Source organism: Hylobates moloch, unplaced genomic scaffold (assembly GCF_009828535.3).
Source record: "Hylobates moloch isolate HMO894 unplaced genomic scaffold, HMol_V3 SCAFFOLD_14, whole genome shotgun sequence".
NCBI lineage: Eukaryota > Metazoa > Chordata > Mammalia > Primates > Hylobatidae > Hylobates > Hylobates moloch.
In genome coordinates this window covers 92,068,823-92,140,911 of record NW_026652289.1, presented here as the reverse complement: position 1 = coordinate 92,140,911, position 72,089 = coordinate 92,068,823, and the positions used below count along the sequence as shown (strand labels likewise).

At 40.3% G+C, this 72,089-nt stretch overlaps 1 long non-coding RNA gene across 1 annotated transcript; it reads right to left on the bottom strand.

Moving 5' to 3' along the window:
- Positions 1-17,504: 17,504 nt before the first annotated feature.
- LOC131381088 (uncharacterized) lies at positions 17,505-53,541 on the bottom strand. The gene is made up of 4 exons (XR_009209538.1): positions 53,494-53,541; positions 46,687-46,777; positions 33,788-34,078; positions 17,505-17,689 (listed from the first exon to the last, which is right to left on the bottom strand). It is a non-coding gene; the product is annotated as an uncharacterized LOC131381088 (long non-coding RNA).
- Positions 53,542-72,089: the final 18,548 nt, after the last annotated feature.

The window sequence follows — 72,089 nt, the reverse complement described above, 5'->3', positions numbered from 1 at the left end:
CACTCATTTCAATTAAGATAAAGGAGTCTTCCAACCAGAAATGATAACTATTAAATAGTTACTATTACAGATAAGCCTGTACTGATAGAAGTAGAAGCATTAACACATGGATTTGTGCTTACAAATTGTCCTGTTTGGAAGGGAACTAAGAGAATAGACTCAATCTCTCCACGAGTCTTAGGCTGGGTTTCCCAGAATCAGCCCCAGAGGACACATTTGAAAGTGAAAAGTTAGAAGGAGAGTGGAAAAGTGGGAGTGGGAGAGGAAAGAGACGAAGCAAGTGTGTTGTATCGAGCGAAGCGGAATGGACGGGAACCGTGGCTTAGCCTGGCAGGGTTGCTCAGGAGACAGGCAGTGTAAGCCACATCTCAGAGTTCAACAGGGGCCTACGGAGCTGGAATATTTATACCTCATCCTTACTCACTATTTAAGGCCTTGAAGGAGAGAATGTGGACATTCCCAGGCACTGGTGACTCTCAACTCTTGGCTGGCAAAGTGGGTTCCAGCAGCCGGAGGGCAGCTGTCTGACAAAGAGATGCAGGTGCTGCCTACCGTGAGTGCAAACACACCAGAAGACAGGTGTGCACACAATGGTCAAAGGATGCGAAGGCATCAGGGTGGAGTACTGAGTGCATCTCCCACCCCAGGCATCCTGTGACTACCAGGCCACCCCGCACAGCTGTGAGTGACAACTCCATCGACAACCGCCTGAGGCAAAGTCAATCCCATGAGTGTTAAATGTAAATGGGGCTATGTTTTCAAGCCAAAAGTGAATCAGAAAGGGTAAAACTTCTTGTCCCTATCTGTATAGGGGTGGGGATAACTTGAAAATGCAAAAGAAAGCCAAAGGGGAAGAGTCAAAGTGGGTGGAGGGGAAAGTGAAACAAAAAGGAAATTGATGGTACAAACATCCATTTTTCCTTCCAGAGGCACTGACTGGGAGATGCATTAGGAGACTGGGTGGCTAGGAGAATTTCAGGTGTGGGAGCAGAAAAGGGAATCACACAGGCCCACATTGGCTGTGGCCAGGATTTGGAGTTTCTTGTAGGTCTTACTTCTGTTTCACTTTATAAAACAATATGAGCATTGGCTGAAGAAATTAAATAATGTATATGTTTGGAAAATCCATGAAAAGATCTGAATATTTTGTGTATTCGATGCGGATATTTTTTTGAGTGCCCTGTAAAATACAGATTTTCTAACAGGGTAAATCACCGGATATCATAATGGTGAGGGATGGCATGAGAGAGAGGAGGTCCAGGGATCAACCCCTTCACCTCCATTTTACTCTCCTTGAGAAAACTGGGAATCGACAAACAAACTCTAAGGAACAAACCAAACAAAAATCTACAAGAACCTCAGAACACCTACCAGCACCCTTTGAAGCTAGAGTCCTGCATGAATTAGTTTCCTCTAATGAGATGCACTTGTGAGTGGGGCTTTTGGAACATGAAAGTGAGAAAAATGGAATCTGTCTGCAGCTTCAGGTTGTTACCACTGGTTGGAAAGGTGGTAGTTTTTCGGCAGCAATTTCCGGAATTGCTTCTTGGATGTCAAGAAACAACTGTGGTAGCAATAGGTCTCTTGCTTCGACTTCCCAATACATGAGTAACATTTTAGGAGCCCTTTTTTTGGTTTTCAGGTGTCCAAAGGCCACTGTGGAAGGGGCAGGGGCTGCTACGGAGGGGGCTGCTGCTCTGACTCCCGCTGACCCAACCTCAAGTGGTCCTCCTGCCTCAGCCTCCCAAAGTGCTAGGATCACAGGTATGAGCCACTGCACCCAGCTCGTAAGTTGAGAGTTTGATGAGGAAAAGAATATCTATCAAGTCTCAAAGTACCTCCCTATAAAATACTTCTGAAATGCAAAGGAAAAAAAATTAACTTCACAGTGGAGAAACTGGCAGACTCCGCCTTAATCAACTGATCAAAGTTAACATCACCAGTGATGGAAGAAATTGAAATCACGTGCCATTTTGCAGGATGCAGTGAAAACAGCAGTGTCGTTTCAGTGGCATTTGTGAATCAAGCCAAAAGTGAATCAGAAAGGGTAAAACTTTAGTGGCATTTGTGCCAAAGATGCATAATCGGAATCTAATCATAATCAGTTATCAGACAACCCTAAATTGAGGGACAGTCTACAAAATAACTGATCTGTAATTTTAAAATGTCTAGATTATGAAAGACTGAAAAACTCTTTCAAATGAAAGGACACTAAATATACATAGTAACTACATGCAACTTGTTTTTTCAGTCTGGATTATTTTGCCCTAAACAGCATTATTGTGACAATAGGTGAGACTTGAATGGGCCTGAGAATTAGATAGCCATAGTCTATCAATGTTACTTTCCAAGTTTTGATGGTTGTATTTGCTTATATAGGAGAAGGTCCTTGTAAGAATGATACAGGAGGTCTTCAGGAGTGATAGGGCATCATGTTAACAAGTTACTCTTCAATGGTTTACACAAACATCTTTGTACTGTTCTTGCAATTCTTCTGTGCATTTGAGATTGTTTCTCTCCTCTCTCTCTCACACACACACATACACACACAAACACAGATACACACACACACACACACACACACACACACCCCAGTTGTTTAGAGTACTATGATTGAGGACCATAAAGAAGGAAAGGTGTTGCTGTGGAAGGCTCGGGGGCAGGGAACCTAAGAGGAAAATTTCTTCATCCCTAAGGTTGTAGCAGAGAGAATGGCTACAAGCCAACATGGAGTCTCCCATTCAGGGCAGCTCCTTTAGGGGGTCTTTGAAAAAAGTAAGACAGCACAGAACCAGACAGTGCGGGAGCAGGGTTTACAGCTGGTGAGACCCACTGAGACTGACTTGGGTGGGACTGCCAGGGCGGATTTTGATCACACCAATGTCCGATCATCATCATTCATCACGTCTTTATGCACCTGAAAACAGCTTCCCCCATCCTGTCACCTTGGGCTGTTCCAGGAGCAGTGCAGACCCAGGGAGCCTACTTACAGACTTGGCACATGTCAGGCTGTGCTGTGTCTAACACTTGATAAGAACGAGCACCTGTCGTTCTTACTGTAACCCGTTCTTTCTATGCTGGTGACCTACCCTGTGAGTTTTTGACCTTGTTCTAGCTCAGTCTTCCCATCTCCATGGCTCTCCATCTCTTGCCTCCTTTCCTGCCTACAGCTCTGGTTTCTGCTCTTGGTGTGCTTCTGTTCCTCCTTGCTCCAGTGGCAATCCTGGTTATCAGTCAGGTGCTGAGCGAAAAGATTGGCTTTTGGCTGGGAATACCACTTCCTGCTGAGAGAAGCTGGAGCAAGTGGCCTGCTGGAAGGGGTCCATGGGATCCCACAGCCTAATTCCATCATTTCACAGTGAGGAGGCTGAGGCCTGGAGAGACTGTGTGACATGCCAGTGTAATATGACAGAGCCAGGAGCAAAGCCCAGGTGTTCTGTGTCTTGGCTTCATGTATCTACTACAGAATATGTTGGAGTCAAAATGGTGGTAGCAAAAAAAAAAAAAAAAAAAGTGGAAAAATAGAAAAGGACATCTTACAGAAGCCATAGAATTCAAGTTCAAAGATTATCAATTTTATCTGGAAAGGAAGAAGTTATTAAAGCGGGGTGATGTATTTAAGATGGATTATTTGGGTAATAGCTTAAGATGGGATTTCTCAACAGCAGTACTGTTGCTACATAGGACCAGATAATTCTTTGTTGCAGGGGCTGCCCTGTGCATTGTGGGATACTTAACAGCATCCCTGGCCTCTACTCACTAGATGCAGTGACACCTCCCTAATTGTGACTATCAAAAATGTCTTCAACATTGCCAGATGTTCCTTGGGGTCCAAAATTGCTCTTGGTTGAGAACCACTGGTTTAATGGTTGGACTGGAACCAAGATGCACTGGGACAAGAGACATGGGTAGGAGTTTATAAGGGTTTACAGTCACTGAGGTAGTGCAGCTCTTGGCTAAGATCTCAGGCTCTGGAGGCGACTGCCTGTCTTGAATCACGACCAAACCTTTACCAGCTGATGGCTGCCTGTGAGTTCTTTAAAATAAGAGTGGTATCAACCTCTATCTTTTAGGATTGTTGTAAAATAATATCTACAAAACACTGCTAGCAGGGCATGGCAAATAGGAAGAGGTTTCATATGTGAAGAGAAATGGAGGGAAAATGAGCAAGCCTTGATAACTGAGAGTGTGGCATATGACGCAAGCTCCAGGTGAAGTCAAGGTGACATGCTTCCCAGGTACATGACACCAGGTGTGGTGGGCAAAACACCTACCTAGACCATTCTAGGCAGCCTATTGACGAGTATATTTTCTCAATAACAATTTCATGATTGATGGATAAATTAGACGAGCAGGCACTTGAAGAGTTTTCACTGAAAAACAGAGAGGTCAGCTTTTACTAAACATCATAAAGAAGTGTGAATCCAAGAAAAGAAATCAAGTTAGTTGCCTCATCTTTGATTCAAATACAAAGATAGGTATGGATGTGCATATTTATTTAGAGTGAGAAAATAAACCATGACAAATGCCTGAAACTCAGCACCTTTCCTTTCCTGATCTCTTTAGGCAACTTACCAGAAATGCTTACACCGAAATTATTCCTGAGTGCAACCTGCCTTCTCCTTGGCACCCAGAACACTCTACAACTGCCAGCAGGCACAGAGGCCCATGCAAGTGCAGGGGCTTGAAGTTTTCGCTTTATTAACCCCCTGCTAAAGCCACTACTAACCACAGTATGCAAATCTCAGGGGACTGTGCAATAGTGTTACTATAGCACTATGTGCATTGTTCATGGAAATTCTGGAAATATTTCATGGAAATGAAAAGTCCCCTCATGATAACCCCAGCATATCTGAGCTCCAGTTGTCTGTAACATCCAAATGGTGTGCAGGAAGACACTCCAGCCATGGGTATGTGAATGGTTCACTTGGCTTCTGTTTGGTTTTTACATTTGTATTGTTTGCTCTGCCAGAGGTATGCATTTATTTTATTTTCCCCGCTGAAAATTTATGATTCTCCCACTATGAGAGACTTCATTCCCTTTCACAAAATTCTTTTTTTTGTTGTTTTTTTTTTTGAGATGGAGTCTCGCTCTGTCGCCCAGGCTAGAGTACAGCGGCACGATCTCGGCTCACTGCAAGCTCTGCCTCCCGTGTTCATGCCATTCTCCTGCCTCAGCTATTTGTATAACTTTTTATGCTTTTCAATGCAGTTTCATACATATTAACCCATGTGTACTACTATTTTTGCATCAGAAATGGCTGTTGGCCCAAGATAGAATTTCCAATTTTATTCTTAAGCTTTTGTGGTTCCATAGTTTGCTTTTTAAAGAATATTATATGTTGTTCAGTCCACAAGGTTCATTCTTAATTAAAGCAAGTTTGGGATATAAACGGAAACGACCAGCAGTGGGGGCAGATTACTAACACTCTATGGCACATTTATTCTAAATTTAGACAATACCCTCAGAGTCTTCCAAATGGAATCACAACCTCATAATTACTACTTCCTGTCCTTTCCCTCTGTGTGAAATTGTCTGTCCCAGGGGCACTGCACAGTATCGTCAGATATTTGTTCTTTATAGATTGTGTGCCACCATACATGAACTGAGACTAGCAAGATGGCACTTTTCATTTTTCACGAAGAGACAATTAAAAAATAAAATCTAGATAACTGCATACTTTTGGTAAATATATTGATCTCTCCCCCAAAAGTCACCGTTTTTAAAAATCTTACTTTTAAAGCTAAAATTTTTGAAGTTTGTGAATCCAATCAAATTCCATAGAAGAATTTGAAGAATTTCATTCTATACACACGTGTGTGCTCACATGCTCATATATTGCTGTATCATGCTGTTTTACAGATGATTAATACATATTAAAATAATACATATTAGTAATATATATTTATATATAATATATAAACTGCATCATGGAGTTTTATAGGTGATTAATATGAGAGGCAATTTTCATTTACTTGGCAGCAATATATATATGCATAAGGAAATAATACTAGTTTAAAATTTATTAACAGTTGGAAGCTTTTCCAAATTTTCTCCAACCAGATTTAAAGACAGAGAAGAAAAAAACTCAGTTTCAAAATAATTGAGGTTCAATGTCATGTGCCAGGAATTCCATCTTCTGTTGGGTGACAAATATCTAATTGATATGGGGGCAGAGAGAGGTGAGGGGAGGTGAAGGAGAGGAGAGGAAAAACACCAACTAGTCTAAAAATAGGCCATGTTACTTAAGGCTGGTGTACCCTTCCTTATGTGTGATCATAAAAAAGTGCAATTCATAGCTGACTTTACTAGAAGAATTAAGTGCTCAGATGCACCCATCCAAAATTGCAAATTGAAGGTATGTTTGATAATTAGCTTTAATAATAATGTTGCATAATAGTAACCAAGGGAAGAATTTGGATAGCTGTGAATTTTTTCCTGTGAAAACCACATTTTGGATGAATGAACAACAGCTAAAACTGTGATGAATCTAGGGCTCTAGCAGAAGCCAAAAGCTGACTCAGTTCATTTGTAGTTAACTCATCTAATTCCTGGTCAATAGCAGGTGACATGAAGCTATAGTTAAACGAACCACGTATCTGCATCTCATACCTGGAGAGGTTTATGGTCACTTGGGATGAGTTAGCCATCTCTTTGCCTGGTATGTCTCCAACTATCTATGCATCAAAGACCTATGGTTATCTCTTCTGGCATTGGTTTCAGAGAGTGCGACTATGCCTACAGAATTATGAACATCTCTATCCTTCTCCCTATTAGGTTGGTACATATCACCTGCTGATTAATGGCTTGATTCTTAGGTCTTGACATCTCTTGACATCCCTGTGGACTGCCAGTGTTTATCATCATTGGGAAACTTGTTGGCAATGCAGCCTTGAGCCCAACCCCAGACATCCTGAATCAGAATGGGTATTTTAACAATTCCCAGGTGATTCAAAGGTACCTTAGTATTAGAGAACCACTGCTTTGCACGACATATCACAATTTTTAAAAAAAATCAGTATTGTCATTAAAGCCTCCAAACCCATCCTCCAATCACCATTCTCACCCCATTTCATTAACATCTTCATGCAGCCCCCAAGTGCATTTCTAAGGCACAGTTTTGATGGTAAAGGAAGTGCACTTACAGTCTCCCAAAGGCTTCCTGCAGCCTTCAGGATTAAGTTCCAACTTAGACCTTTCTGATCTCTTCCTGCCTACCATGCCAGATGTACTTCTTAACAAGGGCAGGGCTGCCAAGTCTAAATTAGTTGGTCTGAGAAGCCTTCTGGAGGAGGTGATAGTTGAACAGAACCCGAGTGACAGGAGCCTGCTATGCCAGGGACATGCATCCTTGCCTTTACACAATCTGTTTCCTTTACCTGGGGGAATGTGGTCACTTTGCTCTGCTCCCTGCATCAATTTTGTATTCATTTTCCCAGATTCAACTGAAATGTCATCGCTTCTTGAAGAGTCTTTTCATAGCAGCCCTGGTTCAGCTATGAATTAGTTCCCTTGCTCTGGACTCACATGGCCCTATGTGTCACCTACAAGTGATCCAGATGTGTATGACCTCCAGCCCTATGTGTCTAAAATGGCAATGTGTGGGTTTGATTCTCCAGAAGCAGACACAGATACAGAGTTGAGGGTAAAAGATTTTCATTCAGGATCAACAATTATGGATAGAAGACAGACAAATCAGGACTGGTTGAAGATATCAAGCCATGATACAGATCTGATAAAACCTTGGCCAACCCAGTGGGGAGCTCTAGAGAGAATATTTTCCATTAGAGCGTCCAGGATTGGGCCAAAATGGTGGGACTTTGTAACCCCACCTGACTTCAGAGCAGAATGCAGATGGCCCAGGAAGAGGACACTCTTCCTGGGCCACCTGCAGAAAGAGGCAATGCAGTCCTCTGCAGCTGAGACAGACCATGAAGGGACTGAGAGCTAGAAGCTGTCTGGGGCCCTATTACCTGCCGCTGGCCAGCAAGTGTTTTCTTGAAGAGAAATCTATGTTGTACATCTCTATGTCTACCTAAGTACTCATAAAAAAATGTATATATTATTCACTGGAGATATACATACAGGTAAATATTATAGAGAATCACTATTACACTTGTAACTTCTAGTTGTTCCATAATCACAGCTAAACAAAAGTTATGGTTTTGGTATTGATTATCCACAGTGCATACCTGTTTTAAATTTAAATACCATGTGTATAAATATTTAAAGTTTTTAATGTATAAAATGAATTTGCTTCTTGTTTGTTAACTAATCTAGTCTAGGTTGGATGATACTACTACTCACAGGGGATAACATGTATCTAAACTACTTCTGTGTTTTATCTTCATAGCAGTCATAGAGAAACCAATGTCATGGAAGTAGGCTGATGGAAATGGAAGATGTTTTTAAAGCAATTTACATCAGCTTAGGATATTAACTTTTATCCAAAGTGAAGTGATAATGTATTTTCAAAATTCATCTTCCATATGATTCAGTAGCCACTTCCAAAAATTTAACCTGTAAATTTACAATTAAAATTAAATTTTTTTTGGTGAGTGAAATAAATTCTGAATTTTATCTTTTTAAAGGTCGCACTGAAAAATTAACCGTAAATTATCACATGTTGTAACATAGCCTTGCTGCATGTGTTGTGCGCCCCGCACAACTCCCCAGCTGAGATTAGCAATGCCCACACTGGTCCTTATCCTGTCCAACAAGGCAGGTCCACTCATCATGGACTTGGATGGTGGGGCAAGATCAAATTGCTATTTGGCTGAACGTTTATTCTCAATTTCTGTACTTTTCTTAACACAGAGTGGCAAAAATTTTTTCACAGACTGGTCTGAGGACACAATATGAGGAGCTCCGAATTATATAATGAAATAAATATGAAGTGAAAGTGATATAGATTTGGGGCCAAGAAAATTCTTATGCAAACTGACAGTTTGGGGAAACAGAAGTCTCAGTTTGCAAAGAGACGAGTAGAGAAAAAGTCAAAGCCTATGGAGTTCATTCAGATACAGGGAAGGAGCCTCATTTCTTGACCTTTGCCAGTTGGACCCTAGAAGATGTTGCCATCAGTGAAATTGTCTTCTTGGCCTGACCTGTTTTGAGTGTAGCTCTGTTTTGTGCAACAAAAGGATCCCTGGCTAGGATATTGTATGTCATTAATACACTCCCACCGAGAAAGCGATTTTAGAGTGAATATGTAAGCCTCTTCAATCCAAAGCTGGCTGCCCAGGTTCAGCTACAAGTGATCCAGATGTGTATGACCTCCAGAAAACAAGGTTGAAAACACTATTAGCTTGGAGAGGTATTCTAGTCTGTTTCTTTTTGCTAACACTACCAGGGTATTGTGATATTCTAAGCCTTGGTGCATATGAGAACATCTTGATTTATTCTGAAAGTTTTGGAGAAAGGAGCAAGAAGTTGTAAGGTGGACAAGAGAGTGGAAGGTCAACGGCCATCTTCAAATCATGTTCCAAGTTTGTGACTGCTGGCTGTGAATTGTATAGGAAGGGGATTTCCATGCTAGTAGCTCTGGTCAAGGCTGATGTCATTGACTAACAAGCATGACCAATGGCTGCTGCTGCAAAAAAGATGATGAAAATGTGACTGCTGCTACTCGCTGGACTTTTCTCGGGGAAAGATGAGATGGATCCATCTTGAATTGCCTGGATCAGGAAATTGGGCTATTATATCTATCATCTATCTATCTATCTAATCTATCTATCTATCTATCTATCTATCTATCTATCTATCTATCTATCTATCTATCTATCTATCTATCTATCTATCTATCTATCTATCTATCTATCTATCATCTATCCTGATATATATGTATATATATATATATCTCCTACTTTTACAAACAATTTAATAGACTTTTTGTTGTCATCATTTTGTTCACTGATATAATTCTACCTTGCCTTCACATATGTGGGTGTTTGTTATTTGCTGATGAGCATTCAAGATGATGTTTATATATTCTGGTTTTGCACAGATGTGCCTAGGGATTCAAAACATTGAGACTTCATTATGCCTCTCTTAATGACTATATATTTATTGACTAAATTAATTAACACATTTATATATTCTTAGTCACAAATATCTCCATTGTCAATGATTTAGTTCTTCCATGGGAGACATTGGAGTCATTCATTAGGGTACATCATTAGACTCCTGGAAAACAAAAATAATTCTAAACTATTATTATCCCTGGAAAACCACATTAAATGAGAGCACATACATTAAAAGAGTTAGTGGGAAATCATGAACAGCTCATTTCTGTTGTAGCTCCTAAAATCTGAGCAGCATGCATGGAAGATGATGATATTGGCTAACTCAAAGCTTTCACCTCTGACAGTAAGGAAACATGCCAATCAATTCATACTTCTAGGAGGTGATAAGAAAACAGAAACCATTAGGACCATAATTATGGGCATCAGCAAAGGAGAATCATTCTGGACTTAACAGACTCCAACTCATACTCTGGTTTTATTCCCACATGAATTCATTATATATCAAATAGAAACTCCATATCTCTTAAAACTCTCAACTCTTTCACTTGGGGGGTAGGAGCCAGTATCATTTCTGACCTATTGACTGACAAATATCCACCCTAAACTGGCCATAGTTCATTAAAAATAATATGTGTGTGTGTGTGTTTTATGTCATCATTTTATTGAACCCCAAATGTTCATTGCTCATTCTGAGGCTAGGAGGTTAAATTGATGATATTGCAGAATTTATCTAACTTTTCTGAAAGTTATTCTCCATGACCTCAGGTTTGACTGTTTGAGGTAAACCTCAGGCACAGGGATTTTTAGCACATTCTGCTTTTGAGAAACAGGGTGCTAAAACTGTAGATTGCAATAAACATCACACATTCAGTTTGCTTATCACTATCTCCCACCCCCCATAACTTCGGTTGTTGCCAATAGGCAGGTTTTAATATGTCAGTTCACAAAGCTCTCAGGAAGCCAACGTCACGTTTCATTTTTGTCACTGTGAAGTCAGTGGATGTGCTCAGCATTGTCTGCCCTTTGTGGTGTGGAGCATGAGCTTTACATAAGCTGGCATGATACATGTGGACAAACTGTCTAAGCAACTTGGGGAATTTAAAATACACAGTTATATGCCTCAGATGTACCTTACTCAAAGGCTTCCATTTCCTAACTCTGTCCTAGATCGAAGCCTTGAATCTTTCTCCCTCCGCCTCTCTCTTTAGGCTTAAGTTGGAGCATGGGGACGATAACACAGCATTCAAGAAAAAGGTGATTTCTGCTCACAGATGTACTAAGCATTTTTTAAGCCTCATTATGTAAATTATTACCCTAATACACAGATTCTTCTCTTGTTCAACAGAGCCCTTAGACATTAGACAGCCCACTATAAACTCAGAATATTAAAAAGGATTTTTATCCAGTTACTCATTAACAAGCATTTTGGAGTTCCTACTATGCTCCTGATATACAAAGGTCTAGCTAAGGCCGTTTCAGAGATTCAGGTCCAAGGCTGATTATATTGTATTTTCTTCCAATTGTATCCTCCTCTCTCTAATATTTTTATATAGGCAAGAGTAGGCTAAAATTAACTTCTAGCTTGAAATGTAGAAAGAGTAGCACGAAGACAACCTACAGACTGCAGAGCTAATGTGAAGATGGGGGAGGACTGGCCTGTATTGCTCAACATGTGGCTTTGGGGTTTAGGGGTAAAACAGGAAGGGAGGTTCTAGAATAACCCATGAAACTCAAGAGTGTTTAGCATCAGCTCTTGAGTCACCGCCTTTGCCCTCACACGTGTCCTTTCTTAGTCACTGCCAGGTCCTTGGCAGGGCTCTTCCCAAGAACAAGAGGAGCAGGGCAAGGTCAGCACAGAATATACCGTCTCGGGTTAGTCTTGAAAGTAAGCACAGTTCTTCTTAGTGAAGACCACAGGAGTCATTCTTCCAAAACAGCCCACAACACACTGGTCTCACAAGGCTCACTAGGGTCAGACTGGAGACCAGGGGTCGGGGTGACATGGGTCACAAATGCAGCTGGGCTGGTAGTGCTGGCAATCTTGTTTCCTCTGCCTCTGGCTTCCCGTTTTCTCACAGCTGGACCACTGATTACCCCCAACATGTATTCTCCATCTTGGTCCTGTTCTTTGCCAATCTTGATGCCAACTGAAGAGTATGTCTGTAGTCTTTTCTCCACCAGGATTACATACCCAGATTTGCATCACCATTAGGCACTTGGGGTCAAATGGCCCATACACACCTGCGGGACTGCCAGCATTGCTGTCTATTCACTGATCGTACACAGACCAATGAGTCCCCCTGGAGTGATGCCTAGATTGAGATTTATGCAAGTTACAAATGTCTTCTGCCCAGCTCCTTGCCCTTCTATGACTAGAATTTTTCTATTGCCTGGTCCCTGGACTCAGGGATTTATGATTCTGCCTTACCTTTGATGATATTTCCTCCTCTCTGGGGTGGGAATTTTTATCCCTGCCTCCAGCCTAGTTGCTGGGATCCTACTCCCCACAGAGAGAGTTTGCAGGATGATTATCTGTCTTCCAGCACTCTGTTCTCTGGATTTGGGTCCATGTCCCTTGCTGGCACAATCAGAAGCCCCACTTGGAAGCCAAATGTTATTTGAATCATGACTGACATTGGTATTGGCTTAAATACTATTTAAAAGAGTTTGGCACTATTCTTTTCTGTTCTTCTTGGTCCAGGAGTCAGCATCTACATCCCACTTTCCCACCACAAATTTTGCCCCTATATGTGGCTGGAGAACCAACATGCATTGTACTCAAATACAATTTAATCAAATATAAAGTCATGCAGTGTACATGGAAACCATGGACCAGGCTGACGGACAATCTCAACTGATTACTCTGATGTTAAAATTCTGGTTTTCTATGTAATAACAAAAATAATAATAAACAGCATCAACAGCAGCATTAACACTGGTGTAATGCAATACTTTGTATGTATACTTATTTGGTCCATACAACAAGCCTATGTGAGTGTTGTTGTAACCTCCATTTTACAAAGAGGAAAATCAGGTCACAGAGAGGGAAACTGACTTGCTCATGGCAACATGGCTGGTGAGCAAGATGGCTGGGATTCAAACCCAGGCATGTTGCCTTCCAAGTCCACATTCTCACCATCATGCTCCACTGCCTCTCTGAAACAGGGGGCCACTTTAGGCTCACAATGTAATTTGTGGTAAACTCGAGGGTACCTTTGGAACTATTTACATAAAATATTTCTGTTTCAATAGAATAACTACTAACTAAAGCTAATTTTAGGTTTGTACCCTGCCAACACTCTCACACACACACACAAACACACACACACACACACACACACATATGGGCTGACAGAGACACGTATTTACTCTCATTGTATACATGATCAATTTGGGTAAGAGTTTTGGAATGAAAATCAAATACCATAAAATATATAAAGGGATTAACACTGTGCCTTGTGTGTCATAAACATTTGATATGTTTTTTACTTACATTTATTATCATCCTTAATACCTGACATGTCAGTATTAGGAATTAATATGCAATCTTCCCATACTACTATCCTAGATACAGTCACTCACTATAAAAATATATGAGAGAAACATAACATGTTGCCTTTTTCACTGTGGTCCTCTGCCTTTGGACATCTCCCTAGAATGCCTTGCATGACTATTTCCCCATATGTAAAATGGATGCTAAAATTTTGTCTTTTGACATCACAATAATGTTGGGAGGTAAAATAAAATAATTTGCAAATTAAAACCCTATGAAATGGACTGTTTTAATGAAATACTAGGAAAGCTCATTAAAATTAGAAATATACCATTTTGAAGCAGTTTTTATTAACAAGAAATAGCATGTCTAATAAAGATCATAAAATTCTTTTCAAGTACATAAAATGGGGACTTCTCTCTCTCTCCTCTCTCTCTCTCCTCTCTCTCTCTTTCTCTCTGTCTCCTCTCTCTCTCTCTCTCTCTCACACACACACACCCCTATGTATCTCTCCAGGGCCAGCTTCATGGGTGTGAGCTGTGCAGTCCCACAGAGTCTCACACTTACTGGGTCCCTGTGCATGCTCTGCTGCACTGCTTTGAATGTTTAAATAATTTATGAACTGGGGCCCCACATTTTCATTTTGTACTGAAACCTACCAAGAATGTAACTGGTCCTATATCTACCATCTATCCTACCTATCTCAGATCTGTAATGGGACCTACCTCGCATTGTAGAATTGATTCACTTGGAGAGCGTTTTCTCCACAGGGTATGGTAACTCCTAACAAGGGGCTTAAGCTAAATGTGTAACAGAGGAGAATTAACACATTTCCAATAATAATTATTCTTTTTACTATGACTAAATTGAGACACTTATGTCCTGGCAAAGTGACTTAATCAAAAACTAAGTAAGGTTCATTTGGGAGGAGAAAAAAAAGTGTCAGCAATACCTGTGTAAGTCAGGGAGGAGGGTGTTACCTTGAGAATGCTCCCACTTTTGGACCTGGTTGTTAAGCAGCTCCCATGTTCAGCTGTCCATGCTGGGGCCTGGATGATGAAAACGGATGGCCATGAGGGCTGCACTTCTCATCCCTTGTCCTGGGCGAGGGCTACACACCACACTCCAGCAGGCTTCCATCTCATACTTAGAGTGGCTCTTGTTTCCTTGCCAGTCATTTTTGAAAACAGTTTCATTGCTATATAATTCACATATCATAAAATCCACCCTTTAAAAATGTAAAATTCTGTGTGTGTGTGTGTGTGTGTGTGTGTTTTACTATATTCATAGAGTTGTGCAACTATCACCACAGTCAATTTTAGAACATTTTTCAATATTCCCCAAAGAAATCTCCTTCTGGTTAGCAGACTCTTTCCAGTCCTCTTTCTCTGCTCTTCCCCTAGGCCCTGGAAACCAGTAATCTACTTCTGTCTCTATGGATTTGCCTATTGTAGACATTTCATGTAAATTGAATCACACAATATTTGTCCTACAGTGTCTGCTTATTTTGCTTAGCTTAATGTTTTCAAGGTTCGTCCTTACTGAAGCATGTATTAGTACTTCATTCCATGATATGGCCAAGTAACATTTCATTATACAGATATACTATGCTATGGTTTGAATGTGTCCCCAGAAAGCATGTGTTGGAAACTTAATCTGAGCTGTAACACTATTGGGAACAGGGGCCTACTGAGAGGTGATTAGGCCATGGGGGCTCTGACCTCACAAATGGATTAATGCCATTATGCAGGCGTGGGTTACAGAACAAGCTTGACCCCCTTTTCTCTCACCCATGCACCCGCTACCTTCCACCATGGATGACATAGCAAGAAGGTCCTCACCAGATGCCAGCCCTTGATCTCAGACTTCCCAGTTTTCAGAACCATGAGAAAATACATTTCTGTTCATGATAAATTACCCAGCCTTAGGTATTCTGTCACAGCCCTGCAAAATGGACTAAGACACACCACATTTAATTATTCATTCATCAGTTGGTGGACATTTGGGTTGTTTCCACTTTGGGAGTATTATGAATAATGCTGCCAATAATATTCACATACAAGATTTTGTGTGGATATATGCTTTCATTTTGGGGGGTACATACATAGGAGTGGAATTACTGAGTCAGGCAGTAAGCCAGTCATTTTTCTACATAGCTATGCAAAGAAGGTTCTTCTATCAGTATCACTAAAACCAAATTAGAAATTGAATATGAAAATCCCTAAGGCTCCAAATTAGATAGTAGTGAAATCTTTCATATATAGATTCAAAACTTGGAGCCAGATTTGCTGGAACAGGCATGGCATAACTGGTTTTATAATTAAGTAAACAAAACCCAGAAAAGGTAATATTTTTGCCCTCTAGCCCAGTTAGAGTAGATAATCCAAGATTTTTTTCTTGACTTCTGCCAAAAATTGCATTTGGCATCTGTTCAGGATCATACTATCTCCTGAGGCACTTTGGGAGGTCTGGCCTGGGAGATATTTGTAGAGAAATATACCAAAAATTAACCAAGTCCCTGTGTGTGTGCCTAGGACACAGGCTTAGGAGGGAGCAGCTTCAGGAAGGGAGATTAATTTGAGGTAAGAGGTTGTCAAAAAATGCTGTGGCTACTGCTAAGGCAATGTTTTCAGACTTTAAAGCACACGCAAGTAGCCCAGGCATGTTGGTAAGTGCATAAAGTGATTTAGCAGGTTTGAAGAGGAGGATTAGAGCCTGCATTTCTTTTATTTTCTTTCTTTCTTTTCTTTTTTTTTTTTTTTTTTTGTGAGAGAGAGAGAGTCTTGCTCCATCGCCCAGGCTGGAGTGCAGTGGTGTCATCTCAGCTCACTGCAACCTCCACCTCCCGGTTTCAAGCAATTCTCTTGTTTCAGCCTCCCGAGTATCTGGGACTACAGGTGCCTGCCACTATGGCCGGCTAGTTTTTGTATTTTCAGTGAGACGGGGTTTCACCTTGTTGGTCAGGCTGGTCTCGAACTCCTGACCTCAAGTGATCCACCTGCCTCGGCCTCCCAAAGTGCTAGGATTACAAGCGTGAGCCACTGTGTCTGGCCCAGAGCCTGCATTTCTAACAAGTTCCCAGGTAATGTCAATGCTGCTTGTCCCTTCATTCACAGGTTGAGTAGCAAGGCTCAATGGGACTTCATGGTGGCCATAGGTTGGGCTAAGTGGTACGTCTTCCTGAGCTCTGAGCGGTTCATAGACCCCAACTTGCTGCCCAGAATTTGACTTCTGTGTGGTCTAGGCCAGGGGTGTCCAATCTTTTTGATTCCCTGGGCCACATTGGAAGAAGAAAAATTGTCTTGGGCCACACATAAAATACACTAACACTAGGGATAGCTGATGAACTAAAAAAAAAAAAATGCAAAAAAATCTCATAATGTTTTAAGAAAGTTTATAAACATGTGGTTGGGCTGCATTCAAAACCGTCTTGGGCCACATGCAGTTTGGACAACGTAGGTCCAAGCAAAATAAAGATTGTTAGCGCCCAATACTCCACTCCCCACTAGTACACCAGGGGAAGAGAAGACATGAGCTCCACAAGCCCTTGCTTCTTTTGCAGAATTAACAACTCTCATCTGGTCTTTCAATCCAATTAAGCTCAGAAGCTTAATTAGGTGGCGCGTATTTGAAAGTCGGGCAGCATCATGGCACAGTGAAAGGCCAGTGTCAGACCAGAAATTAAGAATAATTGAAAACAAAATTTAAAAGGGTACTGGACTCTCCTAAAAGACATTAAAAGGGATCTAATTTAAAAGCCACAGGAGAACGTTATCATAATGCTACTTTCCCAACCTCCCTCTCAGTCTCCCAACTCAACGCAATGGCCTACAAGCTCTCCTTTGTTCTGTGTCTCTCAACTGTATCTCTCTCTGTCTTTCCCATACAGACTGTCTTCTTCCTGTCCCTTTCCTTTCCTCTGGGACAAGTTTTAATTGTATAGACACTGCTTCTCAGACTTTAAAATACACATGAATCACCTGGTATTTTATTTAATTTTGTTGGAACACAGATTCGAGCACAGTAGTTCCAGGAGCACCCGAGAATCAGCATTTCCAGCAAGTGTCTAGGTGATGCCATGTGTGCCATACTCTGAAGAGCAATGGAGGAGACGATCTTAGCCTCACTGCTTCTCTAATTTCTCCTCTTCCTCCTTCAGATAAGTAATAACTGCAGAGTGAATAGAATAAAGCATGCTTTCTCATTCTCAGGTTTAGCATCTGTAATAGTGATAACAATGAAGGCTACTTTTCTGAAGTTGGATTGAAATTAAATTCAGTAAGAGTATATGGAAGGCCTGGCACAGTAGATGCTAAATAAATATTATCTTATTCCATCTTCCTGAGTTCCTTCTGGAGCTCTAGGCAGGTGTTTTATGAGTGCAATAGGTACACAAGCATTAATAATTGATCTTAGCAGATATCCACAAGATAGACTTTTTCCCTATTAAAAAATCACTACTTATTAACACAGAAGCATGAACTATACAACAAATCACTGAAAAGTGTAATCATACTGACTTAGAAACTGCATGAATTGGGGGTGACTTTCCTTTTGTGCCTAGGTTCTCTAAAACGAGGTAGAGATTTCAGAGAAATTAATTAACTAGACTATCAAAGATTAAGTTTAAAATGTCAGATATTACCCGCATGGCTTCTAGCCCTCCCTCTGAAGGTGGGCTCTTAAATTATCTGAATGATTCTGAGCCCTAGATGGCTTTGCTCTCTCAGTAGAGGGCAGATGACAAATGGAATGTCCTGCCCTGTAGCGGGGTGTCTTTAGTCCTGAAGAAATTCCTTTCCAAGGGAGGAGACGTTCATTCTGTCTTCTGTAATATGCTTCCTCAAGGCAGGAAACTGTGAGACCTTGAGGACACCCCATCATGATTCTCTAATTTCATCAGGGACACTGAGGGGCAAGATTTTTATATTATCTAATAGAACACAGAAAATCAAGCTAGTATGACTTCTGAACAAAGAGGGACTTTTAATAGGAAAACCTCAGACATTACACATTCTCATTTCTCGTCGCATTTTGTCGTCCATCTTCTGGGAAAGAGGCAAACAGATCATGGTGTAACTCGTTTAGAACAATAGACAATTGTCACAGTCTATTAATTCCATCTGCTTCTGACGGGAAGGAAAAATGGTTACACAGTGAAGTCAGAGGGTCTCAGGCACAGAAGGGGATTTTCCTGAGGGTCTTCCACAACAAGTACTGATATATAATTAGAAGTATGATGTAAATAAGAGAACCAGTGCCAGTCTTGGTCCTCTGTGTTATCAAGGTTTCAGTTTTCCCCTCACTGTTTCTGTGATCTGAGCCCACTCTTTTAGGTCAAAAAAATTATTTCATTGGAGAGCTGGGCTTGGAGCTGCAGTATGAATACGGATGATGAGAGAGTAGAGGGGAGGAGGGAGAGATCTTTGGTTTGCTTCAAATCAAAGCGAGATGATATTATTTGCTATACAGTGTAGTTTTCTACCCAATTTCTCCTACCCATTATCAAGCTATTTCTAAACCAGAAGGAAGACAATGCTTAAATATTCTTAGGTTTCTTGGTTTCTTGGATTTCCTCATGATTCCTAAATCACTGGATTTTGTTGTTGTTGTTTTACTGTTTAAAAAAAAGTTCATACAAATTGGGGGCATTATTTGGACAATCTCTGCCTTTATTAGATCATCCCAGGAATGATCCCTGAATTGGGAGCCTGTCCTCTCACTCTTCAACTTAGTGCTCATGTGATCTTGGGTAAGTACTTTAAACTCTTTAGGCCTTTATCCATAAGGGGATAGATCAGTCCCTGTTGGTGTTTTCTAATGTGCAATGTTTGGAATAAGTGTTAGGCAAAAACAAGATTCACAAATTAAATAAATACAGACAATGCTGAGCTAGGGTTTTCTTTGCTGCAGGACTTCTCAGAGTCCTTAATGTGCTAATACATATTAGAAATTTCCAAAACAAGGCCAGAGTGCGCTCCTTCCTGAAAAAAAATTTCAGCTTCACTTGTGTGATCTTGAACACATTTTGGAAAAAGATGGTCTAAATAATATTTGAATTTTAACTAACTAGTTTACTAATAGTTATTTTAAAGGGATATGAGATCCTACTTTTCAAGTTGTTAATCTAGAGAACATTTTCAGAAACTTCTCACGTACATGAGAAAATGTCATTCCTTTCAGCATTTTCATTGACATAACATGAATTTCGTGTCAATTATAAAAGCACAAATGAATCCAATACTTCTATATATTACAAGTAAAAGTTGTTTGCATCTAAAACTAATTATTCAGGCTCTTGGGACTGCTTCACTAATTAGTTGATCTGGGGAATGTTTATGTGATTCAAACATTAGCTCCAAATATACTTGATCAAATATTTTAGGCTGTTTTAGAAACCCATCCGATTAATTTTACCACCAAGCTGATGATTTGAAAACTTCTTTTGAAAGTGGTCCAAGAAAAAAGAGTAGACTTCATTCTGGTTGATTCAAGGGATATGTACAGGGAATGCTAAAGCTCCTTATAAACCATTATCTTGGTGGATTACAGAGGCACAGAAGGGTCCACCAATTGTAATTTCCAGTGAAAGAAATTATGAGTTATTAATTATCTGTAGAAGTTGGGATTCATCCTCAGAGGGGATATCATCGTCTATGCAGGAAGGAGACCTAGTCACAAACAGGCTATTACAGTAATCCAAGCAGTGATGACTAACCATCTCTTCATTTTAATTTCTTGGGTAATTGGTTCCGTCTATTAGCAGTCAGCCACATATTTAAGACTTTTCTCCATAAAAATCTTTCCTCCTGGGTGTGATGGTCAGCTAAGCCAGTAAGCATAGTGGATTTTGCCAGCATCTTATATCAGTGATTTCAGACACTCCAGGGATTGGCCATAAATACTTCCTCAAACAAGATCTACCCAGCCATTCCTATTATTTTCTGACAAAAGTAATCCCAGGATGATATACATTTTGCAATTAGTTTTCTTTTATTATACAACATAGATTTATATCATTTACTTAGCTGAATTCATGATATCCTCAGATCATTGCAGATACCAGTTTAATATGCCATTTCAGAAGGACTAGAGTAGCTGAATCTATTTTACAGTTGGCAATAAAAGCGGTCATTCCTGAGATAAGAGCACAATAATGATTTTTATGTGGCTTTCACATTTCAAACTTGGATTTAGTTGAACTACAAAATATTTACGTTTTTCACAACCAACAAGTTGTTGTCTTTACGGATTGAATGTAAAGAGACTCCCAACTCCATTTCAGTTCTCAAAAAAGTCCGAAATGCATGTTTTCCTCTTACCACCACCATTGCCATCCAATAACTTACATTTTGGAAAAACAAACCAATGTGACCCATTTACAAGCTGAAAGCAAAATGTGCTACCATGCTATTATGGGGAAGAATTATTTAATTTATGTCATTCTTAAAGGGATAAAAATATCTGTTCTAAACAGACAAAAAGCATCATTTTGTGGTTACCTGCTGCTGGAATTATACTGCTTTCCTTTGAAAGGCATGTGATTCATGCAAAACTCACTTTGTGAACTCAAGCACATATCTCCTGAGATCACCCTCTACAACTGTAAAACAGCCCAAGAAAGAAAAAGAGGATGGATTTATTGTCTATAAGGTCAGAGCAAGGAAATGAAATATTTTATTTCATCCTTGAAGGTTAAAGTTGCATTTTAATTAATTTAACAGGCTTACAAGAATATTTTGGTTTTAAATTTAAAAAGTTTTGAAGAATATCCAACCCAGAAAATTATACAGTAGTTTCTATGTATGAATTATTAAGAGTAAACTTACGTTAGCATTGTGCTATATTTCTTGTGATATGCATTTTAAAAGAAGCACTGTGCCCTCCCATTTATTCCCCAGCTTCCCTCTGCAAAGGCAACTTCCACCCTGAATCTCATGGGTATCACTGCAATGCATATTTTGAAGTTTTACTATGTGTATCCCCAAACAATATCTACTTTACTTACTTACCTAAATATTATACTAGTCTACACCTTTTTTGTAACAACTTTAGTGGTATGTAATTCACATAACACACAATTCATCCACTTAAAATACAAAACAATTTTGCTGGGTTTTATTATATTCACAGGTAATTGAAATCATCACCACAGTCAATTTTATAATATTTCAACCACCTTAAAAAGAAACTCGATATCCTTTAGCTATCACTTCTCACTATCTGCCCCTCTGCAATGAAAAGCAACCATTAATCTACTTTCTGTTTTCGTAGATTTGCCTATTCTGGAAATTTTACAGAAATGGAATCTAATAATATGTATTTTTATGTGACTGGCTTCTTTCATTAAGCATATGCTTTTAAGGTCTGTCTATGTTGTAATATTCCATCATATAGATATACCACAATTTGTTTATCCATTGATCAGTTGATGACCATATGGGTTATTTCCATTTTTTGGTTATTAGGAATAATGCTGCTGTAAACATTTATGTACATGTTATCGTGTGGACAGATGTTTTCGTTTCTTTTTGTTGTATACCTAGGACATGCATTAGTTTTTGAAGCATTTAGCTCTAACTCACTCTAATTCACTCTAACTGCTATATGGTGCTCCATTGTATGAATAAGCCTACTTTTATTTATCTCTTTTCTTGGACAAGCTGGTGGCTTATTCTTTTAGTCTTTGGTTTGTAGTGCTGTAGTGGTGTCTTTATATGTGCTCCTTGTGCATACACAGGGAGTTTCCAAAGGAAGACTTCTACAGGTGGAGGGTAAGCACATCTTGAATCCTTCTAATAACTGCCAAACTGTTTGCCAACATTGCTGTAAACATATTTCATATCTAGCAGCACAATATACACTTCTCATTTCCTCACATTTTTCTAAAACTCAGCGTTATCTGATGATTTTGCCAATGTGATGCATGTGAAGTGGTGTTTCATTTGTCTATTTAATATGCATTTCTCTGGATATTAGTTTAGTTGAGCACATTCTTATATGTTTTTTGGTCATTCGCATTTCCTCGGCAGCGAATTGCAGAATTTCAAAGTTATCTGTTTTCTACTGGGTTATAGTTTTTCTCATTAAAAGTAATGGCAAAAATTGCAGTTACTTTTGCACCAACCTTTAATAATTTGTAACATCCCTTATAGATATTACTTTCACGTTTATTAAAAATAGATTGCAAATACCTTCTCCTGGCCTAAAATGTTTTTTCCCAACTTTAAAGAAGACTTTTTAAAAATCATACATTGGTTTTAATTTTTAATGTAAAATTTATCAGTTTTCTTTTACAACTTATGTATTTTGTATCTTATTTAAAAATTCTTTCTTATGACAGTCTTATAATGTAAGTCTTCTGTATTTTTTTTCTGAAATGCTAAGTTTTGCTTTTTTCACATTTGAGTTTTCTTTTAAAATTGTGTATGTTCATGTTTTTATAGAATTAATTAAAAATCTAATTTCACCTTTTTCTATAAAGTTATCTATTTAGGTACCTAATTGTCCTAGCATCATATATTAAATAGACTATTATTTCCTCACTGTCTTGAAATGCCACTTTGGTCATACACTAATAGTGTGTGTGTGCGTGCGTGTGTGTGTGTGTGTGTAAGCAAGAAAGTAAGAAGGAAGGAAGGAAGGAAAAAGGAAGGAAGGAAGGAAAAAAGAAAAGAGAGAAAGAAAAAGAAAGAAAGAAAGAAAGAAAAGGAAAGAAAGAAAGAAAAGAAAGAAGGAAGCAAGAAAGAAAAAGAAGGAGGAGAGATCATTTCTGGGCTCTCCATTCTACTGTTTGTCTGTTGCTTTGCCAATACCACATTATTTACTTCAGCTTTATAGCAAATCTTGTTTCTGAGAGGATAAATCATTTCTTTCCTTTCTCTTTCTTCTTCATCTTCAAAAATTTTTAGGCAATTTTTTTTTTTGAGATGGAGTCTCACTGCGACTCCCAGGCTGGAGTGCAATGGTGCAATCTCGGCTCACTGCAACCTCTGCCTCCCAGGTTCAAGTGATTCTCCTGCCCCAGCTTCCTGAGTAGCTGGGACTACAAGTGCGCACTACCACACCCAAATGACTTTTGTATTTTTAGTAGAGAGGGGGTTTCACCATATTGGCCAGGCTGGCCTCAAACTCCTGACCTCAAGTGATCTGCCCGCCTTGGCCTCCCAAAGTGCTGGGATTACAGACGTAGGCCACCATGCCCAGCCTAGGCTATTTATTCTTTTTGCTATTCCATATATACAGTATTTTAGAATCACATCACAAGTGTTAAAGTACATTTGTTAAGTTCTGTGAAAAAGCCTGCCAGTTTTATGGTAATTATATTACATTTCTAGATTAATTTGGAAAAAAATGATTAATTTTGAACTTTGCTGAGATAAGTACACACTCTAAAATTCAAAGGGTAACTATTTTAAACAATAGAAATGGAATATATAACTTCAAAATGAGTACAAAGAAAAAAGAAGATAACAAAAATATAGTTTATTAAATTGGCGTCTTTATAATCATATACTGTCTTTGTTTTTTTTTGAGATGGAGTCCACTCTGTTGCCCAGGTTGGAGTGCAGTGGCGCGATCTTGGCTCACTGGAACCTCCACCTCCCAAGTTCAACAGATTCTTGTGTCTCAGCCTTCCAAGTAGCTGGGATTACAGGAGTGTGCCACCACACCTGGCTAATTTTTGTGTTTTTAGTGTAGACGGGGTTTTGCCATGTTGGCCAGGCTGGTCTCAACCTCCTGACCTCAGGTGATCCACTCGCCTCTGCCTCCCACATTGCTGGGATTACTGGAGTGAGCCACCGCACTCAGCCTATAATCATATACTGTCTTTTTACATGTTAATATGTTTACTATTTTACTACCAAATCCATTTCACAAACTCTACAAATAATCATTAGGATGTAGTTAAGGAGAAAAAGAGGCAAAGAAAAGTATATGGTAAATGAAAAGAACAAATATTATAAAAGAAAGAAAGTCAAATATATCAGTAATCATAATTGTTGTAAATGAACTAAATTCACCAGTTAAAAGTTAGAGATCCTCAGACTGGAAATTTAAAACTTCAGCTATAAATTATTTACAAATGATGCCCTCCACAGGTAATAAAAAATTAAAAGTAGAGGAAAATTTTAAAAAATACTAGTCCATTGCCAACTGTGACTGTCATGAGTACATGTCTCTTGGATCTTCAAGTGGAGGTAGCATAGTAAACCAAGGGCGCCAGCTGCTATGCTCTGAATTCATGCTTCCCATAGGCTGCTTTCAACCAATGATTCCACGTGGCAGGGCTCCTTCAGCAGGCCAGTTCCTGGGAGACATGGGACTCCTCTGACAGAGTCCTCTGGCTCCAGTACTCTCTAATGGCCTGGTCAAGCATCTTTTAGGCTGTACCTCAGTCTAAGATGCTTCTACCCAAACTTCTTCCTCCCTCCCTTCTTCTCTCCTTCCCTCAGGGTCAGATTTGCATAGAGATCTGATGACTCTTCCAGTCTCTCCCAGTTTCCTCAAACTTTTCTCTCAAAAACCACAATTATTTTAGATTTTTAAAGTCATCTTGGAGAGCTAGAGGGCTCAGACTTATACACTGACTGATATGGTTTGGTTGTGTCCCCACCCATATCTTATCTTGAATTGTAGCTCCCATAATTCCCATGTGTTGTGGGAGGGACCCAGTGAGAGATAATTGAATCATGGGGATAGTTTCTCCCATACTCTTCTAATGGTAGTGAATAAGTCTCATGAGATCTGATGGTTTTATAAGGGGAAGCATGTTTTGCTTGGTTTTCATTCTCTCATGCTTGCCACCATGTAAGATGTGACTTTTGCCTTCTGTCATGATTGTGAGGCCTCCCCAGACACATGGAACTATAAGTCTGTTAAATCTCTTTTTTTTTTTTTTTTTAAAATAAATTACCCAGTCTCGAGTATGTCTTTATCAGCAGTGTGAGAATGGACTAATACAGTAAATTGGTACTGGGAGTGGGGCACTGCTGTAAAGATACCTGAATATGTGGAAGCGACTTTGGAACTGGGTAACAGACAGAGGTTGCAACAGTTTGGAGGGCTCAGAAGAAGACAGGAAAATGTGGGGAAAGTTTGGAACTTCCTAGAGAATTGTTGAATGGCTTTGACCACAATGCTGATAATGATATGGACAATGAAATCCAGGCTGAGGTGGTCTCATATGGAGATGAGGAACTTGTTGGGAACTGGAGTAAAGGTGATTCTTGCTATGTTTAGCAGAGACTGGTGGCATTTTGCCCCTACCCTAGATGTTTGTGGGACTTTGAATGTGAGGGAGATGATTTAGGGTATCTGGTGGAAGAAATTTCTAAGCAGCAAAGCATTCAAAAGGTGACTTGGATGCTGTTAAAAACATTCAGTTTTCAAAGGGAAACAGCATAAAAGTTCAGAAAATTTGCAGCTTGACAATGTGATAGAAAAGAAAATCCCATTTTCTAAGGAGAAATTCAAGCTGGCTACAGAAATTTTCATAAATAACAAAGAACCAACTGTTCATCACCAAGACAGTGGGGAAAATGTCTCCAGAGCATGTTAGAGACTTTTTTCCTCCCATCACAGGCCTAGAGACCTAGGAGGAATAAATGGTTTATTGGGCCTGGCCCAGGGCCCCCTTGCTGTGTGCAACCTAGGGACTTGCCCTGTGTCCCAACTGCTCTAGTCAAGGCTAAAAGGGGCCAAGGTATAGCTCAAGCCATGACTTCAGAGGGTGCAAGCCCCAAGCCTTGGCAGCTTCCATGGGTGTTGAGTCCATGGGTGCACAGAAGTCAAGAATTAAGGTTTGGGAACCTCCTCCTAGGTTTCAGAGGATTATAGAAATGCCTGGATGCCCAGGCAGAAGTTTACTGCAGGAGTGGAGCCCTTATGGAGAACCTCTGCTAGGGCAGTACAGAGGGAAATGTGGGGTTGAAGCTGCCACACAGAGTCCCCACTGGGACACTGCCTAGTGGAGCTGTGAGAAAATGGTCACCATCCTCCAGACCCCAGAATGGTAGATCCACTGGCAGCTTGTACTGTGAGGCTGGAAAAGCCACACTCAATGCTAGCCTATGAAAGCAGCCAGGAGCGAGGCTTTACACTGCAAAGCCACAGGGGTGGAGCTGCCCAAGACCATGGGAGTCCACCTCTTGCATCAGCGTGACCTGGATGTGAGACATGGAGCCAAAGGAGATCATTTTGGAGCTTTGACTGTCCCCCACCCTGGATTTAGGACTTGCATGGGGTCTGTAACCCCTTTGTTTTGGCCAATTTCTCTCATATGGAATGGCTGTATTTACACAATGTCTGTATCCCATTGGGTATCTAGTAATCTCCAGTATCTAGGAAGTAACTAACTTGCTTTTGATTTTACAGGCTCCTAGGTGGAAGAGACTTGCTTTGTCTCAGATGAGACTTTGGGCTGTGGACTTTTGAGTTAATGCTGAAATGAGTTAAGACTCTGGGGGACTGTTGGGAAGTCATGATTTGTTTTGAAATGTGAGGACATGAGATTTGGGAGAGGCAATATGATATGGTTTTGCTGTGTCCCCACCCAAATCTCATCTTAAATTGCAGCTCCCATAATTCCCATGTATTATGATACGGAACCAGTGGGAGATAATTGAATCATTGAGATGGTTTCCCCCATACTTTTCTCATGGTAGTGAATAATTCTCACAAGATCTGATGGTTTTATAAGGGGAAACCCCTTTTGCTTTGTTGTCATTCTCTCTTGCCTACCACCATGTAAGATGTGCCTTTCACCTTCTGCCATGATTGTGAAGCCTCCCCAGTCACGTGGACCTGCAAGTCCATTAAACCTCTTTTTTTAAAAGAAATTGCCCAGTCTCGGGTATATCTTAATCAGCAATGTGAGAATGGAAAAATACACGGACCCCCTAAAAGGAAATAAAACTAACAAAAAGAACTGTTATAGCTATATTAATACTAGCAAAATACTATGAGGCATAATGCATTATTAGTAATAAAGAAGATCATAATTTAATGTTAAAAGGGAATATTATCAGTGATAAATATAACAATTACTAATTTGTAATTTCAACTTAGCATCAAAATACACACAAAAAATAGACTTACAAGGAGAAAATAACAAATATATAACCATACTGATTTCTTTGCAAACCTACCTGTGCTTTCACTTTGTGCCTAGTGCTTTTCTCAGGGTGTACACATGCACACACACATACATCTTTAGTAATTTTTAATATTTTCACTCCATACTCTATTCCACATTCTTGTCCTGTCATTCCAGGTTGTTGTGATATGATGGATTATTGCCTTGTGTACTTATTATTTTCATTCTTGGCTCATCTTTAATTGACACTTTATCCCCATGCTCCACCTTATGCCAGGAATCCCTATGGCTTGGCCTGTGAGACCTGAGAAGATCTGCATTTTCTTCTGCCAAGTACCATAGAGGTATCACCAGCTTCTTGGTATGGGGAGTTCCTGGAAATGGTAGTGTGCATTTGGACTCCAGATAATACAAGCAACAGGAACAGTGAGCAACTCTACTGCTTTGCCTAGAACTGAGGGAGTTTCCAGGATCCAAGACTTCCAGACTTAAAACTGGGACAGTCCTGGGCAAACCAAGACGATCGACCACCTTAGCACTATTCTGCTTTTTATTTTTTTTCCCTCCGGGAAAAATTGCATTCCTACCCAAATCTCAGGCAGAGACAGACAAGTTTCTATATCACACCCCTTATCACAGTAACATCTGCAAGTCTAGTGTACAGCATAACTTTAGAAATAATTTATAGAAATGGTGACTCACAGTGTCTGTTACTTGGCAAATCCATGTGTTCATCTCAAGTCATTTAGGACTTCTCGTCTTCCTTTCCACTGAGGCTACAACCCTTGGAGACACCCAGCTTTAATCCAGAGGCTTGGTTCCCACTGTCCTTACCCTTGGTTTAAAGACTCTATCTCCTATCCTGGCACATAATATTAAAATGGTCCCCACCTCGCCACACTCTGGCCCTCCTAACCCATTCGCTCATGTGTTTATGACTCTTGTTTTAGTTCTTCCTTTATTTCAGACAGCTTGGGTGTTCCTCTTCTTGCTTGTGAGTTCATTCTGCATTTAAACATTTCATTTTATTACATTTTGAAGCATTTGCTAAGTCTTTGTAGGCGGAGAAGTGTCACATTGTCTTCATCTACCATCTTTCCCAAACCTGAACTCCTCCCACAACAAGTTTTGACCAGCCTGCCTAGCCCTGCAGCAACACAGCCTATAAAGTCTATAAAATACAGCAAGTTCTGAATGATTTGAGATGATGGAACACATGGGTTTGCCAAATAACAGACACTGTGATTTACGATTCTATAAATTATTTCTATAGTTATCCTTTACATTAGAAAATATAATTATTGTTTAATGAAACAGATACAAGAAATTCTTCCTTATGGCCTCAGTAGTTGAGAAAAATCATTGAATTTGGCATGGGCTATATAAGGTATGGGATTTGTTTATTACAAACAGTGATATTGATCAGCCCTCCAGCTCCAGGTTTATTTTTTCTCCTATCTCTATGAGAATGGGCTGTGGCTCATTCTGGCTGGGTCAACACGTGTGCCCCATCCAGAAATGTTCTAGGTTCAGGAAAAGGTGATCACCTAGAGAAGAAGTGAATTCCAGTCTTTGGTCCTTAATACTGAAGAAAAGTCTCTGTGCTGGGCAAGGTCCACATGTGCTAGTTTAGAATAACTTGGAGGCTCCCATCCATACAGGGTAATTGGAGTTATTTACTAGGGAAAAAAGGAACATATTGCTTTTCTAAGAATTTCGAAGAAAATAATTATTGAAAGAAAGACGATCTCACCAGAATAATGTCTTTGAAACCCCAAAGATTTCAGAGTGAAAAAATAAACCTAGAGAAATAAATATATATGTATTTTTAGTTCTACTCTTGATTATTCTATGTATTCTTATATACATCTTTAACTTGTGAGCACTGGAACAAGAAAATATTTATAAGTAACCATTTCTTATTTTTATTTCTACATTTTGCAGAGAGAATTTAATGAAATATTAAGTAAAAAGTATTCAGGAGCCAATTTGGCTATTGAAACTGGGACTGGAATGTTGGTTACATGCCCAATAGCCATTCACTCTGATTTAATTCAGGTTTCTACCCTTTCCCAACATAGTCTGGTGAAAATCCTGATTCATCTCAGTCAATCACTGTTGTTCCATTGCCCTAGCAAGTAACTGGGCTTGGGAACAGGCATGTGACCCAGCCAATGAGAAGTAAGGGGGGATCTGGTGGGAGTTTTTTAGCAAAAAAATCTTCTTTCTTAAAAAGGGACAAGGCCAGGCGTGGTGGCTCACGTCAGTAATCCTAGCACTTTGGGAGGCCGAGGCAGGTGGATCACGAGGTCAGAGATCGAGACCATCCTGGCCAACATGGTGAAACCTCGTCTGTACTAAAAATATAAAAATTAGCTGGGCATGGTGGCTTGTGCCTGCAATCCCAGTCTACTCAGGAGGCTAAGGCAGGAGAATTGCTTGAACCAGAGAGATGGAGACTGCAGTGAGCCAAGATCGTGACACTGCACTCCAGCCTAGAGACAGAATGAAACTCTGTCTCAAAAAAAAAAAAAAAAGAGAGAGAGATACATCATAATAAATATCCCTTTCATTCGACTGGACGCTGTTGTTTGCCAAAGATGCTTCTAGTTGTAGATGTCATCTTGCAAGTTTGAGGAGCTTGTCAAGGCCAATATATTGAGGTTGGTATAGTGGCAAAAAGAATGAACAAAGATCCCGACATCCTTGAGTTGTTTTACTGAGCCATCCTAGTGCCACCTGATGCTAGGACTCTTGTTATATAAGATCACAAATGCCCTTACTGTTTAAGCCAGATAAGGTAAGATTTTTTTTTTTTTTTTTTTTGCCTTTTACAGCCCAAGTCATCCTAATTGATGCAATAGCAATCATTGAGGGTCTTGGCTTAATCACTGCTCAACTGGACCTTGTAAGATTTGAAGGCCAACGGCAGAAAGGATTTAAGATATCTTCACTCTTCCCAGACGGGCTAGGTACGGAAAAAAGTGGTAAAGAGGAGATGAGAAGGCTGCTGCTATTTCTAGGATTTTATTTGAGGTGCAAAATTCTATTACCCATTTCAACGGGACCTTCTAACTCTGTTGTTGGAGGTACCAAGTTCCCACTAGTTGGTGATCTCATGCTCAAAAAAAAGAAGCTGCTGTGGTTTCATTAGTAATAGGGCTCCTGCCTGTATCAAAAGTACAAAATTCCCTGATTTTTTTTTTTTTCCTTTTCTCTCCAGGTACAAACACAGTCCAAGACACTTGGCGCTGCAGGGAGGAGGGTGGGATATGGAAAATGTGTTAATTTGGCACCTTTACCCCGCGGCAATATTGGAGTCTAAGAGGTTGAGCTGTTTGCTTTATAATTTTAAAAGGGAGGGAGATTTTTCTACAACTTTTCCTGAGTGAATACAACAAGTCTAAGCAGCTGATAACTGCCAAATAAGGAACCTGATCTTTCTTTCTGTTGTGTTTTCTTGTTTGTCATTTTCTCTTTAAAGCTGGAAACAGTTGGTGGCCGTAGATCTCAGGCTTCCAACTGCGAAGCTGTCATGGACACACTGAGGCTAGTTTTGGGGGGCTGGTCTGAATTCCAATGAATTCCAATGCAGCAGGGGAGATGCCTGTTTGAGACTGAAGGGCTTGCTCAGAATATCTTTTCTAGGAGCACCTCGCTCTGAAAGTTGTTGCCAACATGGAAAAAATACCCCAAGGTCAGTAGATACCCACCCTTCCTTCCTACTGCTCTCTCCAAGCAATCCAATAACAGCCAGAGAAGGCTGTTTGCTAGTTGGATCCTTTAGCTCAAGTTTACTGCATTTAGTTTTACAAAGAGACAAAGACATGTCTTGATATGGGGCACGAGGGATGGAGAAGGAATATTCTAGAGCCTAAAAATGTGTTTCAGACTGTGCCCAGGAATTCTTTCCAGCCACTCAGGAAACACAATGCTACCTAACCGGGCTGTTGTTACCTAACTTCCACCGGTCACATCTACAGCTGGGCTTCTGCGTTTGAAAGACTCCCTGGATCCCTGGAAAGAGCAAGGGGGACGGGGGGAAGGCTAGTTTCTCACCGGTCATAATTTTCCTCTATCAATAAGAGGAAGATTTTTTTTTTTTTTTTTGCCTTTTACAGCCCAAGTCATCCTAATTGATACAATAGCAATCATTGAGGGTCTTGGCTTAATCACTGCTCAACTGGACCTTGTAAGATTTGAAGGCCAACGGCAGAAAGGATTTAAGATATCTTCACTCTTCCCAGACGGGCTAGGTACGGAAAAAAGTGGTAAAGAGGAGATGAGAAGGCTGCTGCTACTTCTAGGATTTTATTTGAGGTGCAAAATTCTATTACCCATTTCAACGGGACCTTCTAACTCTGTTGGAAGTACCAAGTTCCAACAGATGGATGGACTCTGATGGCAAAGAAAGTATAAACTGGGCTTCAGATTCTCTGTTTTCAGTGTTCTTTTGTGTTGGCGTTAATCAACTGCCCTGTGCTTCAGTCACGACTAGATGGAGTCCAGAAAAATACTTGGGATTTAGAAATCGAACAAAAAGATAATCACTCAGAAATCAGATCTAAATCTGCAGTGACTGAAGTTGCTTTGTTAGAGAAATCAAAGTGTTAAGAAGATTTCTTTTCTTCTGAGGCTACTAAACAGTTGTAGCTGGCACAAACAAGTTTGGGACTGTTTGCACTGAGTCATGTCAAACCCATTTAGCATGTGGAAACAGGCTATATTTACTATTATTTCAAGGCTCTTGCAATTGCTCAGGAAAGGGGGAAAAGTGTTTGCTCCAATTTGGAAGAATCAATGCTTTCCTTTTTAATGTGAAAGCTCAAAATAATACAGACCTGCTTTTGGTTGTATCTCAAATGCCATCCCCACATCAGGAAAATGAGAGACAAATATTAATACAACATGGAAGTCCAGTGCAAGCAAAAATTACAATGTATGTCACACGGTCATTTTTTTTTTTTTTTTTTTTTTTTTGAGACAGAGTCTCGCTCTGTCGCCCAGGCTGGAGTGCATGCAGTGGCGCAATCTCGGCTCACTGCAAGCTCCGCCTCCCGGGTTCACGCCATTCTCCTGCCTCAGCCTCTCCGAGTAGCTGGGACTACAGGCGCCTGCCACCACGCCCGGCTAATTTTTTTGTATTTTTAGTAGAGACGGGGTTTCACCGTGGTCTCGATCTCCTGACCTCGTGATCCGCCCGCCTCGGCCTCCCAAAGTGCTGGGATTACAAGCGTGAGCCACTGCGCCCGGCCGGTCATTTTACAGTGAATTTTTAAAATAAAAAATAAATAAATAATACCAGAAAAACCCCACAGAGACGTATTAATGCCTCAACCTGGAACAATAAAGCTCTGTTAAAAACCCTTGCCATTAGCCACCATCTGCTCTTAGCAATTGGGGGTAATCTTTATGTCCTCTTGACAGCTTTGCCTCATTCCTTGGCCCCTTAATGAAACAAAGACTCCACCATGGACGAAACATTTGGGGGCAAGGATCCCTCAGGTAGTTTTATATCTTTTCAGAGCTTTGAGTTTGATGACCAACATTCAATACTCTGTTCAGGGTTGTCAAGACTGCATATTGAATCAAAGAAAATTTGCTAACTATATTTCCTTCCTCTGTCATAATGCTCTATCACTGTCAGCATTTTCTGCACAAATCAGAGGTAAGGTGGGCTCACCATATACAAAACAAAACTGCTTTCTTACTCCACCCTTTTTTGTTGTATATCTCAAGAAAGTCTCTTGATTAGAATTCCAGCAGTGTAACTGCATTTTTCTGCCATTCAAACTTGTACTGTTAGACTATTTAGTTAATATAATTTAGAAAATTATAAATATAATTCTCATTCACACCAAAAGTGAACTTGTTTTCTCTTTGTAGTGCTGTGGATCAAGAAATCTTAAAACACATAAGCAAGACAAATGGCAAAGGCATGTGATCCCCAATTTGGCAAATAACTGTTAACAGACAGAGGGGCAGAGCAAAGAAAACATGTTATTAATATTCTGAGTGCATTGAGCCCACTGTTTTCCATCCTTCAGATGTAATCTTACTGCAACTGAGGAATATGACTAGAGAAGGGAAATGCCATGTAGGTAGAATGTCTCAATGACACACATTTTTATTCCCTATGGTCTTTTATTCCCTACTGGTATTTTCCCTACCTGGCTGTCTGTGATGGCTCAGAACGATAAAACACACTTTGATTTTTCTACAATAGCCTTCTCCAGTTTGGCGGCTCCATGGACTTCTTTGCGATGAAGTTCCTACTTCATCTGTTGTGAAGATGCTTGTCACAGCAGAGGAAGTGGGCCAAGGCCATAGAGGCATTGTTGTGGGAGCAGGTGTTTGCTTCAGTTGTCTCCAATCCCAAGGGTAATGCCCTCTGACCCACTCCAATCACGGTTAGTCACTTCCTGCTACTTCACTTTAGGCTTCTGTCTCCCGGTGGTGCACTGGGAGGAAAATAAAATGGGAGGGACGGGGAGAGGGGGAAATAGAGAAAAGATGAAAATTCAGAGTGAGCCTAGGTTAGCCCAGCAGATGTACTTTTGTTCATCCCTACTTTTGTATTCCCTGTTCTCCTAACCTGTGGACAATATTTCTTACCTTAATCTCAAAGGAACTTACAGTCCTTTGTAAGGCATACTTTCCATTTAAAACAGTAAAAATAGTTAAGACTTCGCTTTGAATCCATCCAGAGAACTCACTCTTTGCCGGGAAGAATTACTCTAGACATACAAGATGCAAAACTTCTTTCTTCCCCCACCCCCAACTTCTTATTTCTTCTTTTTTAAATCTTAGACTGGCCATGGACCTCATATAGGCCAAAAATGCCACACTCGGCTGGCCAGCAGGTAGTCTGGGGGACCCTGAGACCAGTAGACCTCATTTGAAAGGGCAACAACCACTGCCCTAGGGATTTGTGTTCTCTTGAAAGATTCCTATAATAAGCATTTTGCATATAGATGTGTGAGTTGGTGATCAGAACCGTTCTTCTAGTTGTATTATTTATGCTCTTTCAGGCGGCACAAAGGAGAAAAACCCAGACTACTTTTGATAATGGGAGTTTATTACAATCCCTGTGGTGTACGCACCATGCTTCATGGATAATAAGAATGGTAGCTCAGCAGTATTTGAATTATTGCTCAGACTGAAATCATCTCAGGGCAAATCAATAATCATAATCCCCAAAAGAGATGATATGACCAGGTTAGTTTTCACCTTTCAGTATCAAACACTCCACCTCATCAGAGATTTGCCTCATGGACACGTGACCATGCTCATGTCTAGATCAGTCATCATTTTCATCATCATCCTCCTCCTCATCATCATCCCCAACACTTATCTAGGCCCTGTTCTAAGAATTTTATATACATATACTCAATTTAATTGTATCAACAACCCCTTGGAGTAGATACTATTATCCTTATAGATATTACAGATAAGGAAACGCTATCGACTGTATGGAGTTATTGATATTTTACAGATAAGGAAACTGAGGCACAGAAAGATTAAGTTACTTGCCCAAGGTTGTCTAGCTAATAATTGGAGGAACAACAATGATGGTTCCAGGCTATTAATTGATAGCACATCCATACATCATCATTGGCCATGGCTTATTGGAGATCCCTGATTTCATCAGGTAGCCTGATTAAGGCGATAGTGCACCAGCTGTGTACTGGAGGCTCCTTGCTGCGCCAGTTAAATCCTTTTAATTTCTGGATGTGAGGAAGTTCTGGGATCCTCAGGGAAGAGCTGAGGCAGCCACTTTAGGGCTGAGGGGAGAGGCTTTTTTTCAGTGTTAAGAAGGAAGTACAGGTGGTCCCTGAGTTACGATGATTGACATGATTTTTTTTTCATTTTTCAAAATAAACTTTACTTTGGAACAATTTTAGATTTACACAAAAATCACAAAGATACCCCAGAAAATTTCTACATATCCTTTACCCAGTTTCCCCAAATGCTACCATCTCATATACCACAGTACATTTGTCAAAACCAAGAAATTAACATCAATACATTTCTATTATCTCAACTACAGATTTTACCACTCTTTCTCTACTAGTATCCCTTATCTGTTCCAAGATCTGATCCAAGACACTTCATTGCATTTAGCATGACCATTTTATTTTTATTATTGTACTTTAAGTTCTGGGATACATGTGCAGAACGTGTAGGTTTGTTACATAGGTATACATGTGCCATGGTGGTTTGCTGCACCCATCAACCCATCATCTACATTAGGTATTTCTTCTAATGCTATCCCTCCCTAGCCCCCCACTCCCCAACAGGCACTGGTGTGTGATGCTCCCCTCCCTGTGTCCATGCATTCTCATTGTTCATCTCCCACTTATGAGTGAGAACATGTGGCGTTTGGTTTTCTGTTCCTGTGTTAGTTTTCTGAAAATGATGGTTTCTAGCTTCATCCATGTCCCTGCAAAGGGCTCATCCTTTTTTATGGCTGCATAGTATTCCATGTTGTATATGTGCCACATTTTCTTTATCCAGTCTATCATTTGCTTAGGATTGTCTTGGCTATGCAGACTCTTTTTTGGTTCCATATGAAATTTAAAGTAGTTTTTTCCAATTCTGTGAAGAAAGTCAATGGTATCTTGATGGGGATAGCATTGAATCTATAAATTACTTTGGGCAGTATGGCCGTTTTCATGATGCTGATTCTTCCTATTCATGAGTATGGAATGTTTTTCCATTTGTTTGTGTCCTCTCTTATTTTGTTGAGCAGTGGTTTCTAGTTCTCCTTGAAGGGGTCCTTCACATCCCTTGTAAGTTGCATTCCTAGCTATTTTATTCTCTTTGTAGCAATCGTGAATGGGAGTTCACTCATCATTTGGCTCTCTGCTTGTCTATTATTGGTGTATATGAATGTTTGTGATTTTTGCACATTGATTTTGTATTCAGAGACTTTGCTAAAGTTATTTATAAGTTTAAGGAGATTTGGGGCTGAGATAATGGGGTTTTCTAAATATACAATCATGTCATCTGCAAACAGAGACAATTTGACTTCCTTTCTTCCTATTTGAATACGCTTTATTGCTTTCTCTTGCCTGATTGCCCCGGCCAGAATTTCCAATACTATGTTGAATAGGAGTGATGAGAGAGGGCATCCTTGTCTTGTGCCAGTTTTCAAACGGAACGCTTCTAGCTTTTGCCCATTCAGTATGATATTGGCTGTGGGTTTGTCAAAAATAGCTCTTATTATTTTGAGATACTTTCCATCAATACTTAGTTTATTGAGAGTTTTTAGCATGAAGGGGTGTTGAATTTTATCAAAGGCCTTTTCTGCAACTATTGAGATAATCATGTGGTTTTTGTCATTGGTTCTGTTTATGTGATGGATTACATTTATTGATTTGCATATGTTGAACCAGCCTTGCATCCCAGGGATGAAGCTGACTTGATTGTGGTGGATAACCTTTTTTATGTGCTGCTGGATTTGGTTTGCAAGTATTTTGTTGAGGATTTCGCATCAATGTTCATCAGGGATATTGGCCTGACAGCAAAGACACAATATACCAGAATCTCTGGGACACAGCTAAAGCAAAAGCAGTGTTTAGAGGGAAATTTATAGCACTAAATGGAGAAAGCAGGAAAGATCTAAATCGATACCCTAACGTCACAATTAAAAGAACTAGAGAAGCAAGAGCAGACAAATTCAAAAGCTAGCACAAGACAAGAAATAACTGGCCTGGCGCAGTGGCTCATGCCTGTAATCCCAGCACTTTGGGAGGCCAAGGCGGGTGGATCACGAGGTCAGGAGATCGAGACCATCCTAGCTAACACGATAAAACCCCGTCTCTACTAAAAATAAAAAAAAAATTAGCCGGGTGTGGTGGCGGGTGCCTGTAGTCCCAGCTACTTGGGAGGCTGAGGCAGGAGAATGGCACGAACCCCTGGAGGTGGAGGTTGCAGTGAGCTGAGATAGCGCCACTGTGCTCCAGCCTGGGTGACAGAGTGAGACTCCATCTCAAAAAAACAAAACAAAACAAACAAAAAAAAACTAAGATCAGAGCAGAACTGAGGGAGATAGAGACATGAAAAACCCTTCAAAAAATCAGTGACTCCAGGAGCTGGTTTTTTGAGAAGATTAATAAAATAGACCGCTAGCCATACTAATAAAGAAGAAAAGAGAGAAGAATCAAATAAAATGATAAATAAAAAATGATAAAGGGGATATCACCACTGATCCCACAGAAATACAAACTACCATCAGAGAATATTATAAACACCTCTACATAAATAAACTGGAAAATCTAGAAGAAATGGAAAAATTCCTGGACACATACACCCTCCCAAGACTAAACCAGGAAGAAGTTGAATCCCTGAATAGACCAATAACAAGTTCTGAAATTGAGGCAGTAATTAATATCCTACCAACCAAAAAAAGTCCAGGACCAGACGGATTCACAGCCGAATTCTACCGGAGGTACAAAGAGGAGCTGGTACCATTCCTTCTGAAACTATTCCAAACAATAGAAAAAGAAGGACTCCTCCCTAACTCATTTTATGAGGCCAGCATCATCCTGATACCAAAACCCGGCAGAGATTGACATGATGTTTTAACTTTAAGATTGTGTGAAAGGGAAACCCATTCAATAAAAACCATACTTTGAATACCCATACAACCATTCTGTTTTTCACTTTCAGTACAGTGTCCAATAAATTCCATGAGGAATTCAACACTTTGTTATAAAACAGGCTTTTTGTTAGATGATTTTGCCCAACTGTAGGCTTATGTAAGTGCTCTAAGCATGTTTAAGTTAGGCTAGGCTAGGCTAAGCTATGCTGTTCCATAGGTTAGATGTATTAAATACATTTTCAGCTTATAATATTTTCAACTTCTGATGGGTTTATTGGGAAGTTACCCTATCATAAATCAAGGAGCATCTGTATGTCAATATTTTAGTAATAGATAATCTCCAATGGTACTTAGCACTGCCCTCTGAATATTTATACATACTTACATGACTCAAATTCTATTCAGTTTTCCTTAGTCTTTTTTCCTCTAAACAGGAATAAAGGCATCAGTTATACCATCTCTTCTCCAACACAGACACAATCTACCCTTTTAGTAATGTACCATTTGTACTATCAACTTTAGAATTGAACAATAACAATATGGGATATCTTCGGACCCTGTATCTGAAATTAGTTTGAGTGAGATTAGCTCAGGTGGCAATGTTCAAATGTATAATTCATTTCTGAATGAATTATACATTTATTATAGAACTAGTAAGAGAAGGATATGTTTTGAGGGCCAGACAGCATCTCCTTTTGCATTTACAAGTTCCCAGCTACCCAGGCTGCTGCAGTGGAGTTCTCTAAACCTCTTTCTGATTGAGCGATGCTCCATTCATGAACTGTTGTTTGCTCAAATAAACCCTTTTAAGTTTATTTTGTCTAAAGTTTTTCTTTTGACAGGAATAATTGATTTAATTCACCTAGGTATAAGCCAGTAAAAGTCTTTCTGCCCCTGTCCAAAAAACCCTCTGAATGAGCTATTGTAACTTGGATATGGTAAATCATCTTCTCTTATTAGGCTTTGTAAGTTTCATTAGTGGGCCATGCAAGGTTCTAATCTGACAATTTTTTTTTAAAGTAACTATAACAACCCAGGGCAGTCCAAGCCATCTATTCAGTTGCTTTCCCTTCAGCTATCAGAAAAGATGCCTTGAGGAGATTCTGTGAGGTCATGTGCCAGAAGTGGATTCTGGGTCGATTCCAACGATTTCACAGGCAATTCTTCTGGAGAGTATCACTAACTCAGAAAAGACAGCTTTAAGGAAGTCAAGAGAAAAATCTCATAGACATGCTATCAAAGAACTGGTTACCCTCAACTTTTTTTTTTTTCCTGTAATAAACAGCCTAAATGGGATACCTTAAAATTGCCTTCAGAGGGCCGAACTCCAAACAAGGTGATTAAAATAGGCTTTTCCTTTTAAAATGACCTTAAACTTGAGGCATTTAGTTCAGAAAGACTGTTTTTTGTTTCTTTGCTTGTTTGTTTTTCAGTCCTCCATGAATCTATGACAAACAGCAGCCAATTGTCAACAGTTGCCAGGTAGAAAAGAATTGAACTAATCTGACGTGGCAGCTCTTCTCCCATCCCAAACTTGACAGTTTTCATGTTATGCTGGAATTATGTGCTCAGAAGGACTTAAATCCTCTCTTCTGATAACCTTATACCTTACACCAGCTCTAAGTTGTAGAAGAAATAAGGAAATTTTACAGTGCTGAAAATGGCCCCTTTGTGACACAGTATTGCTCAGTTTGGTATCTACTCCGGTTGAGAGCATTCTCTGAACCCCAAACATGCCAGAACTTCATAACCACTCCTCCTCTGGGGGATGGGCATATGGCTTCTCCTGATACTAGAATCCCAGTTGCAAGCTGATGGGAAAGATTCACTATAACTACACGGTTTCTGAGCTTCAGTTAAGATTTATTTCCTTGGCTTTGAATGACAAATGTCAGTCTGGTTTGACATATTCCATTCTGGTGGGTTATTTTCTTTTCTGTTTATTAGAACTCCATGTTTTAAGTAAGGACAACAACAAGTAATACCCAAGGATAAAGGTGGAATTGAGGTCTGAGAAAAACCTAGTCATAACTTCTGAACTTTCCACTACCATTCCAATGCTATTTGAAACAATTTTTATTGTGGGATAAGTGAGGAAACTCTTTGCCATAACCCAGCAAACATTTAGGGCCTTTCTGCGCCTCTACCCATACCCCCTATCCCCCTTAAAATCACCCAGTAGAAACTCTTCTGGTGGGATTTTAAAAATTATTTTTGTTTTTTATGGGTAGGTAGTAGGTATATATATATATTTATGGGGTATATAAGATGTTTTGATACAGGCATGCAGTGTATAATAATCACATCAGGATAAATGGGGTATTCATCACCTCAAGCATTTATCCTTTGTGTTACAAACAACTGAATTATACTCCTTTAGTTATTTTTAAATATACCATTAAATTATTATTGACTATAATCACCCTGTTGTGCTATTAAGCACTAGACTTTATTCATAATTTCTAATTATTTTTTGTACCCAATAACCATCCCCACTTCCCTGCCAACCTCCCACTACCCTTCCCAGACTCTGGAAACCATCCTTCTACTCTCTATCTCCACAGGTTCAGTTGTTTTAATTTTTAGCTCTGGGGGGTATTTTTACTATAGTGTATAAAACTTTGTCAAATGTTTGTCTATTTATTTGTGTTAATCCATGAATCTTTAAGAGATTATTCAGGTCAAATGGCTCATTCTACCAATGAAGAAACTGAGGACTCCAAGAGAGGAAATGATTTGCCTAAGATCCCAGTAAGAGAGTGGAAGAGCTGGGATTCGACATCAACACTGCCAACATGCATCTAAGTTCATTACCACCATATGCTTTGTGATACAACTCACTACTTAATAAAAATCAAGTTATAGCAGCAACTTACAATCTATGGAGTGAGAAAAAGGTCTGGTAGATCAATATGTATGCAAGAGAAAGTAAAAGAATCTAGGGAAAAGGAGGGTTCAATTTAACTTTGTCCCCAAAGCTCAGGTACATACTTTAAAAACATAATTTATTTTTTTACACCTGGCAGGATTTTACATTCAACATGAGACAGCAGTAGAATGCATTTCCAGTTTAAGGTTAACCCAAAATAGGTCATGGTTAGAATTTGATTGGGGAGGGAATTGAAAACATGTTTAAAGTTAACCCATAAGACACTCATTGCGTGATTCAGATGCCTCATGTCTCAAGTCTGTTCATAATCCAAGACTCTCTAAACCACAGACAAAGCCATCACACATAAAGAACAAGATCTAAAGTCTAATTTATCCTTTTACTGCAGTTCAGCAGATGAATATCCCAAATTTCAAAAAAAAAGTAAAACATGATTTTATTTATCAGAAATCTGATGTGATAAGAATATTTAATAATTTAACTTTAAAAGAACGTACATCAAGGAAAGTGCATACAAGTGTTTGGTTTGATGAATCATCACAAACTGGATGCATTCATGTAAGCAACCCTACATCAAGAAACCATGCATTATTAGCACCTTCTCTGGCCCCTCAGTCACTGGACTATCCTCTCCAATCCCCAGAGTAATAACTATTTCCTGCCTTCCAACCACATATACTAGTATCTCCTCTTGTGTACTTCTTATAAATGGAATGACGTAGTATGCCCTTCTTGGGGTCTGACTTCTTTTGCTCAGTCTTGTGCTTGTAAGAATCATCCATATTGTTGCATATATTTATAATTGTTCATTCATTGTGCGATTCTATTACTAGTTAGCCATTTTATTGTTGTCGGGTGATATGGTTTGGCTGTGCCCCACTCAGATCTCATCTCAAATTATAATCCAAATTGTAACCTCCATATGTCAAAGAAGGGACCCGGCGGGAGGTGATTGGATCATGGGGGTAGTTTCCCCAGTGCTGTTCTCCTGATAGTGGGGGAGTTCTCATGAGATCTGATTTTTTGATAAGTGTCTGGCACTTCCCCCTTCTCTTTCTCTCTCCTGCTGCCTTTTGGAGAAGGTACTTGCTTCTCCTTTGCCATCTGCCATGATTGCTAAATTTCCTGAGGCCTCTGCAGCCATGCAGAACTGTGAGTCAATTACATTTCTTTCCTTTATAAATTACCCAGTCTCAGGTAGTATCTTTATAGCAGTGTGAAAATGGACTAATACATTGGGTGTTTGAGTAGTTATTCTAAAGATATTTTATAGTGTCAAATTGTTTGCAGAAAACATTAACTCAAAGGGAATAAACTCATATTTTAGAGATCTGGTACAGTCCACTAAGGGAAAATACTAGCTCACATGATGGAATTATTTTCCAAAATTTCCGATCCTGAGGACAGTATTGTATGTTTTGGTGTGGGGCTGTGTGTGTGTGTGTGTGTGTGTGTGCGTGTGTCTAACTCAGTGTCCTCCCAGCCAACAATTTCCATTGAGCCTTTAGTGACTAGAACATGAGGCTGGCAGTGAGGAGACTTAATGCTGCATGCTCCACTCAAGATGAATGGCTGAATTATTGTGACATTAGCAAACAAGTAATTCGTTTCCCATGTCATTGTTCCTCATCTCAAGCTGGTTAGCCAAGCCTTTTCAAAATCCCAACTTGTTCAACCTGATACCAGTTACAGTCCATTTCAAGCTCTTCTGTATGAAATGCAATCTTGTCAGAGGGAAGACACCTGCTCCCAGCAGGAGGGTTGCTCACCAACTGCCAAAGCCTTTGTTACAGTGTCTAGAAACAAAATGATCTTTCCATCTGGAATGTGTCTGCCACCATAACTGCCTGTCTTGAGTTGACTGCCAACCTGTGCTACCAGAACAAGACAGAGAAACATGGGCAGAGAGTGTTGGGAAATGGGTTTCTATGAACTCTTGTCATTGTGATTTTAAAGCTAATTTTCTCTAAATGAAGAGCATGGGTGACCTCAGCAAAATACACTTATGTCTAGATCTGATTTCTCCTTTTGTGGTCCCAGTTCTATCTTATTTACTTCTTATCGCCTATTTCGAATTTTTACAAAACCTCATATACTTAGCAGTGGCAGAGATTCGAGTTACCCCGAGTTACCCGCAGCGTATATATGTGGGCCCATAGCAACTTCAGTCCTTGCCTCCTCAGAAGAAAGAATTCGACTGACGGGCATAAGACAGAAAAAAGAGACTGAGGCAAGTTTCAGAGCAGGAGTGGAAGTTTATTAAAAAGGCTTTAGAACAGGAAAGAAAGGAAAGAACCCTTGGAAGAGAGCCGAGTGAGCACCTGAAGGTCAAAGAGAGAAAAGAAGTGCCTTTAGCCTTGATCCTGGGATTGTATAGACTCACTTTTTCCCCATGATTCTCTCCTTAGGGCTTTCCACATGCGCGGTGCCCTCCTTACCTTTGGGAATTGAGCACACACAGTGTATTTAGGGAATTTTATGCATGCCCATGTGAGGCTTCCTTCCTTTTTCTGGTGGAGTGTACCCGGAAGATCATACTTCACCATTTTTATCTCTTAATGTGCGTGCCCAGGAAGTTGCTTCTCCCTGGGATCTGCCTTTAGTTAACATGTTAACAGGTGCAGACCTTCAGGAAATGGCCTCTCCCTGGCTTTGGCTTCCAATTTATCAATTTTAGAGCAGCAATGCAATAATTGCCGAACCATCACCCAACATTTCTAGTGGGTCAGGGGAGGGCTCTCTCTGCCCCACTCATGGCTAACTACCTATAACAATAATAATTTTCATTTTTCTTCACAGAAAACACACTCCTATTTGGGGTCCCCAAAACTAGTGGGCTGCTGCTTTTCTTCGCCTCTCCACCCCACTCCCCAACCCCTGCCACTCTGGGCTACCAGGCTCCTCTGATCCCCTCAGTCCTGGAAGGCAACTGCATCACACAGGATGGACACAAAGGGATCCATGCCTTTGCATTGAGGCTCTGTCACAGGATGCTCCTTTCTAGCATCCAATTGCCCAGCATCCCATTAACTATGCAGCTCTGCTAAGAACTTACCATGGGTGTCCCTCAGTGGAATTTGCTGCTACTTAACACTGTGAGTCAGGTCCATTTCATGGTTAATAGATGCATGTTCCAATGCCAATTCCCTTCCCCAGATTGGAAATTACCAGTGTGCTCATAATTTCCACTACCTGTCCCTCAGAGTTATGAGGAAGCAGAGGGCTTCTGAAAAGTGTGGCTTTATTTCTATCTTCACTGGTTTGGGCTCAAAATATAGCCAGATATAGTTTTCAAGCGGCAGATTTTAAAAAATTTCACAATGGAAAGTGTACACCAATATAAAGAAAGTATTTTAATTAAAATTAACAAATATTTTTAAGATACTGTTTCCCATAGAAACTCATTTAAAAGAACTGTAAGATTTCATCTAGGGACATCTATCTTACGTAATTGCTGTTAATGGGATAAAGGCCACCCACTTTGATGGCTGAAGGTAGGATACCGAGAAAGAAAAACTTGAAACTTAACTACCTTAAGACATTCTGTAAATTGTAAAGCATAACACAAATGCAAAGGATTGTTATTTTAATTGACCCCAGGAATTAAATTTTTAAAAATTGTCTAAATACCCTTGGTCTCCAAATTGGTTATAATCCTAAAAAACAGCTCTTACTGAACCACAATACAAAAATCTCTCCCCTTTGTACAAATCTCTTCCTCTAAGTTTATTTCCTCTGCAGGTAAATAACATCCCATGGGTTTCATCTTTGCATCCTATTTGATTAAAACAACACTAATTACCAGCTAATCTACCTCACTCTTAACAAACTATTGTGTTCTAACAAGTGTGGTTTCGTTTATTTGCTTTTCCTCCTCTAGGGAGAAAAAAAAGGATGAGAAAAGGTAGATATCAGTTTGAGGTCAGCAAGGAGATTTATAACTAAACTACCAGGGGAATCGCCACCATTTAGCCATAAAGCATTTTCCCCTGCAAGCTCAGGAAGTATTTCCAATTATTTACAAACAGATAACATTATGTAGCTCCCTCAGTATTATAGATAAGTCAACCAAAAACAACTAGTTTGACAAAAATTGCCCAGCATCCCATTACCTATGCAGCTCTGCTAAATACCCACCATGGATGTCCCCCTGTGGAATTTGCTAAGAAAACATAGTGGAATGAGTTGCCCTCTAGAATTCTGGAAGTCATGGGATCAGCAGCAGGAAATGGCTCATATCATTGATGCACCAACTACATCAATTGAAAGATTAGTTGTGTGTGTGTGTATGTGTGTGTGTTTCTGTGTGTGTGTGTGTGTGTGTGTGAGAGAGAGAGAGAGACAGAGAGAGAAAGAGAAGGGAAGAGAAAAGAGAGACGGAGAGAGCATAAATAGATGGTAAACATGCAGCAAGTGTAAGCAAATGTTCTAGAGCTTCCAACTGAATGAATGTTTTATTACAATCTGTCCAGAGACAGCTCAGCTTAGTGATCACTAGAGAAAGGCCTTTCTTCTGGCTCAGCTTTTGAGAGTGAAAAGTTATTTTCCTCATCTTAAGGTAGATAAATTCGTGTTGTACTATGGTATAATTGGGAAGCAATTCAGCCATGCTAAGTCTGAGACTCTGAGACAAAATAAATGACTCTAGTTTAGTGGTGCATATTTAAAATTCTACAAAGCAACAGTTTTGAAAGTTTACCTTTTATTTTCTGCTTTTCTAAAATGCTTCCTCTACAGATGCTGAGAGAGGTCCAGGTCACTTCTGTGTTTGGGGGCTCTTGGTATATTATAAAATACAATTCACATTGAATGGGAGCCCCTGGGCACAAGAGACTCTACACCTGTCACTCTTCTGATAGGTTTACTTCATTTCTACCAGTTCATGGTGCTGAATAAATCTTAGCAGTGGGAAGTGATTGGAAAAATAGGTGGTTCTCACCAGTGGTTCTCAAAGTCAAGTGTCACCTGATTCAGAATGATCTGAAATTCCCATTAGAAATTCAGATTTTAGAGGCTCATGTTAGACCACGTGAGTCAGTCTCTTTGGACTGGGTCTCAGGAGTTTGCATTTATTACAATGCTTAGGTGGCTGTTTTGGGCACAGAAATGTTTGAATGTTTGAGAACCATTGAGATAAGGGGTGGGGACTGAGAGCAAGGGGGCTCGATTTCAGATGTTATTAAAGTTGCTGCTAAGAATCACCATTCTGCTTACATTCTGTGTGAAAAGACCACCTGTCAATGTCCACATTTTTATTGTTTGTTTTTAGAAACAGGGTTTCACTTCTTTATCCAGGCTGGAGTCCAGTAGCAGGATCATAGTTCATTGCAGCCTTGAATTCCTAGGCTCAACTGATCCTCCCCACTTAGTCTCCTCAGTAGCTGAGACTACAGGTGTGCACCACTGTGCACAGCTAATTTTTTTATTTTTGTAGAGATAGGGTCTTGCTATGTTGCCCAGGCTGGTATCAGACTTTTGGCCTCAAGCAGTTCTCCTGCCTTGACCTCCCAAACTGCTGTGATTATAGTCATGAGCCACTGGTACTGGTCCCAATTTTGTTTTTTTAAACCAACCTGTTTCTGCTGTCATGATGAAACACAAGAAGCAGTTACTTTGAACCCAAGGTGCTCCTGCTGTTTCCTTCCTAGTAGGTTCTTGTAGCCACTAGAATGAAGAAATAAACATTTTTTCCTCCAGAAAAGGCTTCTTGCAATATTCTTCAGAAAACCCTGAGAAGGGCCTGCACATAGCTATACCTGTCAGGAATTGACCCTGTGGGACAGAAGCTACCACAGAGGTGAAGAAGGCAGGATAGCAGGACAAGAACTATGTCATCCCTGAGTTGTCCCACTCAACACTGCCCTCTGCACGACTCAGGGAATTCACAGGCTAACATTCTGCCACAGGAGTGAGATGAAGGCTCAGAGATTCAGGGCCAATAAAAATATGTTGCTCCTGTGAACCTGAACTTGGGTGGGTTCCTCCCCTTCCCCACCACACACTATATTTTACTTGAAAGAATATTTTCAATGAGTGCAAAAATGCCTGGCCTCTTCCATGGAAAGGATCTAGACAGTGTCCAAAGAAAACAGAACTAGAGTAGCCCTGGGACTGTTTACAAGGAGTCCCCGCATGGCATCGAAAATGACACCAGATCGCCATCCAGGCTTGGGAGCATCTTGGCTAAATTGCGTCCCTGAATGAGATGGTATAAAAGCTGTAGGTAAACTATAAAGCAATGCATGTGTTGGTTGCTACTCTTACCATTAAGAGCAACAAGCAAATTACCAGATGATGTCATTTGCTAAGTAATCACCTCTTTAATAGAGTGATTCTATCTGCACTGGGGCTGTTAGCATGTCAAAACAAAGCTTTTTGAACCTAGAAAAATTGTGCCTTGTGCTGGCATTTGTTTTGATTCTGAAGGTTACACTACATACTGTAACAGAAGATTTGGCGTACTGCTGAGAAATTATTTATTCCTCTGATTCCGTTCCTCTCCATTGAAATTCTTCAAAGCCCAGTACAAGTGTCACCTTCATGAAGTCTTGTGATGGCCCTCTCTCCAGCCAAAATTAACTGCTCATTCCAGTTTAAAGGTTTTACAAGCACTTGCTATCTGCAAATGGCTATACAGGTTCATGGAGAAGTAGAGATGCCTCTCTCCTTGGTAATGACCTCTCGGAGATCTGGGCCATGACATTTCTACTTCTCCATGAGCCTGTATAGGCATTTGCAGTTAGCAAGTTCTTGTAAAACATCCACTAAATTTAAGTTTGTAGTTCTACAACAGGAGTCACAAATTGGCAGGCCATAGGCTAGAAATACCTTTCAAATGTTGACATATTATGTCTATTAGCAGATTTCACATAGAACTCTGGATATCTGGCATCTCCTATGAATACAATCAGCTCAAACAGAGTAGCAGCTGCCCCAACTGGAGGGGCCACACTACCTCTAATTTTCCACAGTTGCTTGCTTTTTAATCATTTGTTTTACTTGCCGGCCACTGTGGGCACCCTTTTCACAAAGACACCTCTTTTTTTTACCTTCTTATATGTTAGCCAGGATTAAATGCCTCCGTGTATGGATGGATGTCTGTGCTTATGAGGGAGGCAACTCGGAGCCAAAACTATATGTTTGCCTGGATCAATTATTTATAGGCCAAGTGCCAAGTAATCAATTAGTTTGCTGTGCTCTATGACTTAATTTCGTTTTTAAGATGACAAAATGTGATCTGATCGTATTTTGGTTAATTGTTTAAGGCAGCAGTCCCCAGCCTTTTGGGGACCAGGGACTGGTTTCGTGGAAGATAATTTTTCCCTGGAAGTCGGGGTGGGGGGTGGCTTCAGGATGAAACTGTTCCACCTCAAATCATCAGGCGTTAGGTCCTCATAAGGAGCATGCAACCTAGGTCCCTTGCATGTGCAGTTCAAAATAGGGTTCATGTTCCTATGAGAATCTAATGCCACCGCTGATGTGATAGGAGGTGGAGCTCACGCAGTAAGGCTTGCTTGGCTGCTGCTCACCTCCTGGTATGCAGCCTCTTTCCTAACAGGCCACAGATTAATACCAGTCCTTGGCCCAGGGGTTAGGGGTCCCTCGTTTAAGGCTTATTGGCTTTTGTGGAATACTAATCAAGCTTCAACAAGAAGTCAGTACAGATACAATTAATATCAACATTCACACCTAGTTCTCACCGGTCTAAGTTTTCACTAGCTTTTGACACTTTTACAGAATCTCCTTCCTTAATTATTCCTATGAATCCCCGCAAGGGTTTACAAGTTGACAAGGTTTTCTCTACCTGAGGTTTCTGTTTCCCTACTTTCTGTCCCTTTCCTTCACCTGTCCCAGGCTGGTTTCTGACCCCATTGGCTTAGAGAGCAGTTCTGATAATGGCCTCCAGGTCACCAAGTACAATGGATATTTTTTCAATGCCCTTTGTATTTCATCTATTGTCAATCCTTCCACTGTCGTCCATACTCCTTTTTCTTGAAGCTCTCTTATTCTTTGGTCCTTGTGATAGCACACCCTTCTTATATTCCTTCTAGCTATCCGATTTCTTTGTCTAAAGCCTTTTCTTGAATATTTCACTCCGCTGACCATTAATATTTGAGTTCTTCAAGATTGAACCCTAGCCCTCTTTCCTTTTAATTCTCTATATTCTTCCTAAGAAACTTATTCATGTCCTCTACTTTAGTTACTAGTCATGTGCCAGTCATATCAAAATATATATCTATAATCCATATCTTGTCTTTGGGTTCTAAGCCATTAATTACTAGTCATGTGCCAGTCATATCAAAATACATATCTATAGTCCATATCTTGTCTTTCGGTTCTAAACCGTATAGGCCATTACCTACATGGCATCTTCTCTTGGATGCCCCACGAGCATCTCAAGTTTAACTTATCCCAAAACAAATTCATACTCCCTCCAAAATTAGTCCTCTTTCAGGGTTCTGTAGCCCATTAAATATCACAGCCATCCAGTTATGCAAGTGAGAAAGCTGGGAATGATCTGCCTCACCTACCTTCCTACCATATGATGTCCCTCACCAAGCCTGTATATTCTGTCTCCCAGACATCTTGAGCCTGCCCATCAGTCTCCATTTTTGTCATCCTCTCCTAGTCCTGGAGAGCACAGTAGACTTCTCCACATTTTTAAATGCTCTATACTCCCTTCCTACTATAAGGCCTTTGCTCACGTAGTTTCTTTCTTCTGCTCATATACCTCTATCCTCAAACTGTACCTCTTCAGCCAATTATTCCTATATCTTCTTTAGCTGTTAATTAAACATCATTTATCCAGAAAGTCTTTCTTGATCCTCTGTAGTTCAGTCGGTAATGGTGCTAATTATAGTTTTTAATTATAAACTCATTTTTGTGACTGATTAATATCTCTTTCCCACAGTGTGTTTTTGCTCATAATGCCCCCAGGAGTCTCTTGAGCTCTTATGTAATGCAGGGGGTACATATATATAGGGTAAAAGGTATTCCTTACTAATTCTATTGATCAGAAATATCTGAGTCCTAGGTCTAGCCTAGCCAAACACACTGTGATCCCTCATAGAGTTACTTTCCATTTCAAAGTAATATCAGATCTACAGAAACAAATCCAAAAGAATTTAGATCTATTAGATCAAATCTACAGAAATCATCTACAGAACAAAGCTAATAGAAATGCCTTATTGAAAACAAGAATGGATTTCTATATGTGTGACTCCATACACCTCTACCCAAACCCTAAATTTAAAATTCTTTTATACCTTCAAAAGGGAAAGTGTCAGATGGATGGCTAATGGCAGAGTATGTAAACTTGTTTCAGTAAAACCATTAAAGGAAAACTGGGAACAATATTTTGATTGATTTAGCACAACAAACAAGTTGCATTGTTTGCTACTATCATGATCTTTAGCAGTTGCATAGTATAAATCATTAGTCAATCAAGCACTCAATCTACCGTGTGAACACTAACAAAAATAGGCTAGATATGATAATTAGGTGAAAGTCTGATCATTCATGAAAATGAAAACAGGACTTCTCTCAATTGTGTGGTTGTATATGGCCATCTTGGTCCTCATACACTCCACCAGCTGTTATTCCATTACTGTAAGTTTCCCCTAAAGCATTGATACCTTCTTCAACTCATGATAAGTTCCTACATCTGAGACATGAAAAGTATTATGACTGGGTTTAGATATTTTCAAAAGAATTCCATAGACTTGCAGAGTTCAATTTCCAATCACTGTTTTCCTAATTGAAAATTTCCCAGTATGATTGCTTGGGGAATGGAGAAACTATCTTTACAGGATACTTCTTAGGGTATTGGTAGGCAGACTTCAGGAAAAGACATGCATAACTAAGAAGGAGGAGATCATAGAAAATATTAAAAGTCAAAGGGTCATATTCTAGAGTTATATCCTATAGGTGGTAAAAATTTTTAAGGCAAACAAATGAACAATAAAAGACAAGTATCTTTCAAGCAGTCTAGTTTCGTTTCTCCAGGTTTTTCTGTGCGTTTGTGGTCTCTGAAATATTGATTTTCAGTGACATCAATTCATCCCTAGGTAAAGTTTAAAATTGTCATATGTTTTTCACACTTGGCACACCTCATCTGGATATTTCCCAAATCAGAATAGACCTTCAGTGAACAAAAAGTAAGAGAGAGTTTTTGAGTCAAGAAGGATGAGCTTCGAGTCACCTTTTCCACAGATATTCTTATCAGAGTTTGTTATTGTTTGAAAGCTGATCATTTGCTGATCTGCCATGAGATGTTGAATGGAGTTAGTGCTGTGCTACACTTCTGAGCACTGGGAATCATTTGGAAATCAAATCTTCTAGCGCAATCAATGACTGTCATTTATCTTCCAAAGGTACATTTGACAAATCAGATTTTCTCATTTTCCTCTATTGTGACTTTCAAGCATGCTTCCTGTTAGAGAAGAAACACGGAACTCTCCTTTCAACTGCTTTCCATACAATTAACATCAAAGAGAAACAAATGACTCGCAGTCACAGGTAAAAAATTAGCCAATTACATACTGAAACTGGGACAAACAATAATGTCAATAAAATCGACTGGCACAAGAAGCCAGACCCATGAAGCCAGGACACGTGGCAGAACATAAGACTTTTAGTCTCTGCAGAATCTCACTCCCCTTCCATTCTGTCACCCACTAGCAAAACTGGATAAATAGACAATAGATAATGGAGACTGGAATGAAAACCCATGGCTCTGGCAGAGGTCATTTAGGGCCAATTTATCCAGGACAGCTGTGTAAGTCTGTGGAATGGACAAAAGCACTTCCCTCTTCCCCTTATGTAAACCTTCACATAAAGGCGTTAGCTTCATAGCACTTGAGACAGATGAACATTATTTCTAAGACATAATTCTTTTTTCTCTGGCATATAATTGGGAGGGGAAGAGAGCCATCGGTTAAAAATTCAAATACTTAAAAATTTGAACACTGTTTGCCAGACATTAAGAATAAATGGCTTGATTCAAGGTCAGGCGTCTTTGCAATGAAACGATCAGCCTGAGACATCACTGAGCTGGCCACCACACCATCTTCACAGCGCATCACTCTCCGAGCGGTCAGGGACTTGAGGCACATCCATCTGGATTGAGTAGACAGGCCATGGTGATCCAAAGTGACAGATTCTATTGCTCAATGGTCTTGTCGTTCCAGTTGATCAGACACAGCTTCAATTTTGACTAGGAGTTTAGAGATGGCAATGCTCAATGCATTCCAATTTGCAGTGATACTATAAAGGGGTTAGATGTTGAGCTCCCATTGGTTATCTGGAGTCTGTGTGGTACAGATAATAAGCTATAGGTCCCATTATCCCCGGTGTCTGAATCCCTCCCCAGAAGAAAGTTAGGTGCTTAGAGAGGTTTATTAACTATTTAATGCCACTTAGAATACCATTTCATGCATTATTGCTACAGTAATGCACTCTTACACTTGCAAGGGAGCAGAATAACCATTTCCATGAGAGGTAGAGAAATGCCACTTTGGCTTGGCCTCTGACATCCTCCTAACCATCTCCAATCATGCCATTTTCAGGGGCGGGAGTGGCCTTCATATATTATGGTCTGTTGTGGGACAGGGAAGAGGGTTTGGCCTTACTTAAAATATAAGTTTGGACTCTTATGATTACAGTATTTTTTAAAGGCCAAAATACCTAGAGTAACTTTATAATAACCAAAAGCCAGTTTGGACATAGTATTTTTTTGCTTGTCAGTGGGTTTATTTCTCTCCCCTTAAGGCTAGAATGGCATTGGTTATCGAATGCTTTTTTCCTGTCGAAGAAAGAGAGAAGTGGAAGAGGGACAGTGCTCCTTGTCCTGTATCCTTTCAGACTGCACTACATGTTTCCTCACACAGTATCCCGAGGGCTGGCTGTGGGGCCTGGGGAATGGGGTGATGAGCCGAGGTCAGCCCAGCACCCACAGCTGCCATCCGGACGTGGAGAAATGAGCCATGCCTTATGATACCCACGTGAAGGTCTAATGACCACATGGAGTGGCAGGCATTAGAATCTAATAGAAAAGTCTTTGAAAATTTAATCGTCATATTATGCAACAGATTCCTGGTCCCATTCATAAAGCATCAAAGTTGAGACTCAGATTTTTCTATTCTAAAAGACAATGGACCTCTATTACACAACTCAAAGAAGAAAATCCCAAGATTGGCTAACTTGAAACCCTCAGCAATTTTCTCTTCGGTTTTCTTTTTTTCCTGCTACTTCTGACCTGCAAGCAAAACTCCACTGTGACTTGACAGAACTCTCCTCTCTCTAAGTGATTTACAGAACAAAGGCAGCTTTAAGGAGGTGGGAGTCATCTTTTTCACAAGGTGTTTTCTGGGCTGACTTACCATACCAGGAGCTATCCTGGAGTCATTTTATCAGTCCAGTTCTGAACTGTGATAGCAATAAATGTTGCTAAGGGGCTGCATTTCCCTTCAGAATAATGTCTGAGAAGTGTTACCAGAGCAACCATGCCAAGTCAAAGTCCAGCCAGGGTGAATGGGAAAGGAGTGTTCCCAAGGAACGGCCTGAGACAGGGTTCCAGGTATTGAAATATTCAGATTTGAAGCTTCTGGAAGTCCTTTCAGTGACCGCAAATGAGTGTGTATGTGTAGATGGAGGAGAGGAAGGGCGGAGAGAACAATGTTTTCTACCCTTCAATTTTTTGCCTTTAAAAAATAAATTAATAGACTTTATCTTTTAGAGCAGTTTCTAAGTTTACAGAAAAATGAGCAGAAACTAGAGAGTTCCCTTACACCCACTCACCACCTCCTCCCATTTTCCCTATTACTAACATTCTGCATCAGTGTGGAGTATTTGTTGTAATCAATAAACTGATAATGATATGTCGTTATGAATTAAAGTCTATGGTTTACATTAGGGCTCACTCTTTGTTTTGTACCTTCTATTGGTTTTGACAAATGTATATTAGGAAGTATCCACCACTAGGGTTCACACAGAATAGTTTCACTGCCCTAAATGTTCGCTGTGCCCCACCCATTTCTCTCTCTCTCTGCCAACCCCTGGAAACCACTGATCTTTTTACTATTTCCGTAGTTTTTGCCTTTTCCAGAAAATCATGTAGTTGGAATCATATACTGTATGATTCCAACTTTTCAGATTTTTTTTTTTCATTTAGGAATGTGCATTTACATTTACTTCAGGTCTTTTTGTGGTTTGATAGCTCATTCCTTTTCATCACTGAATAATATTCCATTGCGTAGAAGTAACTGTTTGTTTATCCACTCACCTGCTGAAGGACATCATGGCCGCTTCCAAGTTTCAGCAGTTTATGGATAAAGGTGGTGCAAACATTCATGTGCAGGTTTTAGTGTAGAAATAAGTTTTCTGCCTTTCAGTCTTTTAGTACACAACTTTGATAATTTATATTAGAAATCTCAGCCCAGATTCACATAACCCATGGTCAGGGAAGAATGACAAGTATAACAAGCACGCATCCCGGACATAGCATATGGCCTTGCAATTATAGTTGCTTGATAAATGCTAAATGAACAATTGAATGAGCAAATAAATAGGCTCACTTAGAGTGTTATGAACTGAATATTGCCCTCCCCCTGCCAATTCATATGTTGAAGTCCTAACTCCCACAATGACTTGGAGATAGGACCTTTAAGGATGTAATTAAGAATAAATAAAGTTATAAGGGTGGGGTCCTAATCCAATAGAACTGATGTCCTTATAACAAGAGGAAGAGACATAAGAGATATGTGTGTGTGTGTGTGTGTGTGTGTGTGTGCACGCGTGTGTGTGTAAAGAGTAGGAAGGCAACTGTCTACAATTTAGGAAGAGAGGCCTCACCAGAAACCAGAAATCTTGGACTTTGACCCTCCAGAACTGTGGGAAACTTTATTTCTTTCGTTTAAGCCACCCAGTCTGTGGTATTTTGCAATGGCAGACTGAATAAACCAATATGCAGGGTCACTCATGGTGTTATTGGTAAGCTTAGGGTAAAGAGTAGAGATGTAGCCTTGTCTATTCTGGGCAGCCCTGTGGATTTGCATTTACCCCTAGGCTCAGGGGGAACTTCACTCTACAGAAGCTGCTGAAAGGGGATCTAATAAGGCATCCCTGACTATTTTCTTGGATTGTTTCCTATATATGGAATTCCTAGAGGTGGGATTTCTACGTTAGAGGGTGTTCTCAGTTTTAAAGAGCGTTACATGTGAGGCCATGTTACCAACAACACCCCATTTACACTTCCACCAGGAGATTTTTACATTTACCAAAGTGAGCTGTTGTCACTATAAAAAGTGAAAGTAATATAAACTTGTCTACTTCATAAGTGAAACATATCTGACAATTTTTTTAAGTTGGTATTTATTTGTATTTATTGAGGTGGAGTATTTTTATTTCTTCTGTGACTTGCCAATTTATATATTTTGTTCTTTTTACTATGTGTTCATATTTTTCATATTAAGTTGTAAGAAAACGTCATGTATTAAGAAGACTGACTCTATCTTTTCCATGAATTGCACATTTTTTTCATGACTTTCTTTTGACATATAATTTTGTGCAGGTATTTTGAGTGTACAATTCTTCTTAATTTTTATGTGACTGTAATATATTGGTCTATTCATTTTTTCTACCTTAAGCATCATATTCTCACCCATAACAAGGTTCTATATGTGTGTGTGTGTGTGTGTGTGTGTGGTGTGTGTGTGTGTGTATTTGCATCTAGTACTAAGTTGTTTGGATTTTTGCAATTAAATCTCTAATGGTCCTGGAAATTGTGTATAAAGTCCACAATTGGAATCTCCTTCTGACTCTTTTCAAAGAAGTGTGAATTAGCTTCCTTCTCTTCCTAATCCTTTTCTCTATTTCTCACTGCCTTTAAAGAAAAAGTTGGAACTAAATTTGAAGATCTTCCATCAATAATCTAAAAGAAGGGTCAAGAAAAGAGAGCTAAGAAAAGAGGATAGAAAGAAAAAAGATCAAGAGAAAGTTTTGGGTTTAAAAAACCAAGTAGAAAAGTCACTTTAGTTTTTCCGTCTTCAAAATAAGCAGGTTGGACAGGATAATCTGTGGAGCTCCATTCCAGTTCAACTTTATAGGATTTGAGGATTCTGAGGGTAAACCACATCTCTTATCCCCTGTCTTTCTAAAATGAGACTAGTGTACCCTAAACAGCTATAAGCCAAAATGACTTCTAAGCTCAGGAAATACTGGAACCAGAAAGGATATTAGAGGACTTTTAACCTCAATCAAATCATTTTGCTGATAAGGACACTGAGTCCCAGAGAGGTTAATGGACCTACCCAAGGTCCCAGAACTGGTCAGCAGTAAAGTTCCAAAGTTGGCCTAGGCCTCAGGCCCCCAGACCTACATGCAGCTTCCCTTCCTCCCGGATCTTCAGCCACTCCTTTATTTACGCTTGCCTTTCTTTTCTTGAACCTCTTTTTGTTCAAAATTCATTTCACTCCAATTACGACTTTGCCCGTCCACTAGATGTGACAGTGTTTGATAGTGAAAGCTGAGAAAGAAGGTGGCTTGCAACAAGAAATATGTAATGGATAGCTTCTTTCTCTTGGGAGATTTGCTGTGTGAGGCCACCGTGTGCTTTAGCCCATCAGGCACTTTAAAATATTTTCCCCTGGGAGCCCAGAGATCTTTTCACTTCTTCTGAGAATCTGATTGCAGCCAGAGCAACAAATCTTCCATTTTTGCCTAAAGGCAATGAAATGATTACCTATATCCTTAATTTAAATTCCCACTGACAGCTCAGACACTGTTGCAGCTGGAGGGGGCGATCTGACCTTCACATCTATTGTCAGTGCAGAGACAGAGGGGAATTTTATTGACCAGAGAAGATAATGTGCATTAGGGAAGCCAAGCAAGGATGCTCTGACCTATCGGAATATAGTACAGGGTCAAAGGGCAGAGGATTAGAGCTCCGTCGCATCGTTAGTGTAAATGCCAATTGTGTCCCTTTGTGTGCTTTGCCAGGACTCTCAGCTGACCGCCTGTACCTTGGGGACTGACAAGAGAGCCTCTTTCAGCTGTTCTTTGCTTATCTATGGTACTGAGAAAAGCTTGCTGCCAGTCCCCTTGGGACTACCGCTTGACAAAAGGGAAAACAACACATTGCAAGATCATGAATCCCAGAAATTCCATCTGCATATTTCCAGAGCCTCTGGTACACTGGGTCACTCCTTAGTGGGGCAGTTTACTGTATTTGCCTTTAGAAATGAACCCTCAGAAATCACTCCGGGGAATGCCCAGTGAACAACTCTGCTTTTCCCCACTCCTGCTTCTGCTAAGTGTCTCAGAAAAGTGCCTCTCCAGAGACACTTGTTCCTGGTAATATCCAGCCCCAGTAATGCATGAGTCCTGGATGTTTTTGTTGTTTACTTCATTTCTCACATTCAATATACAGTAGAAACAGAGCAGGCTTTGGGGCCCAGTGTGAGTTCATCAGATGTCCTGGGAACTGACTCTCCTAGGGTCTGCCTTTCTCTACTGCAGGGACACAGCACTGTTCTTTCTACATGGCAAGCACTCTCCTAGGTGCTTTACACACATTTTCTCATTAGGTAGGTATTACTAGTATCCCCCCTTGACAAATAAAGAAACTGTGGTGCAAAAACTAAGTAACTTCCCCAGGATGATACAGGCAGCAAGTGTAGGAAATGTGATGTGAACCCAAAGCTTTTGAGCTTTTGACTCCAAAGCTCAGGTCCTTAGTCCCTGAATTTTTCACCAGGACTTTCTCTTTCCCTACAGTAGACACTCTTGATATTCCACCAGATCCACATGAGCCAGCAGTGCATACTCCCTCAGTACAGTCAGTATTGACCCTTGACAGCTCATGGCCTCCTCTTCTACCTTGGAAGTTGTTTCTCACCCCACTGCCCCATTACCTCTTTATTTCTGGAGTAGCTCAGTCACTAACTGACCAACTTGAGGTACAAAAGGCTGGTTCCCTTACCACAAGCATGACCAACTCTGAGGAGCAATGCTTGCTCCAGAGTTCTCTGTGAGATCAGGCAAAAGCTGGACCCCAGTGGAGACCACATCCTTACTTAGCTTAATTTCTTGTCCTAGCCTACTTTCCTCACCTGCCCCCACAATGCACACTCATACTTTTTTTTTGAAACTAATTTCTTAATAAATAGGTTGAATGAAAATCCCCATCTCAGGCTCTTCTTCTATGGAAGCAAAACTCAAATACTTCCCATCACTCTTGCCACCCCTCTGTATTGGCTTCATCCGCAGACCAATTCTTCCCATATGCCATCAACATGGCACTAGTAGTTCCAGACCTAGATGGTGTCCTTGCACACAGAGCTCCTTTCTCACCTCACATTTTGGCAATCCTTTAAGATAAGCTCTCAGTGGTCAGTCTGGGCCCCATGCCAGTGTGCTGGGGTGAAATGGACCTATGTGATTGCCAGTTGCACATGGAGGGAGACAATATCAACAGAGATGGAGGGTGCTGAGATGCCGGCGGGAAGTAGCTCATGGGGCCAAGAAGATTGACAGAACGGTCTGAGGTTTCTTTTAAGCTTTGCTGGCATGTCACTGTCATCACAGGATCGAGAAACCTTGCATTCACACGTCCTATCATACTGGAGCTAGGAAAACTGTCACCATGGTTAGATGGTGTGGCTCCTGGTAAACATGGGGCCAGGGTTCGCTGGGTGAGAGGCAGAGGGAAATAAAAGGGAAAAGAGTGGAGATCCAGGAGATAACAGACACCCATCCAGGTCTGGGTCTGTATGGGCAAATGGGCAACTGGATGGGAGATAATAAAACCTGTTTTGCATAATTCTCTGGATTCCATGTATGTTTGTAATTGGCTGTTGAAAATAAGCTTTTCTTCTGATAATCAATGGTAGCTGTAACTTTCCAGATATTGTAGAGATTAACAGCACATTGAGTCTCCCAACAACTCTGGAAGGTAGATGGTATTAGCCCCAATACAGACAAGAGAAGAGTGGCTTCTCAAAATTACACAGCAAATCTGAACCCAAGCCAAGATGCCAGCTTCCTGTCTTTGGTACTTCGTGAGCTAGCAGATGGTGGTTTTGTATTTGCTAGGCAGAGGCTGGGGAGCTTTATAAGCTAGAGGAGAGTCTGAGTCATAAACAAAGGAATGAAGGTCAAAGTTTTCCCTTCCCCATTTCTGATGAGCCAGTCTGGGATACATCTACAACTACTGGCCACTAATGACTACTGAAGTAAAACATAGGTTATGGGCACTATAGTTACAATTTTATCTATTAGGGGCTCAGCATGGAGCCAGAGCCAGGGCTTGGCTGGTTTCAGACAGGCCAGATTGTGAGGCCAAGATCCTGAGCATACACCCACTGGGGAGGCTCAGACAACTTGGGCAGATTTTCAGGATAGTACGGAGGAAGGTCTAGACTGACAGGTTGTGCCCAGCAGGAGGAAGGTACAGTCACACAGGTGTTATGTGGAATTTGGCTGAGATAGGTGGTGATTGTTATCACAGTGGTCCAGCAAGGATCTTCAGTGATGATAGGAGTATTAGGGAAAACCATGAACAGGTAGCAATCAGAGCAAATAAGGGTCTGGCGCCAGAATTTTAATTCACTGAAGGCCTAAAGAAGGGGAAGCAGAACTTTACTTGCTGGAATGAAGCTCCAATTCTTAAGTTTATTGCGGCTGGCCACGGGCCACTGTGAATGCCCAGGGGACAAGATTGGTCATCAACAGATGTTTGAAAGGAAGCCAGAGAAAAGGTCCTGGGATTCCCTTGGAGAACCCAAGATTTTGGAGGGATTGGATGGTGTCTTCATTTATTCAGGTTGTTATAACAAAATAATATCAACAACAAGACTTATAAACAATAGAATGGGTAACTTATAAACAACAGAAATTTATTGTTCACAGTCCTGGAGGCTGGAAAGTTTAAGATCAAGGTGTCAACAGATTCGGTTTCTAGTGAGGACTTGCTCTCTGCTTTGCAGATGGCACTATCACACTGCAATCCTTATACGGTGAAAGGAGCAAACAAGCTCCTTGGGGCCTCTTGTATAAGGGCACTAATCCTATTCACGAGGGCTCTGCCCTCATCACCTAATCACCTCTCAAAAGTCCCACCTCTTAATACTGTTGGGGATTAGATTTCAGCATGTGAATTTTTGGAGGAGACAAACATGTAGACTGTGGCAGAAGGCCTGTGTGAATCAGTGGGTGTAAAAGCAAGACGTTTCGTGTATTAAAGTTATTAACACTTCGTTTTAACCTATAGCTGAAGAGGTCTAGGGACACAACAGTTACTATGGCTGAGTAACACATCATCCTAAGACTTAGTAGCAGAAAACAAACACTTTATTTTGCTTACGCTTCCCATGGGTCAAGAATTCAAAGAGGATACAGAAAAGACAGCTTTCTTCTGCACTGTGATGTCTGGGGCCTCAGCTAGCAAGACTCAAAGGCTAATGGTGACCTGGTGGCTGGGACTGAAATCATCTGGAGGTGTCTTCACTCACATGTTTGGTTGTCCATGTTGGCTGTCATAAAGGGCAAGAAAGACCCAGGAAAATCTGCCATCTGCAGAACACATAGAGGGTTTCAGAGTGTGCCAACATGGAGCTACAGTCCTCACTTGCAGAGGGCACGAAGTTGGGGGTAGATTAGTAGTATGCATTTTTCAGACTCAAAATCGCTTTTTGAGTCTGCTGCAGCCACATGCCAAAACCTGACAGATAAACTTATTTATTATCTTTCTGGGGCTCCCACCTTTTCTCAAGTCCACTTGGTGGCAGCCTCCAATTCAAGCAGAACATGGTCTGAATAGTTTGGGAAATAGTTATGAAAATGGGTGTGAAAATTATGATGACTAGGTCAAAGAATGTTGTTGCTGGAAAGGATTTTGGCAGCTATCTAAATCAGTAATGTTTAACAATTAATAAATGATCTTAACCTCTTTTATTCAAACAAAACATAAGGTCAATGACAGATATTTAGACAGAGAAAAACACAGCTGATCTGATGAGAGCAGAGATGGAGGTCCACAGTGTTCACCTACTCAGCTGCTCCTTGGACACCTGTGTGGAACCCTAATGGCTCTATCCCATGATGAGGACATTAAATCCCAGAGAGATGAAATGAATCACCCAAGGTCACCTGGCAGATTTTCGATGAAGACAAGACATTCCATGCTCATGGATAGGAAGAATCAGTATCGTGAAAATGGCCATACTTCCTAAAGTAATTTATAGATTCAATGCTATCTCCATCAAGCTACCACTGACTTTCTTCAAAGAATTAGAAAAAAACACTTTAAATTTCATATGGAACCAAAAAAGAGCCCATGTAGCCAAGACAATTCTAAGCAAAAAGAACAAAGCTGGAGGCATCATGCTACCTGACTTCAAACTATACTACAAGGCTACAGTAACCAAAACAGCATGGTACTGGTACCAAAACAGATATATAGGCCAATGGAACAGAACAGAGGCCTCAGAAATAATGCCACACATCTACAACCATCTGATCTTTGACAAACGTGACAAAAACAAGCAATGGCGAAAAGATTCCCTATTTAATAAATGGTGTTGAGAAAACTGGCTAACCATATGCAGAAAACTGAAACTGGACCCTTTCCTTACACCTTATACAAAAGTTAACTCAAGATGGATTAAAGAGTTAAATGTAAGACCTAAAACCATAAAAACCCTAGAAGAAAACCTAGGCAATATCATTCAGGACATAGGCATGGTCAAAGACTTCATGACTAAAACACCAAAAGCAATGGCGACAAAAGCCAAAATTGGCAAATGAGATCTAAGTAAACTAAAGAGCTTTTGCACAGCAAAAGAAACTATCATCAGAGTGAACAGGGATCCTACAGAATGGGAGAAAATTTTTGCAATCTATCCATCTGACAAAGGGCTAATATTCAGAATCTACAAATAACTTAAACATATTTACAACAAAAAAACAATTACCCCATCAAAAAGTGGGCAAATGATATGAACAAACACTTCTCAAAAGAAGACATTTATGCCACCAACAAACATGAAAAAACAGCTCATCATCACTGCTCATTAGAGAAATGCAAATCAAAACAACGAGATATCCTCTCACACCAGTTAGAATGGCGACCATTAAAAAGTCAGGAAACAACAGATGCTGGAGAGGATGTGGAGAAATAGGAACACTTTGACACTGTTGGTGGGAGTGTAAATTGGTTCAACCATTGTGGAAGACACTGTGGCAATTCCTCAAGAATCTAGCACCAGAAATACCATTTGACCCAGCAATCCCATTACTAGGTATATACTTAAAGGATTATAAATCAATCTACTATAAAGACACATGCACACGTGTGTTTATTGCAGGACTGTTCACAATAGCAAAGACTTGGAATCAACCCAAATGCCCATCAGTGATAGACTGGATAAAGAAAACATGGCACATATATACCATGGAATACTATGAGGCCATAAAAAAGGATGAGTTCATGTCTTTTGCAGAGACATGGATGAAGCTGGAAACCATCATTCTCAGAAAACTAACACAAGAATAGAAAACCAAACACCACATGTTCTCACTCGTAAGTGAGAGGTGAACAATGAGAACACATGGACACAGGGAGGGGAACATCACACACCAGGGCCTGTTGAGAGGTGGGGTGTTAGGGGAGGGATAGCATTAAGAGAAACACCTAATGTAGATGACGGGTTAATGGGTGCAGAAAACCATCATGGCACATGTACACCTATGATACAAACCTGCATATTCTGCACAAGTATTCTAGAACTTAAAGTATTAAAAAAAAAATTTAGGGTGAGAAGAGCCTGCTATAGAAGAGTCAGGTATTAGATAAGAAATTATATGTATCTTAGGCTTTATATTGTTTCCTTAACATTGACGATATGCTATTAATTATTAAGAGATGCAAGTTAAACAAAAAGAATGAAACTCAGGATTCTAACTCTCAGACTAGGGCTGTTTCTAATTTTTAAATGAATACTTTTAATATATATTACATAAGTAGCATTTTCATTTTAGAAGATTTTAAAGATACAGACATGTACAAGAAAATAGAAATCATTCTTAATCCCATCATGAAGGAATAGCCATTTTTAACATTTTAGCATATGCCTTTCCAGCCTTTTTATCTTTGTATATACACATAGGAACCAAACACAAACATTGTTCTACAACTTGATTTTTTCTCTTCATAATTTCATATGAGTATTTCCCATGTCATTAATTTTTTATAACATCATTTTAATGGTTTCATAGCAGTCAATCCTAAGGCAGTGCCATGATTTATTTATCAGTTCTCCTGTTATAAGATATTCTATCTATTTCTTCAATTTCTTCCTTTTTGCAACTATAAAGTAAATTGTGACCAACACCTTTGCAGATACATCACACACATCTGGGTTAATTTGATTATGACACATTCCTGGGAGTGGATTTCTGGCTGAAAATGTACAAACATTTTTTAAAGTTTTTTGAAACCTTCTGCCAAATTGGCTGGGATGCCTTCTCTATAGCACCAGGGTGCTTCTTCCTAAAAGGCCACTCTGCGTTGTGTGGTACAGATGTTCACCCTTGGGAAGAATGATATTCCTTGTTTTTAGTTCTCTTTACAAGATACAACCATAGCAACATAGAATTGGAAGGAACTTCAGAAGCTAGAAGCTAGATGGACCATCTCTCTCTCTATTCTAACTAGTAGAATTTAACCTGAGAGTGGGGAAAGTGGGGAGAAAATTAGCAACAGGAAAATTTTTAAATGACACCATTCCAGGGTCATTTACAAAGGTAACATGATTTACCATTGCTCTAGTTTGAATATTTGACCCTCCAAACCTCACGTTGAAATTTGATCTTCAATACTGGAGGTGGGGCCTAATGGTAGGGGTTTAGGTCATGAAGGAGAATCCCTCATTAATGACTTGATTCTGTCCTCACAGTAATGAGTGAGTTCTCGCTCTGTTGGCTCCTAAGAGAGTCCCCTTGAGAACTGGTTGTCAAAAAGAACCTGGCACCTTTCCCCTCTCTCTTGCTTCCTCTCTTGCCATGTAATTTGCACACACTGGCTCCCCCTTGCCTTCTGCCATGAGTGGAGGTTTCCCGAGGCCCTCACCAGAAGCTGAAGATGGTGCCATGCCTCTTGTACAATCTGCAGAATTTGGAACCAAATCGACTTCTTTTCCTTATAAATTATACAGCCTCAGGCATTTCCTTAAAGCAACACAAATAGAATAACATATTTATAATGAGATAAGAATCAGGATTTCTTGCTTTAGCCTTAGTTGGTATTTAGGTGTATCTGGCTGTTTTCAAAGGACTGGTGGGGTGTGCCTGGCAGGAGTGTCTTCAATAGAGCATCTTAAGGAAACATAGTTGATTAAGGGAACTTGGAAGGAATGGAGGATTCTGAACACAAGGATTGTCTCCAGGCCTGTATGAGTTTCTTCTTCAAATCATCACAAATATTTTATTTCTTATTTTAGGGGCTTAAAATAACAGAAATGTATTCTTACATTTCTGGAGGCCATAGGTCCAAAGTGAGTTTTATGGAGGTAAAATCAAGATGTAGACATGGTTGGTTCATTGTGGAAGCTTCAGGGGATAATCAATGCTTTGGCTCTTCCAGGTTTTGGTGGCTGCCAGCGTTCTTTGACTTATGGTCACATCATTCCAGTTTTTGCCTCTATTGTCACAATACCTTTTCCTGTTCTGTATTCAAACCTCTCTGCCTCCCACTCATAAGGACACTTCTGATTACATTTGGGGCCCATTCAAATAATTCATAGTAATCTACCTGTGTCAAAAATACTCATTTTAATTATATCTAATCACTAGTCAGTTTTGTCATATAAGGTAGCATTCAAAAAGTTTGGCGATTAGTGGCCAGGCGTGGTGGCCCATGCTTATAATCCCAGCACATTGGGAGGTCGAGGGCGGCACATCACCTGAGGTTGGGAGTTCGTGACCAGCCTGACCAACACAGAGAAACCCCGTCTGTACTAAAAATACAAAAAATTAGCCTGGCGTGGTGGTGCATGTCTGTAATCCCAGCTACTCAGGAGGCTGAGGCAGGAGAATCGCTTGAACCCAGGAGGCGGAGGTTGTGGTGAGCCGAGTCCACGCCATCACACTCCAGCCTGGGCAACAAGAGCAAAATTCTGTCTAAAAAAAAAAAAAAAAAGTTTGGCGATTAGGGCCTGGATATCATTTTTTGGGTACCGCAAGGACCAAATGCAAAACTTTGCTAAATTTGGGGTCAAGGAAGTTGTGATAAGAATGTCAAGGGAAAAAAGCTATGTCTTTAAAGCCTAGATACCGGTAGACTGGGCTAAGCAACCAGGAGCAAAAACAGGGCAGCAGCAGTATTGGGAAACTTAGTATCAGTCACTGAAGTCATTATTCACAATATAAGCACCTTTGTCTCAAATATCAGTGCTCTTGGTCTTGGACTCAGCACTTAGCTTGGAAGACAGCAGTATAATCATGTGCTTAGCTTCCACCATTGTTATTACTATAGCAATCTGGAATAGAAAAGAAAGAAATTTTTTAAAATTTAGCCAAAAAGACTGAGAGCCTGCAGAGATTATAGCTATGCAAGCCATTTGAGGATTTGAAGACAGACTATATTGGTTCCTTTTCACTGCTATAACGAACTACCTAAGACTGGGTAATTTACAAAGAAAAAGGTTTAATTGATTCACAGTTTCACATGGCTGGGGAGGCCTCGGGAAACTTACAATCATGGCCAAAGGGAAGGAGAAGCAAGGCACATCTTACATAGTGGTAGGCGAGAGAGGGGGAAGGGAACTTCAATATCTTTGGCTCATTTTTTGTAGCATCCCTATTGAGCATAAATGTTCACCATTCCTTGAGTTTTTGGAAACAAGTTTACTGAATAAGGCATTTGATTAGATTATTATTTTCTTTTTTTCCTACTTCTACTTTTTGGTAAATAAAGTTTTACTGATACACAGCCATGCACATTCATTTACATATCTTCTATGGCTGCTTTCAATTACAACAGCAGGTTGAGTAGTTGGGGTAGTTATCATATGACCTACAAAGCCTAAGATATTAACTGTCTGGTTCTTTGCAGAAAAAGCTAGCTAATCCCTACTTTAGAGCCATGTGCTGTCTATGTTGCACCTTCTCCCCCTTCTCCTTCTCTTCTTCTTCTTCCTCTCCTTCCTCCCCCTTTTCCTTCCCTCCTCTTCCTTCTCCTCTTTCTTCTTCCCTTCCTTCTCCTTCTCCTCCTCCTTCTCCTCCTGCTTCTTCTTCTTCTTGATCTTCTTCTTCCCACCTTCTTTTTTGTCTTCTTCTCCTAATCCCTCCTGCTCCTCTTCTTTTTCATCTTCATCTCCATCTTTCTCTCCCTCTCCTTCTTCTTTAGCTTTCTCTCTCCATTCCTTCCTTGCTGACATCCTTTCTCTCTCTCTTTATCTTTCTCTTTTTTACAATCCTTTAAAAAGGTAAGAAGAAGTCTTAGCTCTAGGGCCATACAGAAGCTTCTGACTATAGTCTGCAGCCCCTGCTGTAATCTACAGCATTGATTCTAATTGTGTTATTTAAGACTGTTTTCATGCAATTAATATAAAACCCAGCCCAAAATAGCTTAAGCAAAGGGGAAAGGGGATATTATTGGCTCACATCAATAAAGAATCTGGAAGAATCTTTAATTTCAGGTGGAGCTCACCCCAGAGGTTTACAACTTTATCCCCAGGGGCTTCACATCTCTATGCTTCTCTCAGCTCTGCCCTCTTCAGTGAGTGGGCTTTGTCCTCACCTAGCTCCCTTCATTGCTGCAGAAATGGCTGTCATAGTTCCAACCACCACATCCTTTTACATATCATCCAAAGAAAACTCTCCCAATAGCTCCCTTGGAAAGTGAAAAGCCTTCTTTCTTAATGGCTTCCAGCAAATATCTCCCATTTTATTGGCTCATATTGAGTGAACTGCCCATCTCTGAACCAATAACTGTAGCCCAGAAATGGACTTCTCTTACTATCTTAAGATAATTTCACCTAAATATTTTGGGCTATGGAAAAAGACTGGTTGTCCCAATGGAAATATAGACTCCTATTTTACAAAGAGTGCTCCAGGGAGCAGTAACATCAGCATCACCAAAGAGAAATGCAGAGTCTCAGTTCCAACTCCATGCATACTGAACCAGAACATGTGTTTTCACAAGACCCCCAGGTGACTCATCTGCACATTCATGTTTGAGAAACACCGATTACTCTTACTAACAAAGGGAAACGGATGCTGAGCAGAAGCAACAGGTAACTACTACAGAATTTTCCTTGTGATGGTGTTAAATTGATTTTGACAGGATTTTCCATAGAGAAGATTACAAAACGATTTGAGCAGTTATCATTTATCAGTTTGAATGTTTTCGGTGACAAATAGGAAACCTCCAACTCAACAGTCTTAAAGAATAAGGAAAAAAAAATCTTACAAACAAAATGTTACTCAGTAGAGTAGCTCTCAGGCTTGCAAATTGTTTTTAAAATCTTTCCTTGAAGACTCCCAGTGGGCCTCTTCTCACATTTCATTGGCCAGGACTGGCATCCCTGCCCACTTCTAAGCCTGTTTCTACCAAAGGAAGTCTGCGTCATTTGTTTGGGCAATTCAGAATGTACCTGTGACTCGTGAGAAGAAGGAGAGGACACCCAACCAAATCTGGTCCCCATCAGAGAGGAAGAAGGGCCATTGATACCCAGGGACCAGCCGCAGTGTCTTTGGTATGATCGTGAAATTTCCTAAGATTGCTACTATTTATGCTAATAATTATTCTAGGATGCTTAATTTCTTTTTCATTGCCTGTTATTTTATAGCCCTACCTTAAAATAAATAACTTTATTTGTTTATGTATTTTTTAACATGAAGCAAGAAAAATTTTTAGTGAGAAAAGGAAAATAGGCAAACAGCAGGAAAGAGTTTTCGTATTTTGACTTCTGATTGAGTGTGACAAAAGGCAACATAAATAAAAAAGGTACTTGACAGAATCCTTTACAAAAGAGATCTTATTTGTTTTGTGTTTGGGCAGCACAGCCTCCTTTTCTGAGGTCTGCAGCTGGGGGTCAGACTGTCTGTATCTACCGCGATCACTAAAAGTTTTGGCATTGTGCTACTTAAGCCCCGGGGTACGCATTTAAATTGTCATATTTGGTCTGCCTCACGATGACATTCTTCTGCAAGCAAAGAAAAATAGAGTATGTGGTTGTCGTGAACGAATAAAACAAGGTACACTTGCCCGTCACACAAGGAAGCTGGGGGCTTCTTAACACTTAGACTTGTTTTCCTTCATTAGGCTAAATACCAAATTCATTCTCAGTTTCCTGAGAACAAGGCCCAGTGCTGGGGTGAATTAGAAGGCAGTTAATTATGCCCAACGCTGTGTCAATCCCCTATTGAAGATGTAAGTGCTTGCAAGGAAAGGGTGGACGATCCGGAGCCCCCCAGGGGCTGCAGCCTGTGAATGGATGGCCTCTCTTCAGGGCTCTGTTTAATAAGGGGGCTCTGCAGCAACCCTGGGCCCCCTGCCTCGTGACCCGCCACTCTGTTGTGGTAGGGGGCAGTGGGTGGTTTTGCGCTGGCTTTATTTGGTTGTTGAATGGATGGTTTCCTCATGATTTCCTTTGTTCCCATTTTATTAGCAATCTTCCTGTGCAGACGAGTTTTGGACAAGTGTGGATGCTGGAAGGATTTCTATTAGGGATTTCACAGGCTTCAAAATGGTCATGCTGGCACTTCACCAGTCTCCAGTAGGTTTTACCCTTAAGGCAGGGTTGTTTTTGCACATTCTTCTTGGATTTTACAACAGTAAGAGCATTTACCATAAATGAGGTTCACATAGCCGCCAAGCCCTGTGTCAGACCCTTTAAGTGCAGCTCATTCAGTGCTTTCAACCATCCTTTGCCATGGGTAATATTATTTTCATTTACTGATGAACAACTGAAGTTCAGAGAGGCTGTGACTTGCTCATGGTCACACAGCAAGTAGATGATAGATCTACAGGTAAAACACAACTTTAATTTATACTGAAGACTGTGCTCTTTAAGGCCCAAGGGTGAGAGGACCCTTGGTTTCTCCCTGTTATTTGGTTTTATTTATAACACATTTGCAGCCTCCTAAGAAAGAAAGGCATTGGAGGCAGAGCAGAGCCAGGATCAGAGGCTAAATGTTTGGAAATCACAGGCTCACAGACTGTCATTTGTGTGGTTGTACTAGTGAAAAACTAGGAAACAAGAACTTCCTTTGGTGCTCCAGGCCCTCAAATTATCATTTGGGGTGGGTCCCTGCTTCTCCAGGATGGATGCTTTTCTTTGTTTATTGCCGTATTCCCGGAACCTAAAAGTGCCTAGCAAATATACAAAAAGCACTGTATTAGTAAGGGTTCTCTAGAATTAACAGGATCTCTCTCTCTCTCTCTTTCTCTCTCTCCGTTTGTGTGTGATTGTCTGTGTACATGCACACACACACACACCACATATATATGAAGATATTTATTATAAGATATTGGCTCTTGAGACTATGGAGGCTGAGAAGTCTCATGATCTACAATCTACCTTCGGCAAGTTGGAGACTCAGGAGAACCAGCAGTACAGTTCAGAGGCCTGAGGTTCAGAAAGCTGATGGGATAGATTCCAGTCTACATCTGAAGGCCTGAGAAGCAGAAACACCGAGGGCAGGAGACGATGTCCCAACTCAAGCAGCTAGGCAGGGTTAATTTAATCTCCCCCCACCCTCCGCTCCTTTTGTTATTCTATTCAGGCCCTCAGCTGATTGGATGAAGCCCACTCACATTAGGGACGGCCATCTGTTGTACTCAGTCCACCATGTCAAATGCTCATCTTTCAAAAACACGCTCACACTGAGGGTAAGACACACCCAGAAACAGTATTTAACCAGTTATCTGGGCATCCCTTGAGCCAGTCAAGTTGACACATAAAATTAAACATCCCAAGCACCAAATGCATTTGAATGGATGGGGAGGAGTGGTGGGGGGTACAGTAAAGGAGAAGGTTCCACTTATTTCTTTATTTTTTAAAAAAATAACCAGAGCATATTATTTTTAATTTGAAGTTCAAATTTTAAATTATTGCTGTATGACATTGGACTAGTTACTAATCATCTCGGAGTTTTAAAGATAATAATATCTGTCGTGGTTTTATTGGGAGGATTGAATAAAATGAGACAAGGAATATAGAGTTTAGCACAATTTCTGAATGAGGTAGGATTTTGATAAATGATGCCTGTTGTCATCATCATCACAGTATTTTTGCTAATATTGGGAATAGTAATGTCAGGTCTCTTTCTAACAGAATGAGGGGCTTGGCTGCTAGACACTTGTGTTTTGTGACTCTCAGAAAAGGAGTTTCTTGTCACTTGCTCACATTGCTCTGCAGGAAATGGGCCTGGAATCCTGGCCATGGTGGGCAGGGTATCTATGGATTTCTATTTTCCACACCAACTGCATATTTCACAAGTCTGTTTCCTGGTGGTTGACTGCCCTCGCATTCTTGACCTACCAGAATCATCATCATTTCAAGAAACAAACATAGGAATATTCCCCTTCCAGGTAAGATAGAGCCTAACCAGCATTTTCCCCAAATGAGTATTTTAAAACTAGAGATTTGTATGGCTCATTTAGAACCATTTTACCAGAAAAGGCAGCCGCAGGGAAAATGACTTAAAAGGACATGTGAAAGATAGACTCAGCTTGTCTTCGTGGTAACAGAAATATTGCTATTATTAATATCATGCACTTAAAGAGTGCTGCTTTCCCAAGGAGCTCAAAGCATTGCACATATATTATCTTATTTCTCCTTGCCATATGCAAGGGAGGTAAAAGACAGAAATAGGCAATCTTCAAAAAAAAAAAAAAAGACACTTTACTGAAGTAGCTTTGGGTTGGACTGGAACCAGATCAAATCATCCCTGTCTGGTAGGGAGAGAGATAATGAATCATATTCCTGAGAGCGCCTGACCTCCTGTTGCACTTTGCTGAACGCTGGGGGAGGTACACCAGCAGGAGGTGAGAATGTCCTGAGTGAGAAACCTGCACCCGCACCTTGGGGAGAGACAGTATGCTGTGAATCTCCGGGCTTTTCAGCTGCCTTCAGAATTCGCAGCTGGTTTGGGGGTCCCACTTCCACCTGGAATTGCACACCTTTCTGAATGAGAGACTGAGGTCAGTGCCTGCCCTGTGGCATTTTGTTGATCTGACATCTTAGCTTCTGATCTTGGGTGTTCATGCAATTCTCCAGCTAAAGTCAGGAGTGTTCCCCATTACACAGAACCTCGCCCTCTAAAGGATATTGGATACATTTAGCATTAGGTAGTAGAAGAGGCACTGGATTGGGCTCTCCTGTTGCACCAGCGAGGGAAGATTCGACGCAGTGTCACACACCTAAGAAGCAGTCTGTGAGTTCAGGCATTTATTTCACAGTCTACACCCTTGGCCAGAATCTACTGCACACATGTCACACTCATGTTCACTTTGACTGAAATTTGACTCAACAGAGAGCTAGCAGTGAAGGGCTTCAAGCCCACATTAGATAAATCCTATGCTATGTCTGAATTGGAGCCTGATGGGGTCACCTTTCTCATTTATAGGTGATGGGAACTTCAGAGGAAGTGAGAGTCTTTGAGGACAAGAAGAACCACTCCAAAGGCTCCCTTGGGACTGTGCGGGGGAGAAAGCTTTACATGTCAGAATCTGACAGACTTGGACTTCCAATCCCAGATCCACGTGTACTTATCTGTAGGTTCTTGGAAAGTTCTTCAAACAGTCTGAGTGTCCACTTCCTCATCTGTAAAATTAGCATCGTAACCTATATGAGGTTGCGGTTTTGAGGCTTTAAGGCACATGACAGGTTATTCCTCATCAAGGGGAGCTCAGATAAGACTGTGGGAAACATATACTGGCTCAAGAAAATTTACCTTTCTGTTTTGCTTCCAG